The sequence below is a fragment of the Styela clava genome, chromosome 4 (assembly GCF_964204865.1).
Source record: "Styela clava chromosome 4, kaStyClav1.hap1.2, whole genome shotgun sequence".
NCBI classification, from domain to species: Eukaryota; Metazoa; Chordata; class Ascidiacea; order Stolidobranchia; family Styelidae; genus Styela; species Styela clava.
This window is the reverse complement of record NC_135253.1, coordinates 1,158,681-1,218,394: the sequence shown is the minus strand read 5'-3', so window position 1 is coordinate 1,218,394 and position 59,714 is coordinate 1,158,681. Positions and strand designations below refer to the sequence as shown.

The window sequence follows — 59,714 nt, the reverse complement described above, 5'->3', positions numbered from 1 at the left end:
TACCATTTTTTGGATCACTCGAATTTGTAACTTATGCCTATCAAATTGGCCGTCCCCATATGTTCTCCACTCAACGATCGTCGATGTGATTACATGTCCACCAATCTTCTCCCACATTGCGCGAAAATTAATGTTTAAATCAAGAATGCCAATATAAAATTACTAAATATCACGGTTTTTATATTCTGAACCGTATATTTATTAATATTTAGATTCCGACTGTCCAATTATAAAGTTAATCAAATAAAAATGACCTTCGATAAAATACAGTTTGACATAGCTGGGTACAGTGGCGTAACAAGACTCTCGTGGGCCGCCCCGCAAAACTATTTCGTGGAAATGACCCTAAAAACTCTTGGACATAAGCTAAAACAACGCTTTTTTTATTTCGTCAAAAATCATAACATGCCGCTATAAAAAGGCAATGGTAACCTAAAAATTTATTCGCGAACAAAATAAAAAATTTGGTAGCAAGGTGTTGTAAACTTTGATTGATCCTCTTGATGTTTGGCGGGTGGAAATCTGCCTTATGAACAGAGAGGTGTCCACATGATTTAAGTTCACTCTCCCAGAGATAAAAAATTTACTAGTCAATATAATATAACACTATTATGAGATGAATCGAGGGTTTAAGCCGACTTTGAAGCATTTTTCTTTATGAAGAAAACCTTTGGGCCTCGGTGGAGGTTTAATCAGTTTTGCTTGTGGATTTTGGATAATTGTAGATGGATTTATACCTAGTTCATACGCTACCGCAGCGTGTAGTTAAGCATCTGTTTAACTTGTGCCATTCCTTCCATCCGCAACTTTGAAAGAAACCAAGTGAGCAGAAGAAAATGTTGAACAATGTGGGACTGCGGATCCAGATTATCACCGCCAAATATCTAAAGCAGGGCAAAACATCTGTCTCGGTACAGAATCCATCAATTAAAATACTCCGGAGAATCATTACTCGACCACTTTTTTCGTTACAAATTGATATGGAGAGTTTATTCGACTAATACCAGTACGTGCAATATTTGTGAAGAAGGTATGTTGTGGCACTTTAGCTTTCTAATTATGTGACTGTATATATACCCGTCTCTTCCCGCATATATATATTTAAAAATTATGTTACGCCAATGTATTGTTAGTCGTTGGGTTTTTAAGCTATTCATATTTCGATTGTATCAGTTGTAAAAATAGTCACACAATATACTTTCAGGGGCACCTCGAAAACTACTTTTTGTTATTTAATTTAGAACATTTGATGGATGAAAGGCATATTTGCCCACACGGTGGTGGACTGAGGGAAGGAAGACTTTGGCGGATATGGTTTTACCCACTGTCATTTAATCTTTTCCTATTTCCAGTATTTTGAAGTGTAGTGTTCGATACTATGTATTTGATCTTTTATCCGTTGTGTTTCACACCAACTTTAATTGGAATCAGAGCAGTAAGACTAAAATTAAAATAGCCTAATATGTCATCAAAAAATGAAATACTTTACAAGAAGATGATCAAAACATACAGAGGGTCCATTGCCTTTTCGATTTCGTTTTGACAATAAGTAACGTCCGTTCAAATGTAAATATTATATTGTATTTAACTAGGTACCAGTATGACTCAATTTGGATTTTTCTACCTGAAAACGACCTCCAATAATATTAGGAAAGACAGTAAAACGTTGATTTAACATTTGACAATTATACAATTGACCACAGAATTAGAATAGAAAGCTTGCGCTTGGGATGTTATTTGAGAAAAACGATACCAGGAAGAAATGAAATTAGGAAACATCGGAGTTACCATCAACAGAACATTATTCAACTGTTGTTTTTTACTTAATTTAGAATAAACATCTATTTTTTTTAAGTATATATGGAAAATATGTTTACAGATTATGACGTTTGGATCAATTGCATTGGCACCAGGTGTTATGTTTTTGTACAAGCGAATATTAAAATTGAGAAATGGAACTATAATCCTACAGGGTTTCGTTGTTCTGATGGGAATTAATGTCCTGACATCATTTGCCAGGCAGCCATAGGATGTATTTATAGGTGGGATTTAATGAATTTTTGTTGAAGAAGTAGCATTTATTGAGTTTATCAACCTGATAAAATTTCAAACTGGATATCTTATATGGACACAATTTCTTATAATACTTATATAATTTACATTATTAATTTTTAAACTTCTTGTATTTCAGCCTCCAGTTTTTATGCATTTATGCAAGTTACTTCACCTGTCATACTTTCACAAATATCGTCTCTATCCTCTATATCTGAACAAGGTAGGACCCATTGTTTTTCTTTCCGCCTCGTACAAGTATTAGCTCATCAATGTTATGCTCCATCTAGGAAATTAGAACATTGAAAATTTGATTCTGGTAACAATAAATTACTCCCCGGATACAATTAGCAATTATTGCATATCTTTACCTTTCACAGTTTTAATAAGACATGGTCTGTCCAAACACACAGCTTGAGTGTTCATATGTTTTCAGATGTGTGGTTGAGGAACAAATGATAAACACATCACAGCCAATATGCAACTACTTCGGTTTCCAACCCACTAATAATAGAGGCACCCGTGAAAATTACGTGGGTGCAAATGTTCACGGATGCAAATGTAATATTTAGTACAACTTCTCAGATACTTTGTTGGGCTCAGGATTTTTTTTTTCCATTCAAGTTTTAACGATGGTCCAGAACCAGATTTCTGATTTTATTGGTTGGAATTGTTGTAAGTTGTGTAATGTAATTTTTGTCAGTAAAATGATGTCTCTATGTAACATATTTTTTTAAATTTCCAACTCCAAAATATGTCAAGCAAAAGTCAGATAATTGAAACCCCCACATTTCATAATTGGAATGCTGTCAAGACCTAGTGAGGATCGTGTCAATAACGTTATTGACCCTTTTTGCTATTATTTGGAACTTCATTTGAAATACATAGTTCTACCATCAAAGACATATGAACCTGTTCATATATATGTGTGTTTATATATTACTTTTTTAGGGTCTGCTTTAAGTCTACTTTCTGGGACAGAAAATTTTTCAAGTATGTTCGCGAACCTGTGTTATCCGCTACTTTATCCTGCTACTACCAATATACCATAGCTTCATCTGGTGCTTTCCTGTTGGCCTGCTACTTGTGCCACTTGTACTGATGAGGTTAGTTTGTTAAATCGGTTTGTTTACTCAGATTTACAGTATTCAGGATCTATCACACACATTCTATCACAGGTGGTCAAATACTTTTAATTTTGCCAAACATTTTCGTTAAATTTCTCCCTTTGTCTATCTTGGAACTCTTTATTTCTTCCTCCCTATGCATAAAACTAATTTATTTGTTCAATTTTCAATAGAATCTTTGCTATTGTCATGCGTATGTCGCACTCCCATTTTTTTACAGTTTATGTAGTTAATTATGTGCTATTGAGAAAGTTATGCCAATAGAAAACTAAAGAATATTAGTGCTACTACAAAGCAAAATTCCTCCTCAAAAACGGCAAAATTCGGAGGAAATCCTCCCTTACTTAATCGGTAAAAATTTCCATCCGTGCAAATATACGACGATTCCTTTTTTTTACAGTATTGTATGGATAGCTGACAAGCGCAAAATTACGAAGTCTGCAATGTATGCTAGTACAGATTTTTGAAGATAAGCCTTATATTGGTAATCTTGCAATTATATGTCGATAATGCAAAGAAATATGGTGCAACTATGGTTAATATTTCCATATATCATTTGAAAACAAATTGTCGCCAAGTGGTTGAAGCCACAGTGCAACTATATCAAAATTTTATAAAGGCTGCATCGGCTAATATTGTTTGCAAGAAAGAGAAATATTACGTGGTTGTCTTTATTACGTCAATTGCATATTGATGAAAGTGTCGATTAATGATATCGCTTGCTGCGCCAAGTTTGTTCTGGGGTAAACTAACATTATTTCACGGCACAAGTTTGGTGGAATCAGCAAACATATTTGAATAATACATCAACAAAAATAACTGAGAGAAAATTAAATATGTTATTATCTATCTCGACCATACCATACCAATTAATCAAAAAATGTCGATATAAAACGGGTAAACACAAAGTGTTGCTGTCGTCATAAATATTAATTGGTCCAAAATTTCATCGCATAAATGGATACTTTAAAACAAAATTGGGTATTCATTATATTTCACCATTCTCTGCCTTGTAGCTTATTCTTGAATTCAGTTCTCCGCTTCTTCTTTCTCACTTTAACTTCACTTCCCATTCTGAATACAGTAGTTTCATTCGACGAACTACTTTCTTCTATCAGAGGCTTGCTTTCCTCTTCTCTTGTGCGGGTCGACAGTTTTTTATGAGCCTGATTTACCTTCATAGCGGTGCCGACGAGTTTTGTAAAGGAAGGGCGAGGCGAGTAGCTCTCGTCGGAAGAAACGTCGCTTAAGTACTTATCTTCTCTGCGAGACAATATCTTCTTTTTCAGTTTGTTAGCTTGCATTGCTGCTGTAGTAATTTTGCCAAAGGTCGATTTCTGTTTTGTTACTTGAAGATGATTAGAGGAATCGTCTTCACTAGAATAATCGCTATAGGATTGTGTTTTTGTTCGTGGTATCTGTGTTACATTCGTTTCCATCAGAGGAATACTTTCCTGAGTGCTATTGGTTTTTCTCCATTTAGAAAGTTTACCGAAAATAGTTCTAAAACAAGATAACAAAATCAAGAGAACTATTATGGTACCTATTCCAATACCAGCCAGGATCAGAATTGAAGTTTCTAAAGAATATCCACGCAAAATTGACCCCAAGCCTCCCGCGCCATAATGAGAAACGTCCTCGGGTATCACAGCTATGACATAAGACATAATTAAATAACTTTTTCCAAAGTATGACATGACGCATTGGTAGAATCCCGACTGATCATGGCTACTGTCAAGAGATTTTCCAAAATACACGTAAGAATCCTGCGACCGTTCGCCCACGTAAGTGCGCGTCAAATAAAAAGGGGAATCTTTTATGTGCTGGCCATTCCTGTACCAAGTTATGTTTCCTCTTTGCCTCACGTTATCAGGAACTGGTGCTTTGCACGTTATGGATCGTTTTTCAGAATGTTCTTCCCAAGATAAAAGATCGTCTTGTGCATTTTTTTCACCAGTACTTTTTTCAGAGCTGGACGGAAGGAAAAACACCGTGCCAATGCCTGCAGGATTTGACATAAAAAATGATGAGAGCATGTTAAAGGTGTTTAGGTTCGGAATATCTTCAATTAAATGAATAAAGTCATTTTGCCTGACGCTATAGATGTAACCAACAAACGATTTAAATTCTCTCAAAAAATCGGGGCTTGGGCTTTCTCCAAGTAATTCATGCGAATGCTCAATAGGTTTTCCATATCCTCCAATATGTAAAGTCGGAATAGGATCATGTTCACTGGTAGCCGTAGGTACATTTGCATAGTATAACTTTTTATTTACCTCAAGATGCGCAAAGCCAGAATACACCAGCTGCAACGTAACCTTGTTCCAACTGTTTGTCAGGAGGTCTCGTCCACTTTTTAGTAGTGTAATCTCGCCTCCATATGACATGGTGAGACGAACGCTCCTGCCCTCTACTACTGACAATTTCCAATGCGTCAATCGATTATTGGAACCTTGGATAAAAAGAAACAGTCCGTCTTCGCATTCTGGCTTTAGAACAATTTCAAAGGTTGCGACTTCTCCTGATTGCCTTCCCAGGATCCGAGACGACTTTGTTCCCATCCATGAAACCAAAAGAGGAAGTTCCACGGATTGCTTACCGTTGAAATGCGTTAAAAGTGATAGATGACTGTGTACTCCAAATCCGTAAGACATTCGATTATCTCTAAAAGGATCCCAGACTTGACTGATTTCTGACTCTGGACGTATCTTTAGGTTGTAAGAACGATAATTCACTACAAAGTGAGATATATATCCACGAAACCCTTGGTAGCCCTTTCGGACAGCGCCAAGCCCAACTTCTCCATCAAATGAAGCAAATATTTGTCTACGATCAGGAGTAAAAAATTCCATAAGCTGACTTTTAACTTTGTATGCCATGCGCGACACAAACCCCGAGATAGGATGAGTTGTGTTTGAAATCTCTGGAGCCTTGGAAAAATATTCTTCCAATCTACTTTGTATATTTTCACCGTCATTCAATCGTATCCAAACCATATCACTTATGATTGATATTCGAAGATCATTCCATTGTGAGTTTTTAACACCATGCGTGCGTATAACAATTTTTTCAGATCCATTGATTACTACGTGCACTTCCAATTTCTCGGCAGCAATAATATTTGCATAAACATAATCTTCGTTTTCGACGGGTTGGTATACCTGTTCAACTTTTGCTTCAATGTTTTGATCTTCCTTTTCTTGAAAATTCACAAAACTATGAATTTTTTTCTTTTTGATCTTAACATTACCACTTTTCGTTGCCTGCTGAAGGGAACTTTCAGTCGAGTACTGAAAGAGTAAACCGTTGTCAGAATTTGGAATAAACCTTAGAAAGACATTGAGGTAATAAGAATGAGGTATCGCTTTGTAACGAACATAACTGTCCGGCAGGAAATGAGCGAGTTCTGGATTATCCTGAGAGCAAGGTATACCAGAACACGTTTTTGTTTGTACCGAGGTTCCAACACAATCCACGCCCTCTCCCGATACATGAGGATTTGAACAAGATCGTTGTCGTATTTGAACACCGTCACCGCACATGAATTGTGTTGTACATGTCGACCAGTTTTCCCACAGTGACCATTGGCCATCCACATCCAATATCGGTCTTCTACACGTCACCTGTTGTTTCGAGTAAGCCTCGCATGCAGTTGTTACCAGGTTTGGCAAGCAGTGCCTGGTACGTTTCTTGATGCCACGCTGTTTTTTACTGCCTAGGCAATGCGACCAAGCGCTCCACAAACTCCAGACACCAGGTAAAGAGGGGTTGAAAGCACAATTCCACCCTTCAATATGCTCACACGGAGCCAATTCGTGGTCGACACCCGAACATGTTGAACCTCCATACATCGGATAAGGAGTGTCGCAATTTCGCCAACGAACTTTTACGCCTTCTCCACATCGTGCCGAGCAAGGCTCGAACTTTCCCCACTTACCCCAATGGCCGTTTATGGGACAAGCGTAGCCATATTTTACACAGTTCAAATAGTTCCAATATTTCGTAAATTTGATCGGATCGCGAATTATTTGCTTAGCTCTTCTGAAATTACAATTTCCCACAAAGCAATCCTTTTCTAGCGTCAAAATATTGTTTCGATGAAAGCGGCTGAGTTCGTAATGTACAAATTTCATAACATTCCTTTCTTCTGTCACATTGGACTTCCAGTTACCATTCTTATCCAGGATACTCGAAATTTCCCATATATGCAAACAAAGAATGGTATATGAAAACGATATCAAATGACATGGAAGAACTATTTTCATAATTTATTTACTTTAAGAGCTATCCAGATTTATTTATACAACGACTAAGTTAGAATTGCAATTGTAGGATATTGATTCTAAGATGAAGCATTTTGGTTTAAATCATAAATCATACAGTCGATCTCAATGGAATAAGTTGGGGCCCCATGTTGCCATAAGAAAATAGCATTAATTACTGATAGCATTATACAAGGTTTACATGAACCGTAAAGCTAAAGCTGTTCCTCGAACGCATTAATCCGAGTTGCTAAAAAAGTCGAAGTCATTTGGTGAGATATGTTTAGCATGCTTATGCAATAAATGGAAGAGAGGCAATTGACAGCAAAGCAAGGCAGTTAAAATTTGAACAAGCTATTATTGATAAGTTCATGTGTTGACTACACATTATCATGATGAAGAAAATATACTTTATGTCAACGGCATCTGAACTTCAAACCAATGTTTCTTAACGTTTGCTAACCCGCCATCGTGCAAGATTTGAACGATAAATGATAATATCAACTTGGCTTTGTCATAAGAAAATGCTCAAACTCACCGAGAGTAGAGGTATGCGTCAGATCAGTCGCAATCCCATCTTTTTGTTAAGTATCCCAAATTTTAAAAAAAATAAATTTTGTGAAATTTCGCGACTCAAGAACATGATACAATACTAAACGGCAAGTACAGCTTTTGTAGCCGAAAAATTCGATTACTATTACATAACAATATTTTTTACAAAACATTTATTTCAACAGAATCTCTTTATATTGAAATCGTGGCGTGTGTTCACCTTTGCATAGTATAAGTTAAAATCGTAGAAAAGTCAATAGCACAAATCGTGCACCCGATTTGAAATTGAACCCGTTTGCGAATAATTTCCACCAACCCGGCTAATATGACATAACTGTCCCTTTGCAAACTTCAACTAGATCGCTAAATCAGAAGAAAATCAATTAAACAGGACTGGAAACGAATTCGCACATCTCGAGAAACATTTCATAGGCTTAATCTCAATTATAAGAGGTTGATTATCTCCCACATAATTACATTCTAGAGAGATACCGGTACTTGCGAACCCACGCACGGCAAAAAGCGTATATCTGACACTCGGCACAATTCGCTAACCACCGAGTTCTGTCCCAATTGTATTCAAGAACTACTGAGGCAACTTTGTCCAACCGTGGTAAGAATTACTGCTCTAAACTGGATACAGAAATGGAATTCAAATCGTGAGTATTGTAATACATTATGAGACACATATTCGCTCATACCAAACATTTACTGAACCTGAGATATTAGTCCACTCGTACACACCATAAACGGGTTAAAACCGGTGGCGCAATAGTTTTGCACATAACTGCCTACCATAAACTTTTCAGGAAAATTAATGCCACAACCTGTCTGCGTCAGGGCTGAGCGACCATTATATTCACTTCACATCGGGATTAGCATGTAGGGAATTGTTATATAAACATTATGACATAACACTGAAAATTTTTCAATGCCTCAAACCGTAAATAAATACTAATACGATCAAACCAGAGACAATGCATAACATGCATAGTATCGAAACCACTAAGTTGAGCTCACGAGTTGCCGAAGCTTTCTTAACTTCAACGTCTGATCTGTGCGAAAAAATTGTGATTCATTGGCCATCTGTTCGGTTTTCAACTTTCCAAAAAGATGTGCGGCCCGCCAAGACTCGCAACCCTTAATTTTGGCCCGCGAGCAACAAAAGGTTGTCAACCCCTGCTCAGGTTTAGAATAGTGGTTCACTAACCACTGGTCGGTTATGGCTTCCTCTACCATTGATTAAAGCCCTGCATCTGAACCAAACAGCGAGCTAACTAATCCCATACCCAACATGGACTGGTAACCGCACGAGAGGCCGTGGTTCTTCATGCGATTAAGCAGTCTTATTGGCTTTCTTCTACCCTGGGATAAATCCCATCCTATAGATTATAGAATAAAACCAGTAGCATGAACTCCCATGTAAAATGCACGTTAAACAAAGTCAAATCCGTCTAGCGGACATTTTTGTAGAAATGCTGTCAACTTGTCCTAATTTTATATAGATCTAAAACAAAATAGACTCTTTAAACCAAACAACACAATAGGCTTTTTATTCAGCGACTCAAAGTTTAAAGTATAAAAAGCGAGTTTGTCACTCAGCGTGAACAACGCTATGTAGCAATAAATGAAAGCATCTGTATCAGTGGCACTATACTTACCATAAATGTAATTTTGAAAATCCGGAATTTGAGTTCAACTTGAACATATTTGAACATTTTTAATTGAGTTAATTCGAGACAGAATTTGAACAAAAACTTATGAACATCATAGTCGAACTTGGCAAAGATATTGTTAGCATACCTTCATGTACAAAAAGCTTTACAACAAGGATTACCACAAGTAACCAGTATTTTATGGTATCATAAACGCAATAACTTCCTAACCAAACAATGAAAAATGAGGATGGGTGGGTGATAAAGGATGAACCAAATTCAAAACAAATAATAGCGTAAAAGGTACAAAAATGTCTTTTCAATCATTTAAAAATACAAGACAAAATAAATACATGGTTGGCAGATGAGTAGAACTCTTTAAAAGTATTTGTAAACATGAGAGGTCTGAAAGCTGACAATGAATAGAATTTTTATATCATGTGACAAGGTATAACTACTTTCCTAGTAATCATTCAATGAATGATTCCAATACAGCTTTCTTTGGGATTGACTACAGCAAGGCTACTGAAATACCAAAGGCACATTTGCATGTTTGGCTTTTAAAACAGTTTAAAATCTCGGTTGGGAATTTAAAAGCACAAGCACAATAAGTTTGAATTTTGAAGTAATCTTTATTAAAAGCAGGAATCAACATTGCAGAAAACAATAAATTTTCCTCCACAAATTTGAAATGTCACTTCGGATTATTAAACAGACTATCTCCATAGCTTATGTGTCATCTAATTGTACAGTAAAGAAAGGTAATATAATATAATGTTTAGACGCTCTGACAAAACAGTTCAGACAGTTTAAAATACAAATCACTATAACTCTGAAATCTCTTGATGCGCAGGCTAACGCAATCTGAGTTTTTTTGATTAAGCGCATGCTGGCATTAAGAAGTCAGATCTGAGATTTCACCTTTTCATAAGTCATTCCACAATAAGACCTTGCCACCACTTGAAAATCACAAGACAACACTGCAATAACGTACCAATATGACTATTGCTATCGAACTGATAATCAGGTCCTCATATACTACATCCTTAAACAGATGTCTCACTTTGTAGGCGCAACACAAACCGATGTGAACTAGGTTCAACATAATCTTCTTGGAGACGAATTCTTGGTGATTTACGAACAGTCATTATAAGAGAATACTCTGGTTGACTTAAGCGAATCACTGTGTTATCCTGTGAATGAGGTTTTTTATAGAATATAAGTTTAATTAAAAAAAAAGTAGATATAGTTGATGCTGAGAGATATATAATATAAACAGTATATTTTTATGATTTTCAATTTAATAGGGTCGATATATATATATAAATATAAAGCTATGTGGCATATACGTAGGCTTACCGTACGTCCCGGTTTAGCGGGGACAGTCCCGGATTTTGACAAGCTGTCCCGGTGTCCTACCCCTTAAATAGCCCGGTCATGCAGTATGGCAGTTATTAATATATATTTTTTTATTCAATATCAATACAATATCTTTTTGTTAATAGAGGCAGTCCATTTATAACTGATTTCCGACTTCACTAGTTCGTTAAGAGCAATGAGACTTATTGTTGAGAGAGAGAGAGAGACTACTATATTGTTATGTCATAATTACTATATGTTATTATGTCAATTTGACATTGAAAATTAGCTGTACTACACTTGAATTATTCAAAATACGTTTTCCAATGATTTGAATGTTACTAATATTAATATAAGTTGAATATTACCAAGTCTTAAAATCAAACCAGGATTTGTCCAATTCGCACTGTCCCAAAAATATTTTAAACAAACGTACCTTGATAGAATTAACAAGAGGTTCATCACTGACTAATTGCCAAGATGTTGATTCTCTCTGCTGTTGATCATACGTCATGAGGGAACCAGGATGAATATATCTGAATAGTGAATAGATTTAAAATGTTATACATATAACCATACATATAACCAGTGTTCCCTCTAAGGTGTGCGCGTGTGCGCGCGCACACAACTTTCAGGGGCTGCGCACACGCATAGATTTACTGCGCACAGACGTATTTCGATGTAATGTAACAATGTTCTCGGTTGGCAGGTTGAGAAAGTTTGTTGTTGGCCCACCCATTACCCGGTTAGAACGCCAAAATTTCTTCATTGGTTTTTGCACAAATATTATTCATTTCCAAAAAAGTGCGCACACACCAAAATTTCTGCGCACACACCAAAATTTCTGCGCACACATACTACAAAAAATTAGAGGGAACATTGCATATAACTATATATAATGCTTATATATAGTTACGACCCCTTAGCTGTGATTTTATAACTTCACATTTTCCGATTTTACTACATAGCCCTACATTCCTACATTTAAAGCTGTCTCGGCTGTCTTTATTGACCATATTGTTATCGAAATTTCATGCGTATATTCTCTGTCCAAATATCGGGTTCAGTTCGAAAAATAGGAAGGAATTGACGTTAACGATACTGGTACAAATAATTTGAAATTAGACTAATTAGTATTGGTTTTACATGCGATACGCGTGCCATCAATGGGAATCAGCGGAAACAATTTCACCTTCAGTAAGTAGACTAGCGCTGCGCTCCACAGAAACAACAGTAACGAGAACATATTTGTGTATTATGCTGAAAAAGCGGGACTTTCGGCTGACTTATCGGGACAAAACGCTGAAAAGCGGGACTGTCCCGCCTAAAGCGGGACGTATGGTAAGCCTACTTATATAGCATCTCATCCAACATCATGCTTGGGGTAAAGGATTAGTACTGACTGCTCACAAGTAGATAATTATAAATAGATCAATTGTAGATAGATATGATGACCAAGTGGAATAGACGAGAAACAGTGGGATGAATTATTCAAAATGATAAACTAAATTATGTTAAATTTAATTGAAAATAATTAAAAAAATACACATTTTCCATATGATTATACAGTTATTCCAATGCTCATAAATATTGAATTCTGATTACAAATATGTAATCGTTTTAACCGTTTTCTCTTAAAGTTAGAATTGAGGATGTGCTTATTTATATTCTAGCCCCTAGCTCTCTAAACATTCAGTTGAACAAAACAAGATATGTTATATGAGCTGCCCCAATATGTTTCCGATTTTCAAACTGGCAACAGCTTAAATGAAAAAACACTATGTTATCAATCTTCACCTTTCAAGAAATGCCTTTGGCGTCATATCATTTTTAATACAAAAACCGAGATGTTTCAAGATATCTTCGATCTGATAATGCTGATGCTGTCTTGTAGTTCTCAGATATTTCTGGAGCGCTCTTGCTAATGCAGGAAATATAGCCTAAAAAGGTATAAACATGAAGAATAATAGGTAAAGCATACACCTGAGGCATATGTGTAGTGAAGAAAACATTACAGAAATATTCAGTCTTTAAGTTGATAACAGGACTGTTAAATTAATATGACGACGACGACGACGACGTCAAACATAAAACCAAACTCGACCATATTAAAAAACATTTTTCATGAAATGGTAAATATTCTAATAATGCTGCACTTATTGATCCAAATTGCTGTAATTATTTTGTAATGCTTCGTAAAAGTGTTCTAGAATGTATGGAATATTTAATTTGATAGAACACACATCCATTTATCAGGTTCTAACACAGGCCGATCTGGATTTTAATAAAATAAAACATTTTTACCAGATGATTTACCAGATTTCAATTTCTCAATTTTATTCAATCTTTTTCTGAGCTGATATTGTCACTGTCAGTGCTTGGCAACATAGAAGCTGAATTTTCAATTGAAGTACATGTACTCTGCATATACATGAGCATGAAATTACCTGGGAAGCTTCATCAGGATTCATAACTTCGTTTGATGATTTTGCTCCACTAGCCGCATCTTGCTCATTTGCCCTTCTTATGTGTGTAAATGCATCTTCTGTTGCAGCGATTAACCTAAAAACAAGAGAAACATAATGTTAACACGAATGTCATAACCGTCATCAGGTCCACAAACTTTTATACTCAAAATGTTTCAGCCTTGATCTACTACTTCGTGAAGTAAATTAATTGTCACTCCTCTGAATATGACAAGAATTTCACACTGATTCTCGAAAAGGGAAAAACTGACAAAATATTGTGAATCAGTGTTCTGCACGCACCATAAGTAATTGGCTTCATATGCATAAAACACAAATTTATCCGCTCAAAAATATCGCTTTCGTCAGTTTCATCATGCTTTCATTTTCACAAGAAATTTCAAATGTAAAGGCACGTATATCACCATCTTGTTCATCATATATTAGTTGATAAATCCTGTTTAATGAACTGATGTCTTCCCTAACAATAAAAATTAATGTTTTCCAAAACATTCTATATGCCTACATGACAAACAAAATCCTTGGGATGCACAATTAATTCCATATGGAAAATTAGATTTCAAATTTTAAAATAGTAGAATTAATCATAAAGAATATCTTAAAATGCCAATTAATTTTCAAGATTATATTGTATATTTTCAAGTCTTGTGCAGCAGTACAAAATGAGGCTTTTGAGAGTGGGTATAAGTACAATTTACAATATTGCCCCGGAAAATCATTAATAGTTGGAGTAAAATGACCCCACACAACATTTTTGAAGACTAAAATAGGATTTTTATACTGTTGTACCTGTATGTCTATATTAGTACAAGAACACAACAGCGAATAATCACTCAAAATTCATGGTTTGGTCAATTTTGTGAATAATTTCCCAACAATTTATAAGAAAGACAGATTTGCAAATACCTTGCTCTTCGTTTTCTAATTCTTCTTTCATATTCAGCTTCTTCATAATATCGTTCATTATGTCCAGCATCTCTTCGTCTTGCAACTGCTGCCATCATTGCCCTCGTCTTAGCTTGTGTGTCATTGGAGGGACCTGTTTTATGTAAATCAAAATAATAGCATGTTATTTAGGGGAAAAATATTGTTAGAGTTATAGTGGAAATCTCCTACAGACATGTGATTGAACTTAAAGTCTTACCTCATTAACTTGTAAATCATAGTGTTGGTAATTAATCGGAGTAACATGTTTTAAAATATGAAAGATATGTCATAACATTAACCGATTATTTGAGTCAAGGGAGCAAATACAGTTGAACGAGGTGGTTTCTTCTACAGTGATATCTCAGTAATTGAACATATTTCCCTAAGGACTGGTGTTCGATTAACTATTTGTTTGAGTACTGTTCAAGTTCGATATTAACAAAACGTGTACCTTAACAGCAATAACTATTCAAATGTGTAGATGAAAAATATTAAACATAATTAAAATATAAAATATTTTGTATCATTTACTGCACGTTTAAGCACATTTCTGTCGGCTCCATGGGATTCATTTTTTTGAGTGCAATGACGAATAGGCGTAGCCAGAGAGGGCCATGGCACCCCTAAAAATGTTCCAGAATTCCATTCTTAATCCACCAGTTTTGTGGCAATCCTGATTGTCATTGTTACGTCACAAAGACTTGGCCGTTCGCTGTTATGAGCAGTTTGGGAAAGACTGTTTCGTTAGCTTTCGGTCAGTTACTCGGTCCTGATTTGTTCTCGCCGGTTTTATATTCGAAACGCTTGGATTTTGATGACCAAATTACTTTGATGGCTAAATTTAAACAGGCGACATGCGATAGTTTTTTTCAGCGAAATAAAGAGTCGCTTTCCTCAAAAACATCAATAAGCGCTACTCAGGCTGTGGATGCACCGGTTACGTCAGTTATGTCTATCACTTCTATTCCCGAAGATAAACTAATATTCAAAGAAGGGAAAACAAATGATCTTGGATTTATTCTTTAGAAACATATCGATGTGGAGAGATACAGGCTTCTAACTTCGAATGGTCCGAAAAACGTGACGATTCTGGATACCGTTAGACACAGTCGTCGTAAATTTTTCAAAAAATGGCTTGACGATGACAGATAATGCAGTTGGTTAGTTTGCACCCAACTCTCTGATGGGGCTGGATTTTGTATTCACAAAAAGGATTGTTGATTCAGTTTGCTTATTGATAAACTTATCGAGAAGTTGTTGTTTCGCGCTTGGAGAAGGGGTGTCTTAAACCAATATAATTTCTAAAATTTTCAAATTTGCCCCCCCCCCCCAAAATTTTGGGCTGGCTACGCCACTGCAATGACGTCATCAAAAATTGTGCATCTCGTGGTAGATTCGCATCCGCGCTAATCATGAAGATTGTTGCACCGGTGGCCTACTGTGACAGCTTGCATACCTATACTACTACGTTTTGGCTTTTGTGGCTATATATTTTAGCATCGCTCTCTTGTTGAATGGTCAAGACAAGAGGCAGTCAAGAAGCGCCGTTTGGGTAACATCACCTCACTCGATGGCGTACTCGGGTGTTCGAGCACCGAATTTCTGTTAGAGTACTGAATCATTTCTGACTAGATGTTTTTGGTCAACTACCGAAATTGTTTGGTTCGACTACTGATGTATTGTATTACTGTATTTATTCTTATTGAGTGACACAAACATTTTAATGGAGTATCGAATAATGACAGGTTTGTTGCTAATATCATCCTCATTTTAGTAGATTAGGGGGCTCAATAAATATCTACCCACATTATCATTTATATTTACACCAAACATAGTTGAACTCTATATGCTCAGGCTCAGCAAGTATTCATTAAAGAATGTGAGCAATTTTGACCGCATAGAAAATAAAAACATTTTGATATTTAAAAGACAAAGAAGATTAAAATTTAAAAAGATCTTCATCAAAAAGAATACTTCCTAGTCACACAATACATTACAGTGAATACATGCCAACTACTACCTGTACTATTTGAATAGTTTCCGACCTGGCACCAATCCCTTAAATGTCTCATGAAGCCTTTCTCTGCACGATATCCAATTTCAAATTGGTTGTTATTTATAATTAATGCATCACTGACTTCAACAGTTCAATAGAAAAATGCATCAGGCAATAGATCAAATAAACAATTCTTAATACAATCAGGTTAATTTTTATTATTTTTAGATAATGTGATGCCTTGCTCAGCTATACCATCATTTTTGTCAACTTAGAATTGCGAAATTTATTATGATGTTCATGACTGTGACACTTATGACACCAAACATTGATTGGCAATACTTAATTACAGCTTCATTAAAATATGGGTAATTGTTTCAACTAGTTTGAATACCTCATTGCTTCACTTCAAACAATTTCCTATATTGTCAATGAAATAGAAAATTGCCAGTTGCCTCATCATTCTGTGTCAAGATCAGCTTCGGATAACAAAGCTTATAAATATTTTATTTGGAAATTAGACAACAATTTTATTGCAGGAAAAGTCGGCAGTTGACAGGATAGTAATCAATTATCTCGACTACTGATGGAGCGCACCACAAATATGTCTCCAATATTCAACACAGTACATGGCGGGATGGCACAGTATTCTCATTGTAAAATGAATGATTTCATATATTTATGTGCAGTGCTCCTTAGATTTATAGTTTATTCGATATGCACGTAAACTAAATTTGACATTAAAACTTGCTCGAACAAAAAAGTTTAAAAGTTGAGAGATCAAAGCAAATTTTAGAATCTTTGTCTTTCATTTGAGATCTTATCGCACATAAACACAAAACAAACAATTTCACAGTTCAACAATACCAAATCGTTATCCACCTTAATGTGGTGCAGATGGATAACAGTGTTCATTTTGCTTCATAAAGGTCACTCAGACTAAAGATTGAAGCAAAAAGTAATTCTTCCTAGCAGTGGGATATCATTCCATTCTATTCAATTGGATTAATAATATTCAAAATTGATGAACACTATTGAAGGTTGCAATGTCACAAGTAATGTATTGAATAATGATTTCACTAATTCATTTTGCCTGATGGAAGGCTCAATATTTTCAACACCATCATCGCAAAATAACTTTAACATAACGTATACAGGCATAATAAGTTCAGTTTTGGATCTATCATCAATGTCATTTGAAATGTTTTGAATAGCACTCAATTTTGGTCTCTCTTGAAAAAAGCCAGCAATAGCAAATCCAATGTTTAACGAAATTGATATCTTGATGTGCTAAGACTTATTTTGCATTGAATTCTAATAAATGTATCTAACTGTATATAGTCTGATGAGGTATTGTAGACATAACAAGCTTGTGACCTCATATTCTTTGCTGAAAAAAAAGAGGATAAAACCGAAGGTTACCAAAAAAAAAATACTCCCTTACCATCAACATCATAAACTTTAAAATTCTGAGCAGTGAGTTGTTTCATGCGAGCAGATCGAGATGGAATGTGAAGTAAAGCAGGGTTGTAAACTGGAAAGTCTCTATAATATTGTTCCAAGACCCACACTGCAGTCCTCTGAATGCTGCAAGACAAAACAAGTTGCAAATATTATGAGATAGTGAATAATTTAAATGCAAACAAACTCTATCAACTCTAAACTACTTTTAAAACGGGCACAAACAATGTTCCACATAGTTGAAGATCTTTATCTCTCAAAGCGAGTTGTCAGTGAACACAAGAGTTGATTTTTACTTTGAAGCAAAATTTTCAAACCTTGATTTATTTGTCTGTATCGGCAGTTTGTAAAATCATAACTTTTATAATGCTAAATCGATAAACTGTATGTAATATATTTAGTAGTAGGTTACCCATACTACAATATGCTTAAATTTATATAAGTTCATGAACGAAGCTTATAAAGTAAATAGCACATTGAAGAGTTGAATACCAAGTATTCATTATCTCAAATTCGGCCCAAGTTGATTACTATTTGAAATGTCCTGACATTGGAAAACACTTTCAACTTTTACTGCTACTGCCTAATTGGAATGTACTTGCTAAACTTAGTTCACTCCCATTTTTAAGACATCAATTGAATCTTACTGTTAGTGAAAAACTACATATTTCACACAATGTACGCAAAAGCCCAATGAACAGTCTGTCTGTGGGGATCTGAATTCATCGATTCAGAATTAAAAATAATAAAATTCATTAATTATTCTAGAATTACATGAATAAGAGAGATTACTCAGATGAAGAACCATGCTATATTGTCTAGAGCCACAACAGGTGGTATAATTCGATTGGCTCATTAACGATCCACCATCACATTTGTTTGACTTAAAACAGATCATTGAGATCAAGATATATCTTTTTTATCAATCTGAAAAAAGGTACAGCACTTGATAATGCTCATATCAGAATAGATCATGGATTGGATTGTATATAAAAACCGAATTTTGCCATTTGCATTTAAAATAAAGCACTCTTACAAAAATGTGATATAATATTCAAATTTATAAAATAATACTGATAGAAATAAACGTTTGTAAACCTTAACTCTCCGATGTTGTAAAACCTTCTTTCACCATCTGTTGATCTTATAACTTCAATAATATAACTTGTCTGGAGTTGACGTACTTCAAGAAGAACAACAGCGAGGTAGTGAATAAAAAGCAGACAGTTTGTGAGGGTTTCTGCATACTCAACAATGTCCTGCAAAAAATAACTCAATATAGAAATGCAGCTTCAACAATTTTACTACACATAAACGCTAGCATAGTTAATTTCAGCACCTATGTCAATATGAAAGGCTGTAAAGAAAGAATAAAAAGTGTGCATAGAGATGAAATCAGCCTATATTCTTTACGGTTTCATTGTAATATTTTCTAATATGTGAAAGTTGAACTTCAGTGAGCATACAATTTAGGTGCTGATAAAAAATAGAGCCGGCATACAGTAGGCTATTTAACTAAAAAATATAATTTGCTTGTTGTGGATACATTTGTGAAAGTAATTGAACAGGATTTATTATTGAAAGGCAAGGTTGAATGAATTTTCTTTGATTTTTTTGCCTTATGCTTCAAAAAATGAAATCCTCTACTTTGGAATACTTGAAAATAAGACATAAATGCACAATCCACAAAGTTTACTTGGCTGGTATCAAACTCTCAGGTAATATTTTTAAATGCGAAATAAACTCAGAATAACCAGAATCTCATCCTTTAAAGCAGATTATGTGATTTCGCAAAAAAAAATCGCTGTATAGTACAGTCTATTAAAAGGAAAATTAAAACACCTTGAGAACATTAGTTTACTTTTGAACCACCTGGAATAAATCACAAAGATAATAATTCAAGCAGTAAATAAATTATTTTAACAGCTATTCAAATCTTGATAGCTGTCTAACGGAACATTAATATTGATCACAGATTAATGATGATAAATTGCCTCAAGGCTTGTTAAGTCTTCTAAACAAGAGCTAAACTGAGTTTGTTTGGGAGGTAATGTTAAGTGTTACTCAACCAGAAACAAAATTCAATACACATGAGTTAATTTGATATAAGATCTATGCATTTAGCAGATGCCTTTGTTGAGTATGAACCATGTCAAATTATGTAGAACCATTATGCTGGATCAATTCCTTGTGCTCGGCTATATATAAAATTTAAAAACTTTCAATCGCATTACCCTATTTTCAGATTTTTTATATAATATTTCAGAGATAGTCATGGATATCATATTTCGACTGAATACTTGAATAACGACCCATATTTAACCAACATCAATTTACAAATGTTTACTATAGTTGATATTTAGCTTCAATGTTTATCCAACACTGTTTCAGAGTCCCTCTTTGCTTCGCCCTGCTTTGAGTCCAGGTACCATTTATGGATATGGAGCAATGACCGAACCAATTAGTTTTTTTTATTTGTGAAAATGCAGAGAGCCAATGATATTAAATCAATATAGGAAGATTTGAATAGGAAAAATAAGTTATTGAACCTTGAAGAATTACTTTTGGCGCACGATTGCATAAATCTTCATAGACTGGGATAAACATATATGCTGTACAATGTAAGGCCAATGATGTAAAATAAAAAGATTCACATCATATTTGAGTGGTAGCTAGTAAAGTTTACTCAACTGAATAGGTTAAATAAAAAACAACTAACTGACAACTAACCACATTGTTTACTTGAGTAAAATAAGAGAACAGACTGAAAATAATAACCTGAAGGTTAATGACTAACTACTTCAAATAATTAGGGAACAAATTTTTCCCATAAAGTATTCCCATTTTTTTTTAAATTAACCTAATAATGTTTCGAATGTGATTGAGTGTCAACCACCTTCCATCACCAAGGTAAATCTAATATTTAGCATACAGATTAATGTCAAATATTGCCTTGAGACAGTGTTGTAAGCAAAAAAGAATGATACTTAAGTGATCAATTTTACTTGTGTATTCGAGTTTTCATCGCCACTAGCAACCGTAACCAATTTTCCAATTAAGGTTTTCAATGGAGTAGATTTTGAAAAATTAATGAGCCATGAAAAGTTTGAAATTGGATGTAGCAATGAAGGGCTTTCGTAATAAACGTATACATTGTATTGTTGTCACTAATATGTTTTGGTTTTATAAAAATCTGCGAAAATGTTATGTTCATACAATGAGAATGGTGAAGTAGACGATAATCAAATATTACTAATATTAATTTTATATTTTATACCTCTTTATTATGGCACAGTGCAAATAAATACACAGATTTTAAATTTTGTAATAGAATTCGTACAGTTAAAATAACAAACACCTAAGCATTGAATTTTATTGACCAGAGAGAAGGTTTATTTCATTTACCAAACCATGAAACACACAATTTATGCATACATATAAAATTAGTGAATAAGCAGATGCTTTCGGTATATGACTGGGGGGCAATGATAGGACTTTTTAGGGTCATGACAGTCTGTTACCAAAAGACCATGAAATGCTGAATATAAATCACTGGAACATAGTTTATAAGGCTGAATCACTATTATCATATATTCAAGCATGAAACGTATGCAAGATGAAAATTTCTAGTTCACAAACAATGTGATAGAAAATCAAATACGACAAAATTGAACACATCTGGATCAAGTCTGCATAATTAAACTACGATGAATTGGCATACTGTAAGTTTCGAAAAGAAACACTCTAAACCTGAGTGGTGAGACGTGAGAAAGTTTATTACAAATATGGTATATTTACAAAATGAATGAAAAAACACAGATCGGAAACAACTCCATACAGCAGTATTTGAGAATATAGGATCAAAGTTTACACAACGTTAAGTGGATGTATGACAATACTCTTAATAAAAATGTTTATATGTTGTGCTCACCATGAAAAATTCAAAAATCAATTGTAATAATATTTAATGCCCGATGAAATTATCCATCCAAAATATTTGGAAAAATTATTCTTTTTGTTTACTATTTCTAAATTTAGGTAACTTACATCTTATGTTGGTACGGCTGATGATAGGGAACATTCGACTTTACCAAAAGTGCCATTACTTCAATAGACCTACTAGACATTGGTTCAGGAGTCTTCTCAAAGCACAATTTTATTTTTCAATTTCTGTTTTGTTAAGTGCCGAGTAACAAAGACTAATCATGATCAAATATTGACACAGAGTTTGGCTCATGTTTTATAGTCGACGACGTGAAAACAATAGAGGTTATGAGACTCCGATATGAAAGAAAAATTTTGATATAAATCGTTGTGTAAACAATAAGTGAATTGTTGTCAGTTCCAGAAATAACTAAGTTGTTAACAAGAACTTATGAATTGAATATTTTTATAATGATCTCTTAGCCAGAAGAGAGCGTGGCACAAATCTTTGACAGTATTAGGCCTTGAATATTTGAAAAAAATGTAAATTTACAAAAAGGTGAAACAATAAAGAGTTATAGAAATAATTGACCTACCATTTACTTGGTTTAGGGTAATACAACAACGGGAAATTGAACATACGAGAAGATGTTGAGCAGTCAGAGCCTTAAGCATTCACCCTACCCTACACTATACATGGAAGATATTGCATGTCCATAACATTTTAAACAAAATAATATTTGTTTGGCTTGATAAAATCTAGCATAATCATTTGCTTATAGTTTCTGAAATAATGATGCCCACCTTATATTGAACTTCATCATCTGAGACTGATTTGTCCAATATCCGTACTCCATAGAATAGCCAGTATGTTAATGTAATGATCAACACCAGTCCCATAACCATTGCTCTGAAATTAAATTGATGAGTGATTATATTCTGAGTTCTATCAATTTTTGTGTAAGTGTATTTTAACACAATCACATATATTAAAAACCCATTGGGAAAGTCGCACCGGCTCAAGAACAGCCTTTCCACACCTGTGTGTATCTGCCCTCAATATATAATTTTGAGTTACGAAAGTTTAATAGTTGGTTGGGAAGGATTTACAACATATTATTTCAGATGGAGAAAGTGAGTCAAATCAAGCATACCCATGGTATGTACAGAGTTATAGGTACAAGATATATGGGGCTTAAGCCCTAAGCTGAACCCAAAAATGTCTAAACGGTATTCTAAATAAACAATAAGCCTGAGGTATCGCTGTGTGACGGATCTTTGTCAGGCAATTTATTAGAGGTTTATATATGATCTGGCAAAGTCCAATATTGAACATTGTTGACTTGATAGAGTAACAGCACACGAATGTCCTCTAAGTACCATGAGCTAATATATGATGTAAAAAATGCAAAGGAATCTCTTAAAAAACCTTGTGGCAAAGGTATTCAAACACAAACCATTTGAACAATGATTCCATTTTATCAATTCCCAAATGATCTTTATAGCTTACAGTCACATGCTAATTGGCATTCAGGCCACACAATAAAAATTCATTTGGTTTGGTAATTAACACACAAACAAAAGTTGCAGTGGCAAAACGATACTTTCAGTTGAATAGCAAGTAAATATTTATCTTTCTGATTACTTCAATTTTCTTTTATATTAAACAAGGAAGGATTTAGTATGATGTTATTGAAGCATCTTAGAAATGGAAAGGACGAATATCTATCTTTGAAAAGCAGGAATTAGTAAGGCATTATCACACTCGTGAAATCTACCACTTGTAAGTAAATAAAGAAATATATTCATCATACTCTGACTGTATAGATTTTATCAAGTTTGAATGTCAACTTTGCTAATCCACTACACTGAACTCCAGACCACTAAATACAGACTACAAAACTAGAAGAGACATTCATTATTTGTTACTGATGTCAGTATTGTCCTTGTAGTAAATAATTGAATGTTTTCCAATTGAAGTTATTACTAAATATCATTCTAATGATATGTAAACGAGCAACCATTAGAAAATGTCCACTACATTAGTACATCATTACATCTTGGTCTTGGATTGTGAGTCACTCACTCAAATAATGACGTTGTACATCTGCTTAACCACACAGTCATGAAAAAGCATATTGATGATATATTTTGTGTGTAGCAAAGATTCAGTATCTCATATGTTGATTTTCACTATAGAATTTCCCACCAACACCTCCCCAAAATAATAAACACAAATATTTCATTTGTGTTCTTTTTTTGCAAAAAAACATAATCCCTAATAAACAATTGAAGGTTGTAAAATATTAAATATTTTTAAGGTTTTACCTGAATAAAAAGACACGCGGCATATTTGCTCTCGGCCTTCTGAAAAACAACGCCCATGATCCAATCAAAAGTATCAATAACTTGAATGACATACTGATTAAAAGTCCCTGTGAAAAAATAGAATAGTTTGGTAACATTGATTTATTTTCATAATTCCACACATACTATACTCAAGTTATATCGAATTGTATTCTGGACGGAGCATTGAGGCTAGAAATTATAATTTACAATTGAAAGAAATTATGCAAGAAACATACCTGACATGGTGTGGCACAAGATGTATCTCCCGGGCCAAAAAATAGTGGTAAGACAACAAATGCGATTGGGGTAACAAACGAGATGAACGCAAGTATGACAGTTGCAACAAAACCGAAATCTCGAAAACCTATTGATGCTTCAATGTCCTGTTAAAATAAAAGAATGTTAAGTGACATCTTCACGATAGGCAATATAGACAATGAGAAAATACATAGTAAATTCCTTCAGTTCTAAGTTCATGATTCCATTATTCTACAACACAGCCTCTTTATTTCAGTATTAGACAGTCACAGATGTATGAATCATTGAGAAATTACTGAGATAAAATTGATTCATCCCTTGCCAAGGTAATAAAAAATAATATTCATCCAATAAAAGATTGGATTTCCTGCAATTAAACATCACACAGTAGATATAGCCCGAATCCATTGTAATAATCTTCTTCCTTCTCCATGAAGTAAGAAATCAAATCTTTGGTGAGAAAATAGTTCAATTTAATTAAACAATGTTCTCGACCTTCCAAAAAATCTCGATAAAATTCTTGTGCACAATCCGGCAGGTGCAGGTGAGTAAGGTTTCAGAAGGTGTTAATTTCATTAGGGTTACCACAATAGAACATAGGAGAAACGAAGGAGCGTTAAATGTTATGCATCATTTAATTCTGATAAATAGGAGCATAAATTCACGCCGGTCTATATACATAGTTAAACGAGCCTAGAAACTCTATCATATGATATTTACACATTTATATGTTAACGCCATGGCATTCCTATTTGAACCATAACACCCATGTCTGATGATTTTCAACCCAATTTCAAGCATCAACAAGTTTGTACCACAGATAAAAATACTCAGACGCAGAATTCATCAGTTGATCATCTATAGATCACCAAAATTAAGCCTCAGAAGTCGTAATATGATATTAAATAAATGAGCAGAAAGAAACAGATGACAGATTCTTACTTTTTTCAAGCAAACCAAAAATACCAATAATTTTGAAATACAATTGACAGATCATGGAATTTTCTTTTCATGAGACTTCGTGCATGTCCATCAAGTAAAATATGATAAACCTTCTCTTATAAATACAAAATTTTGCTTCATACAATGGTATTTTACAAATGGCCGTTTTTCATAAATTCCATATTCACCCTTTACTTTGGATGCCATATCATGATTCAACAATAAATACAGGAAAAGCTATGACACAAGTTTTTATTTAAAGTTTTAATAAATTTTAATTGAAGACAAATAATGGTGATTCCACTCCATACCAACTATGTCATTACACCAATGCCAAAGAATATTCGTGTCAATTACTGACTTCCAAATTTCTGTGAAAGCTGGGTATTTCAATGTGACATCTCAATTACTGAAGTTATATGCCCCACAAATCAAGCCACAAAATCTTAAATAAATAAACAAGGTTATGAAAACCTACTTTTCGAAATTTTGCCAGCGATTCGTGACTCAAATTCGTGACGTCGGTTGTGCCAGAGATGAAAGTGTTCGTTTCTCCCCAGTTGTCGTCCTGAAAATAAAAATAATAAAAGGTCAGCTATAATTTGTTTAGCTGAAGCAGACAGTCTTAGTAAGGATTTAAATTTACAGTGAATGCACGCTATCCAACCACTCCAACATGATGGAAATAAAAAAAACAGATGTATATAGTATATGGGTAACACTTTTAACACAATTTTTATAAAAAATTATACTGACCATCTACGACACAAATCATATGCCGCATTGGGCCTCGTATTAATGGGGATATGTGTCCATGCGAAACAATAGGCCTTAATCATGGTCTATCGCTATAAGAAGATTTAGAAACAGCCTCGGATGGACAAATGCTGTGCGTAGTTACTAGTTATACTACTGGCGTTATCACGATTCTTCATGATATATAACGTTTAAAAAATATGACGTTGCTGTGCTCTTTTCCAATTTACTTTTTTGCTATCTGTTGACGCATCTCTTATCGGGGTTTTCGATATAATAAAAGTTCGAGGATAACGAATATAAATATTCACAAACAACTTCAAGATAAAAGCGGTACGCCTGCGGCGCATCACAGTCAACAATGTGCTGCGGATAGTTTATTATCGCGATCATATCATCCCTTTCAAATTGTCGTTACTTTTCGTTTCTTGCTTTCCTTTTAATATATTTTGAAATCAAAAGACTTCTTTTACGTATAAAAAGTGTGGCAACCAAGTTTTAACGCACCAAAAATTAGGTTGATTTGCGAACAAATGGACGGAATTGCAAAATTAAGTCATGCTTTTTTACAAAACGAACCTCGTTTCAATGGTACAAGATCGGCCACTGAAACTATTTAAAGAGTTAGAGTGGCGGATAGTATTTCATATCATATTTTACGTCACTGAATTTGATAGTTGAAATTAGAGATGACACTGATATTTTTCTGTCAACAAATTTCAACAAAATGAATAAGGGTACTATATGGCAGGTATGATAGTATGTGTGGAGTAATTGAAATTATCACACGAGTTAAAAGATCCGCCTGGCCACAAAAATGCGCTTCGCGTATACAACGTAAAGTTTTTCTTCCCGATCTATTAAAAGTACATTTACCGCCAAGATATATATTTTTACATAGTAAATGTTTTTTTTGTGCGAAAACCCGTTGTCAGTGCGATACATAATTGTTTTATAATACACATGCTAAATAATTTATGCATACCCTCCAAGAGAAAATTTCTTACAAATATTTTGCTGTGACGAGAAGACAATAAGGAGACAAAGCAAAAAAGAATAGTACAAATCTGCATCTTGGAACGCGTTTCTTTTGCAGCTCAGGTCACTTGGTGATTGACGTACAATTTTGCCACAAGTGTCAGGGAAAACAAACACCGTACTGTTGTCTAAATAGCCAAGTTGGAAAAGACCACAATACCAAATTCGTCTGAGACGTACATACAAGCGCGTTGGGGTCACGAACGAAGTGATTGATATTAAAAGCGCAATTTAGGCATGACTTATGGTCACCAGATTTCAGATATCAAGTTTCGGTTCAATGTTACACTACGAACGTCCATTATGTCCTCTTGCGTACTGGGCAAGAGCTCATAAATCATCTGTGAATATGTTACATTGATAATTTGCGCATTATATTTCCACGTCAACTGAAGCGGGACGGCGTTAAGGGGAAGACTTTGAAAGAAAACAATACCAAGTGAACAAAAACACTCGCGCTATCCAGGCGCCGTGAATGCGGAGGTGTGGACGTGATCTTTAGACGGGTATGCCTTTTCGCCTGACGTCTTTCGTCAAAACCCCCACGATCTGATGTGAGGTAAGTCGACCAGAGACAGTAAATCCCAAAATGACCACCAACTACCGTCATTTAGAATACTTTTAACAAAAATATGCAGATTAAACACACAAGCCGGCGACCACCGCAGAGGATAATAATATCATCAAGGGCATTGCTCGGTCCCTCTTTTGCCGGAACACATTTCAATACTACCAACAGTTACAAGGAACTGGCAACAGATATAAAAATCTAAAGTTAGAGGTAGATCCGGATACAAATACAAAGTCAAAATATGTCGCGAAATTCTTCATTTACGCGAGCTGTCGTCAACAACTCGAACACAATTTTAACGCGTCTTAGACAAACAATCTGGGCAAACATTTAAAAAACTGGGACGGAACATTCCCACAAAAAAACGAATGAGATATATGGTCGAGGATAAATACGATTACAAACACCACATCACGAATGGGACTAAATAATCATGAACTTGCTTTCATATGTTAATTCACATTTAATGTGAATTACTTTAAAATAGATGTCCCATTATTATATTATTGAAAGATTTCCGCACCGTTGGTTTTAAATATTTGCGATTTAGAATGGGTGATTCAATTATGTGGTTTTCTATAAAAATATTAAACCAAGGAATGGGAAAAAATAATAGTAGGGTAAAAACATGAATTTAGAGACTGATTCCTGATGTATACTGACAAATAACAAACTTTTATGTAATTTTGTTTTATCTCGTCTTCGAATTTTTTTTTTCCGATAAGGAATTTTACGATATGAAACATAACATAATGAAACTAAAATTTTCTGTCAAAATATGTGACAGAATTAGGATATTCACAGCCATATTTTTCTCAATCTATTGAACTTTTCCAAAAAAAAAATTTCAAATTTCAAATAGCATTCATAATTTTACAGTCTGTACAACGACGGCAATGAAAATTCAATGCAATTGATGCTTTATGTTCATGTTTAGGATTTTATTAAGCAATCGCTTGTCTGCTTATATTTGGATACGGAATGAAATCAGCAACTTCTGGATGAGTTGGTAGAGCAGCCATTGTAATTGCGTTCGAGAGTTGTTGAAGAGGGCTTATTTCACCATTCCTGTGAAGCATAATCCTGCTTCGCGCGGCGGTAGCTCGATCTGAATAAAGTCACATGCTGGGCTCACTAACCGCAATCGAAAGCACTCGAAAGAGAACTAAAGCCTGTAAACAAGCTGAAATCGTTTTACTACCAAAAAGATTATGGTGGTATCACTACGCAGCGTAGTCGTGAATAATACAGTAGCGGAATATTGCAGTTTATTCTTTGGGGACGGAAAACATAACCATATACAAATGAAGTTGAATACAGAGTGAATTTAACATTGACAACATATATATATATATGGATAAACAATCTAGTTATTCAGTAGTACAGTCCCGCTGTAATTTCACAAATGAATCATCACTCAAGTGTGTGTAAGTAAAGTTAGTTATCGGGACACCGATTCATTCTTACATTTGATACGGCTCAGTACAGATTGGTATATACACATTTATAAACCCGTAGTGAATTTGAAATCTAATTTTGATAGCACTTGCGGTTCTGGACAATAACGCTACGAAGAGAAGTCCATCACCAAAATAACAATAACAAAGCATCACTGCACATTACTATTTACAAAAGGACTTTTGCCGTAATTTGACTGAAGTTTGTGGTATAGGAGCAACGCATTAAAATGTTGCTACCAAAGCTCTTGAATTTGTTTCCCTGGTGACATACTAGAGTTGCCACATAAATACACATTGGTATAACGTATGAGTATTTATACACAAAACTATTCACAAGTTCATATTATATCACAAAACTCATATTTTCGGATTGTTTCAAACTTAACGCAACGCAACTCATGGTAAACACCAATCAGATTCAGCCACATATTTTCTGATGGAGAGTTGATACGCTTGTCCGTGTATAGTTCTTGAATTCACTTATCAAAATAATATAATTTGAATATGAACCAACAACTACTCATATTTCTTAAACCACCTGTGATCCTGAGCGAATGTAGTTTTATATGAATAGAGTATTAAAAATTCACATTTCCCCACAATCTTCGAAGTTGGAAACATGCCAGGTGTGTTATTATAAAGTAATTCGAAGTCCCCTATACAAAACTAACAAAGCACTGTTACATATGCTTATTAGTAGGCAAGCTATTTGACAGGAATTATGCCTCTAGGGCCGTTCGTGGGATCGAGCAGGTATCACAGATGGGGGCCAGTCAGAGTTCAATAGCTATGGGCGATGGTATCAGTTTAAAATCGGGACATTTTATGATCTTTGCCTTCATCGGATAACGCTGGCTGAGCTCGAATCTGTCGTCAGTGAAAAAAATACCAAATATTTTAGTTACTGGGAAAAATAAACTGATATTTTTTTGAGTAAAATTACTAAGTGCGGAATGGCCGTGAAATCTTAGTGTGATTTTCCGAATACAAATAATAATCACTTTTAACAAAAGAATGAACCATCCATAGTGACGTTTTTCTATTTTGGTCTAATTACGTTTCCGCCATTCCAACGTCATCTTCGAATCCTCCTACGATAAAACGAAACATTTGTGACCGGGAAAAGGAAGTCAATTGTCTATTCTATTTTAACTAAACAGCCCAACAGTAACAGCAACCGACACCATGGTGAAAAAAAATACACTTGAATTGGAATCGTTCCAGAACCCTAAACCAGTGCTTAAAATCGTTCGTCGTGCTTTGCCATGCGAAAACGAATTGCCTCGACGCAAGTATGCGTTTTCCGGTCTATCTATTATCCCAAATTGTTTACATTTTCACAGAGTATTTTACACTACTGTTCTAAAAGATTTAACTTATTTACAGAAATCACCTTGAAACTCATTCCATCTCTTGGTACATATTTTGATATTTCCTACAAATGACGTGAATAAATTGAGATTTGAAATCAATCACGGAGGTTAAGGGCCCACGACAGCGGGGACACGCTTTCTAATAGCGGAAGATTAAATCCCCCTCAACTCCCGTCAGCCGTGACAAACTTTTGCATAACGAGAACCTCATTTTGGCATATTTTACATAAATATGAGATAAACCAGACAAATGAGACGAAAAATGCGACTAATAATCAATATACCAATGCAGAGGCGTAGCCAGCGTATTTTGCGCCCGGGGCAAAATATAAAATTGGCGCCCCGACCCCCACGTTCAATCATGTTTTCTATTGCATTTAATTGTATATGTAAAAACAAATTATATATCGTCACGCTAATAACCGAATTGCGTAAGTCATTTTTAGCTGTTTTGAGAAAAACGTAAAAAAACTTCCTAATGATATTTCTATGCCATTGAGATTCATTAATTTGCCATAGTTAAACTTTTTGATCGTAGCCGGATTTAAGTTAATTTGTATGACGCAGTCATGTGACGTCATAATAGCGCACTGTGACTTAGGCAAAAATGTGTCTATTACTAGGGGACATACGCAATTTTGCAACTTGACTATATGTACCAGTCCTGAAAACCAAACAATCCCTAATCTGTTTCAACTACATTATTTTTTATGTTTAAAAATATGTATTTCATCAATATAACACGCTCTGCACACTCACCGAAATAAGACTAAAGTTAAATATAAAGAATAAAACATTAATGTACCCCTATATAAAAGTCAACCAAGGTGAATTGGACTCACAAGTGCACGCCTTCCTATACAGTAGTATAAATTGAAAATTATTAGCGCTAAGCTAGAATCTGAGATGCAAAAACTCGAAAATCCTTCGCCGAGGTTATTTTGCCTTTTGCAAAGCTATACAAAATAGAGCATATGTCCCACTCAGTTACTGTCAAAGATGATTTACATAGTCTACAATAAATTCATTTTTTCAATTTCACTTTCGTAAACTGGTTAACACGTCGTCAAAATCTGTTTTTTTCCAATGTTTCTCTTTCAACATTTAGAAGTGCAAAATCACTGAGACGATCCTGTCCCGTTGATGCACGCGAATACGACAAAATTAGTTTCAATTTGAAAGACCGTTCACAGCTTGCAATTGAAACTGGTATTGTTAACAAAATTTGTAGAGAAATTCGCAGATTGGGTAAAACGTTGTCTCCAAAAGACACAATAAAACCAAGAAGAGCCAAAGGAGTTTCTGGTTGACCTACAGTTCTGCTACTGAGCAGCATTCTGCAATCTTCAATTTCGGTGAAAAGTTCGTGGCCATTGATGTCCGTGTCGTAGAAATTTGCAAAATCTGTGCAATCTCGACGAATTGTCGAAAACGGCATTGGGGTCTTTTAGCACAGTATAATATATTTTATGTAACTCTGCCGCAAAGTACGGTACTTGGCAACAGCGAAATACAAAACCACGTATTACTCAAAACATGTTTCCGTTCGTCTCCAGCACAGAACTAATATCAACTTACATCGGAGTGCGCAGGCAAGAACTTAACGATACAGAACCACGTCATTAACCCGGTGCATTTTGTTACCTAACGTTACCAAATCAAATTTTGCTTTGTTTCCCAGCAAGATTTTTTGGCCATGTAATTACGATGGAAATCTGACCGTGCGCGAGCTATGTGCGTGATGATGTCGGCAGTCGTAAGTGGTCTGACCAAGTGTGCAGTTTGCCATGTACTAAGACTAGATGTCTGCCGCCGGTGCGATCTTGCATGTGACTGTATTTTACCCTTGTGAAATTTTTGCAAGCCCCATTTTGGCGCCCCTGTACCTTGGCGCCCGGGGGCATATGTACCCCACTGCCCCCCCTAAGCTACGCCTCTGTACCAATGACAGGCTAGACACACTTGGTGTAGCAATTTGTAACAGTCGGTGCTTGAACATTTCTTACTGCTAAAAGTGTCGTAAGCAGGCTAAGCCGTCAGTTCTCTTAATTAAGAACCAAAACTCTGATATTTAAAAAAAAACGTCAGGAAGTTACGGTATGCGGTGGATACTACTGGCATATGTAAATATTTGCACATGGACTTGAGTTGTCAAGTGGCGCGCTCGTGTCCACGGGGAGGAGGTGAATATGAAAGTAATCTGCAATCATACAATCAAAATAATAAATTATGGAGTAAAATAATATTGAGGCCAAATTTTCGGGCAATACTCAATGGAAAACGCAAATGCACATCACACGTCTTACGTCTGGATATAGTAGATATCTAGTTTGTTTTCGTATCCATATGATCCCGCAGTACCAAGAAATGATGACTTGCGTGGTAGGCATATGAATGGCATGTCTACTGCAATTCTCAAGACTTATGTATATATACTGCTCGAAACAAATTTACAGGGTGAACCGAATCAACTATATTTTTGATTGAACGAAAATTACTTTATTGTAGTGGCGTATAATGGAAGAGGCGATGTATTGAGCAAATTGCTGGTAGCATGTTTCACCTCGTCGTTATCATCGTTTGTTTGTGAACACATCGTAATGTAGAGTGTAAATATCTGTGTGATAATTTATAGCGAAAGTGGCAATTAGAAGTCGAAGATTTGTCATCCACGCCCATGAAAAACGAGCAATTAACAGTTAAAAACCAACGGACTGGCAAGCACTAAAATAGAATGCGCCAGATCGATTTAACGTTAATGGTATAGCGTGGATGAAATCATCTTAATATCTTCGAATCAGGTTTGGAAGTAGAATATTTGAACGAAAATATCATGACTATTATAAATGGAGAAACGTGAAATACATCCAAACTCCACAAAATGAAAAATTAACGCCAAACAAAACACATATCACGTGGTACTAATTAGCGTTGACAAAACACAATCAAACCAAGCCGATCCGTAACGTCCAGGTGGAAGAGATAAAGAGATCAATGAATGAGAAAAAGATTCTGACCGCTTTTTCGTTGAAAAATAAACTAAATAATTCCATGCAAAGCGATTAGGGTGCACAAAAATATAAACAACTCGACCCTCGTCTATGTAAATAGTTTAGTAATTCTATCTCGCGTTCAAGATGGACATGGAACGATTGATGAATTTTCTATTTAGCCCCCTTTTCTGTAATTTGATTGAGTATTTTAATGGGGTGTTTAGTAATTTATGAATTACCATGGAACACGCACACTGAATATAATGACATTCACATTTGATTAATAACATCAATCGTACGAGGTGTTTCATTCAAAATAACAAGCGAGTTATATCTCGTAACTTAATGAGTTGCCTGCTACAAGAAAGTTGAAAACACTCCGTAATTAGAACTATGGTATTTACATGTCGTTATGTTTTAATACGATAATGGATGTGTTCTGTTGTTTGGATTATATAATTCCGAACGACGCAAAGGATTGGCACACGCCTCTTGCGTCATTAAACTAATGGAATATTTGTTTATATATGTTAAAAAACTTGGTAAAATAAGCTTGTTAATGTCCATTTTAAAAATAAAACGATTGGGTCGCATCACAATTAACTTTCCCCGCGAAGAAGAAAATGCGGTAATTTCTCTCCTGTAGATGGTGCAGGAGACTTTTCAAGTAGATTAATTAACCAAGCTTAGTTATGTAAATTCTTATTAGATCACTGTGAGTATTAAAACCTCCTTCAACAATACATGTTGCAAATCAACAATTTGCCTGTCATTTCTAAATACTGTGTAACGAAGATAACGAAGTAATAAAAATGTTCTATAATATTGTTAATAATACCTCACAGTCGTCAGGATTGCTACTACTTTGATAACAGAACGCCCCACAATTAACAGAAGATGAATATAGGTGGAAATATTATGTTTGCATAGTCGATATGAATACTGTAAACGAACACTGTAATTATGAATGCTTAAATCAAATTTAATACAACGCGCTAATGGCTAACAAACGCTATTAATCACATTGCGAATGGAACTCATAATGACTAACATTCTTTGTCACTTCAAAGAAAATGCAATCGCTGCACTATGTCAAATCAGTAATGATTACACGGCTTTCATATGAGATTTGATGGTACTTTTCAATATTCGAGAATATCTACATTTTAAAACTTTTTTTGCTAATTCAATTTGGCCCAACATATTTTCAAATAAAGCGATAAACAACATGGAAAGCGACATTGTTAAATATGCCTGATATCACGTATCAGAAGTAAACTATGCTCTAAAATAGCATTAAATCACAGCGACCCATGGTGAACAAAATTGAGATTCAGTCACGGTTGTAAACTAAATCCGTAAAGATGAAAGAGGTTAACAACTTTATAACTGTTGGCAGATATACGAGATTTGTGATCGATTGATGGAACAGCGCGAACAGGTAAATATTAGAAATGTTTTTTTTACCAGAGATGGATTAATAATGAATGATTCCAAATAAATTCGGAAAACTACAATGTGACCAGATTTGTCAGTGGCCTAATAACAGTCATTTTATGGACTAAAGGTTAATGGTAATAAATTAAAAGCACGAACACGCAAACACACGCAGATTATTTACCGTTATAAAAAATTTCCGATAACTTTCAGCTACTGACCAACAGGAAGACTCAACGACTGCAACATGATTTACTTCTATTTATTTTGTTTTGAATAGACGCTAACTAAGCCAAATAATCCATTTAACACTGTTTATTGGTGGCCTGGATAGTAGATCGCTGGGACTATTGCACATTGCAAACACACAACACGAACAATAAAATTCAGGTTTGGTAAAATGAAATGAAAACGTCAAACGTCATTAATTTTGTGCCCCACTTAGAAAATCATTCACTGAATGAATCATGAATCAAGGAGAAGTAAATTCGAAACCACGCAACTTGAAGAAATAAATACTCAGAACTTAAATAGTACACTCGTTGCTGGATTGCTAAAACATTTAATCTAAACTAAATGTTGTGAAACAGTGAAATGGTGAATATAGAACGTGAATCTGGTATAAGATTGTTATAGATAAGACGTTACTCGCAAATTTTCTGATTAAAACTAGATATTTAGAAACCAAAGAAAATAGCAGACGAATTACAAACCTCAAGTTCAAGGATAAAAATCTATATCAAATCATCTCAAGTTCAGTCATTTGAAGGCTTGAAATAAGTTGATGCTATTAAAATGCTACTTTGAATTATTTTTTAATATTTCGTTTCAAGTGCAAGAGAAATAAAAGAAGTCAGTAGCTTGGCACTGTGGCGAGTAAAACGTTCACATCGCACGTATGTAAGCACCGAACACTTTCCATTTTCGGGAGCAAATATTGCGATATAGGGTTTGAACCTTTTGTTTACTCTCTGCAGTTAAGTAAATGGTGTTCTCTTAGTCTACTGGCGCCACACACGCCTTTATGTTGGATACGATTTTATCGTAGACATGCAACTTATGGTTGGCCAGTCTCGATAGAGTCAACGTGTAAGTGACAGACATTCACAACTCGCCATGGCCGTTATTACTTCATTACGGTCCAAGATTTCAATGGTGTTCATTATATAGGTTATTCGTATTCGTCAGCAACGGCCGCACAGCGTACGCACCATTCATCATGTCACTGAGTGATCCCTATCTATATTTTGTTCGAATTATTAAATTTGGCAGATGGTTTATTATGCGTCCACTTACTTTTTTGCCGAAGAAGCGATTGTTTCGGTTATAAGGAACATGTTTGGCAAAGTGGTATAAGTTTATTTATTCATACTGATACCGGTATGTCTGGCTACTGAATATCGCGATCTGTGGTCTTTCAATCGTAACAAAAGTTGGTATGAATAAAAAAAAACAGCGAGGATATCTATTCTCTTAGTCATTGACGTCGAAGAAGTAAAACTGAAGCTATGGGTAAGTTAAGTGATGATGATTTCTCGAGACAGAAATGCTTTTGCCTTGGGTTATCAAAAATGTCGCACAACCATGTTGTCAAGCTGGATATATGGAGTTACAAAACAAATACAATATCCATCTTTTATATACTTAAACGACCTTATTGGGTTAATTAATGTCTAAAGAACTATAAAAGTCGATTTATCGGGAATAGAAACTGTAGCATAATCTTAAAAAGACCAATTGAAAACATCAGGTTGAACACATATAACGAGCAAATATAAGAAATCTACCAAGTTGTTAATAATAAAGTTTTGTATCCGCGATGAAGGCGAAATTCAATCAAGCATTCATGTGATGGTTCAATTCATGAAAGTAGCTATATAATATATACCTATCCAATTAAAGTTACCAATAGAGCTTCTAAAACAACAAATATTGTACTCAGTCATAACTTGTGTAACTGGTATAATCACACACGTGCAATAGTTTAGAACAGAATCTAAATGATATTTTAGATTTAGCTTATAAAGCGCTATTCACCACACGCAATGAAATGATTGAAATTAAAAAATGGAAAACAATGGTTATGATGCCCAATTGTACCACGCTATCTAAAAAAAAATATAGTAAGTGACACAAAACCTGCAAATTTGTTTCAAAACAAAGAACATTATGTATCAGTGAAATGTAGAGTTTCATTCATGCTATCAAAATCCCTCAGTTTACTAAATACGCTGGCAAGCTAGAACCGCATTTTGTGGTTGGAATGCTGGGAACTGAGTAAGTACTTTTGATACAAATACACCCAAAAAAGAATGTAGGTAAATATGCTCGTTCTCAATTCAAAGAGCCACGAACCTCGGTGGCATTTGTCACAGGCGACTGGATAAAAGACGCCACGCTTACTGAGCGTTGGGACTTCAAACGATCTTCGAGAATATCTATAAGCGTGGGAGGCAATGCAGGCAAGCTTTTGCTTCTATCGCATCAATGTATTTACTAAACATATACCGCATTTTCAGAGTACCCCAAGTAGGTAATATTGTCGGGTCCGTCAACTTATCATGCTTGACTTTACTCGTGCATATCTTACAAAGTGATTTCAGGACATTATAATAATGCATAGCGTACTGGTGTCAAGAGAGTCAATGCAGACAAACCACCCATGTGGTAAGTAGCAAGTTTTCCATAATCTGGATACTTACGTCAAAGCTTTTCAGTACTGATGAATATAAAACCAATATTGATTTGACAGGGGCCCTAAAAGAACGTCATCGTACCAGTGTCGCCCCTTCTACAAATAAGGCGATACACTGAAATATTAAAAAGTACCAGCTGACAACAATAATTAGTGTAATCATTATAGAAAACGAGCGGGGTCGTATCGTAATGGAAGTATAGCAAAACGAGCAACATACGATACAAACCAAACGCATAAGGGATTTTTCAATGCAGACGTGCTATAGGTCGGATACTTTTGTTTTCTACTAAAAAGTCCTTGGAACCAAAATATACAGAAACAAACAGATTTTTCAATGCAGACGTGCTATAGGTCGGATACTTTTGTTTTCTACTAAAAAGTTCTTGGAACCAAAATATACAGAAACAAACACGATTACTACAGAGAATGTAAGATCTTTAATTATAACGGCGCTTTAATCAGAAATTAAGCTTGAAATAGAATTCCAATCAGAGACACGGAAGACACAGTGCGATCTGCGCACCTGGCAGTCGAGGTTAAATTCAATTCATTATTGTCCTACGACCATAAAATTGGTAATCCCTAGCTATCGAATGGAGCGCCGAACAAAGACGCCTCCACGTAGGACGTGTGAACGGCTGCTATGTAAAAAAAAGACTTAAAAATCAAATATTATGCTTGTATAATTTAATAACTGGTTTGTGGTAAAATATATTATCTGCGAGAATAATTAGTATGGAAAAGCAGCATCGCTTGAGATGCTCATTATTAAGAAATGGGTTTAATATTTGAATGATGAATGGATTGGAATTTGGAAACATTCCCAGCGTACCAGGCAAGCTTGAGTGGAAATCCTTTTTGTCGTTAGATAGTTTTGAAACGCACAGTTATAGTAATCAATCACTCTTTACAATGATCAAAATATTCTAAAGGTTCCATTATGAGAACCACTTCTAAATTTATGTTTATACAGTTTTGTTGTGAACGAGACACTTTTAAATTGTTATGGACTGGAATTAGAAAATCGCATTTTTAATTGTGGTGATTTAGATTTTAGAGTTACTAAGAAGTAGGCGTCTCTCTTTTGTAAAGGCAAGATAATAAAATATAGTCACTGATAAAATCTGTGACTGAGTTTGCACATCGCAAGGTTATCGATGCGGCAATAAAATCGGGTCAATCTTTTGCGTTAACCAAATTTACCTTTCTATTATTGGTTTGATCTTCAAACAGAACACCGCGGAAAAACTTAGAAAAAATCATATATGTAGGGGTGACCAAGACTATGCTAGCTTGGGTACATAATAGATAATACCCCGAATTTCTTGTATCAATTGCTATACTAAGTTGCGATGGTAATTAATACCGCTTCTTACACGCGAAAACCAGGTTTAACACATGTTTTATGTCGCTGAGTTGTATGACTAACATTTTGTATAAACACATTCTTGTTAAGTATCATCTGACAAGTTCCAGGACGTTTCGTTTACCTGTGCCGTGTATAACGTCAACACAGTGATGGGAGTTATCGGGTTCTGACAAGCTTGTGTTTATTTAACAAAATTCTTAGTTAAACCGGGCTTCGTTATAAAATCGCAAAATCGCATGTTTTGTGCAACTTTATCGTCAGATAGTTGATTTGTCTTTAACCAACTAATAAATATTCCTTTAACGCTTTTCTTGAAAGTTGATACTTCTCCACTCAAAACCGGGTGGTGAAACCCAAAAGTTTAACTTTATATTTACAACCACAAACAGGAGTTTACGCATCGCAGCCGACGCTCCAATGACAAAATAGTTTACGATCGAAGGAATGTAACATATTTAGCGTGCTAACTTTTCTTCAGCATCACAGGATACAGCTAGGGTTTTTACTTCAGGTCCCAACTTCTAAAGCGCACAGTGCACATTATGGGGGTAATTAGAAATGATTACATTGCGAGAATTGAAAAACTGTAGAATCACTTGTAGATGACATTTACCTATATGGTTAAACGGAAAAAGGAAGGATACGATCCACTGTACAAACTGAAATATTACAACGGATTCGAACAATAGATAATCCACCAAGGGAAAAATAAATATCCTCACCTCAGGGGACGAGAAATATTGTTGGTGACAAAGAAACAGAAAGAAAGTTTACATTATATGTTGCTCTAATCCTGTCTTTGTTAGCAATCTATACTCTATGAAAACATTGTCCAACACCCACTTCAGATGTATCAATAACTATTGGGAAAAGAACGGTTCATATGCTAGACATGAATTTTCCCAGACTTTGTTTCATATCCAAATACCAAAATTTAACCCTACTGAAAACATTCAAAACCCCATCCGCAATAAACACTGCAGAAAATTTTATACTAATCTGTCCAAACCACAGAAAACAACTAGGTAGATGTCTTATGCCAGTATTGAATTTTGCAGCAATCAGAATTAAAGATAATAATAATTGGTGACTATACAAAGGTGAAGTGTAGCAAACTTGTTTTCATCCCATATTTCATAATTACAAGTAAGACTCACTTGTATATTTGATTGGGGTATTTCTAGTTGAATGGAAACAAACACAAATTTAGGGTCTAAGTTTGTATCATATCTAATAAAAAGCCTTCCGACATCAGTTGGAGAATCTATGTTATCCATTCATTCATGTTGTTTGAGTGATAATTAATAAACATGCGTCTTCAGATTAAAATATACTATACCTGAGGCATGTCAACATGAACATCTTCTGATCTGTTGTTTTCATTGCGACTAGTGTCTAGCGGTGGTGTTCGAATTGTGACTATCTTTTCTCCTGTTTGAGTAAAATTGTTGTAAATTAAGTGCCAATTTCCTTAAGCCGCACCATAATTAAACCGATTTGTGGCTCTTAATAGCATTAGAAAACAGCCAAGAGCAAATTCCATTAGTGATAGTTTTCTATAATATAACTTTGTTGTATCGAGATTTTGATGACTAAAACAGTAATATTCAGATTGGCACAACCAAGCATAACAAAAATAAGATTTTTAGTTTATGTTATTCATTACATACCTCATATTATAATGAAACATATTAAAAGGTCCAAATTGTCCAATTATACAGGTTGAGATTCAAGATTTCTTGATAAAGATCACCAATTGATCATAATACATAGCATGAGATCAAATGAAAGTGAATTTATATAATAACATGCAATGTTCAATAAATTCTGTATGCATAATGCAGTGGAAGATTTTACCTTAATTATGACTAAATAAAATTGGAAAACATGTGCACATTGTAAAAAATCAAATCAAATAAACAAACCATGACATTGTGAGATTGGTGTGTGGCACAAATGCAAACTGACAATGGGTTCTTTGTATTTGATACCTCAATATCATAATACAATTCAATAAGCTTCATAATATAGTGGGAAAATAGTTCATATATTTTTCACCCAAAGCATATTTTATTTGAGATTTGAAAAAAAATTTAAATCGTGAATTTACGAATCAATGACATGCCATTGTCAAATTCCTGACAAACAATCAAATAATGCATATTGATGGGTTTCAACTTATGAGACATTCAAAGCTTTTGAAACTTATTCCATTTTGAATGGAAATTGACATACATGCCACTATTGTAACGCGTTGAGGTAATATTTGAGTGATACAATATTTTGTGAGTCTGATTATTCAAGTTTGTGCAAAATATTATAAGAATTACGATTGAGTTATTGAAAATATGATGTTATATTTGTGCAATAACCTAATTTTAAGTTGCATTGGATAAACAGACAGCTTAAAAGTCACTCGACATCTAACAGTAAATCACTATAAAGTAATTTCGGAAAATAAAATATCAGTTTTATTCTTAACTCTAGCATTCTTTCAAAATTATATGTCAGTATTACTTTTCTCAAGTCAAGACATAACATGGGTTAATAAAGCTTTATTATATTATTTTATAATAATATAGGTACATGCAAGTTTCCTAGAATTTATACTATTTATTTTGCTCAAAAATTCTACTAGTCAATCATCTATGCAAAAGGTGTGTGTCTTGTGAAAACTATGCAACCATCCAATTTAACTACTGTATATATGAGTTCCAAGCATGGAAAAACTAAACTTTGGCTCTTGGGTATGTCACTGAATGGTGTAACTGAAGTGAACAATTCAGATAACTAACTATTAATAGATAGTTTCTAGTTGAAAAGATCTTAAATGAGAACCTCATTTTTATGGATTATAGTCAACAAAAACAAAATTGACTGTATTACCATGAGAAGCATTGACGTGCAGAATTATTCAGGTTATTAAATATTTTTATTGATATTGGGAAATTATTCAAATTAAAATAACAAAACGACATCATGCTCGCATGTTATTTGCCATGTCAGTTGCCACCTGTGTCATCACACAAACCTCCACTGTCATCAAGCTCGTGGTTGCTACCTCGACTCCTGTGTCTTTTGTTAGAACGATCATGAGGAGAACGATGTCTTCGATGTTTTGATCTTTCAGATCTAAAATTTAGATGTATAAAACTATAAATGTCTGCTACAAATTGAGCCCCACAAACTAGGCCACAAATTAACCTTAGAAACCTTGACAAGGATTTTTTATGGCGCTCCAGAAGTGTGTGTACCAATATGGAGATAACTAATTTTGTTCACCTATTTTACATTGAATTGTATAAAGGGACTGAAACCTATGGGCAGGGGGATATTCACTTGGCTAATACAGATAGTCCACGAACTCGTAATATAACTAAAATAGGGAAAATCAGAATGAAATTATGGCCTAACCCTAACCTGGTACACATACTACGGGAGTACCTTATTCATTACAATAATATGTGGACTAAATCCCCAAATCACATTTTTATTTTAAATTCTCCACAAAACACACTTATGCCTATGCATATGACTTTCGCTATAGTACATAAAAAAATACTGAATTTGTTTAAATATCAAGATAATTCCGACAGTTACAAATTACAATAAACTATTACCTGTTTGTCAGCTCTGAGTAATTTGATTCATTATCAGTAGGATCCATTTTTCTTATGTTTGGATAAATCCTTCAAATACACAGCTGCTTGAATATATAATCCACAATAAATCTCAGAATAAAAATATCAGACACATCGGCAGCAAGTCGTAGTGATATCTACCAGATCCACATGTGAAACTTACAGTAGACCTGTTGTGACACCACTGCAATATTTTGCCCAGAAGATATGGATTTTCGAGTTTTCAACAGGCACCTCACCTGGAATAATTGTAATATTGGGAAACTATGTACTAAACTGAAAAACTATGCTTTTGGGTAGAAATGTAAAAACGGGATGAAATTTCATTTATGATGTGAGTATCTACTACAACCTCCAGTTAAAAGTGGATATATAATATAATACTATATTAACCTGATGATTCATATTATTACATTTACACTTTTTTGACACGGCCAAAGACAATGCTTAAAAAGTATCAGAAACCTTGCAGGTCCAACAGTAACACACATCCATTGTAAACAACTGATTACAAAATCACACTGATTATAAATGACCCATCCAGGTGGGAACTCCGCCGACAAAAGACTTGATATGGCTGGCTACTGTGACTCATCTTTTATCAATAAACGACCATGCGTAAACACGCCACATTAAAAACGATGTCCAAACTGATAGATAACGCCTGACGCAAAATAACACAAGCGTGCGACTTTTTCTTGGATGGTTAAATATTAACAACGTATGAATGGCACTCTCGAGAAGGGATAAGAAATAAGTACCCTAACGTTTACAATGAATTATAAATCGAGCATTGATAAATACGCTAGTAAACCTGTTCAAATTTGCGACCAAAAACGAACAATACCATCAGAAGATTTGAAAATCCCGGGCCATGCGGTTTTAAATAAAGCTCGTTAAATGCCAAGATTTTCACATATAAACAGGCTAATTAACCCCATCCCCGAAAAAATGTTGGAAATTTACAAGGTAGAGGAATGAATTTATCACGTTGCGTTGTTAGTGTTTTATATTCTTTTCTATTCTTATCGCAAAGTGGCAAATTGAGCAGGAGAAGCTTCTCATATTGGTAGGGTGCTTACGGGATTGAAATAACGAGCTAAAATGAGCATCCATTGGCGGCATCGTCTGAAAATCATTAAAAGTTTTGATCGCTTTTCAAAAACAATGCAATGGTTCGGCAAATAAAGTAATCTTCTAAAACGATGCGCTTGATCATCTTCGAATTAATCCGCTCGTTTCCTTCTTATACGAAATTAGGCCATCTATCGCCGACTAACAAAACACAAACAAAAGCCGCTGGGGAGTGCGAACACTGAACAATAGAATATAACTACCTTATTATTTTTATGATGCCATTCCCCGATGACACAGACAATAGACTCGCGTTACAAAATACGATTCAAATAATCCCATGGGCATTCGCTAAATCTGCGTGAAATCAATATACGGTAATTTTAATACTAACTAAAATGTGATGCGACAATGCCTCTTTCTAACAAATCATTCTAACAATCAATCACGCATTCGCTTGGTCATCTATATATGATATTCCGAAATCTCGGCTGATAATTCAGCGGTAACTTTAACTAAATGATCCATAACTTCGAAGGCAAAGAAGCATCAATTGTGCATCTAAATTAGAGTATAAAACCCAATCATTGTGCTTTAACATAAGAAATACCGGCGCCAGAATCAAATCTATCAAATATTTAGGAGTCGGCGTTATAATTTCCAATAACTGATAAAGACATAGGCAACTGGAAAAACAAATTTCAAATCCGGCTCGCTTGGACTGAATAAAGATTATGAAGCATATATTCTGATGTTATCCGAAGTGGCGTCCGTCAAAAATCATACGATCAAGAATATAAAAATGAAGTATTTTGTAAAATTTCCGCAAAATGTCATTTAATAATTGTTTTATATAAGGATGGGCAAATTTAACTTCGCAAGCAACTTTGCATACCAGAGGCCTTGACCACTTCAAAACCAATTTTCCCATATCGGCTCAAAATAAACTGATGCTGTAATACAGTAATAATATCCGCTCAACGACAATTTTACGAGATGTGACTAAAAATAAAAACACGTTTCAAAAACGCATGCTGTTACGAAAGTGAGGTCCATAGGCTGTCAGTATATAGAACGAACGACCTCAATCACTAATTGCTGCACAACGCCAAATTCGCATTCCGATTCAATGACGATATAGTTAACAGCTTTAAGAAATACCAACGGAAGTAACCTTTCGTGGTTACGCCGTTAACTGAATGTCGCTTACTATAATCCAACCGTGCTTAACTAATCATAAACTAACTATACGTTCTAAACTTGTAAAATTGCTTCACGAAAAGAAAAGTTGGCCGACGTTAACCAATTATAGTCACAATCTTTCCTGCGAGAAGTGATTTCCCAAACAGACTAATTAACACCTTTCTTCAAACCTTATTATCGCTAAATTAAATAATTTCGATTAAGCTACATTTAATTTAGTAAATTTTATATGTAGCCTCTTATCGGTGAATCCTTTTAACATGCAAGGCGACGAACGCGTACTTTTTAAACTGGGTGTTGGCTTTTATCAAATAACCAATTTACTCGAGACTTACATCCGATAACCGCGCGCAGACGCTTTCGACGACTTTCCCAGCATGAAAGCGATTACCATCTGCTGCGGCACTCGAAAAAATGATCTTTGTCCGGCACTGTTCGTTAGCGCACCTGGTGAGTATAAACAAACGGAACTATAACCATGAAATATATACAGTGATGTAAAGTGAAAAATAGCCGGACCTGTTGCCCCATCCAGCTATCAAAATTTTACACATTTTTACATATATCGAAGAATGCAGTGTCTCACAGAAAAAGAAAATTGCGTCGCAAAGAGCAGTTCCTAGTGAAAAATTATGTAATGAAATGTTTTTTTTCTTGTTGATTTCATATATATATATATATATACGTGTGTACCAGGGATTTCTCTACACATTCTTCCATCTTCTCATTATTCATTCCTTCACTGAGCCCTCAAATAAAAGTGATAGCATTGGCATTTCCAGAGACTGGCTCACACGCCAGTGTACGATTATATGTGCGTAAAAATTGTGATTTGTCCAAGTGGTATTTCCACATCTAGGTCAAAAATACAACTACTATATCACAGAACGCCGTCTGTTTATGGTCCCATACAAAGCGTTCTTAGGTTCTCGCTTTCTTAATTTTGGATAGGTTGAGCTCAATTCGTTTCACTAAACTTTGGGTCATACATGATTTTAACAATAATTCAACTATCGCCCTCAAAGTTTGGCGAAATTCCAATTTATCTCCGTCTTCAGCTCATAACCATAAAAAATATTGAAATGTATTGTTGTTCAAATACTTTTGTCGTCCGTTTAAAAACTGACTTAATACTGTTTATTCAACTTTCCGGTGGGAACAAATACCACATGTGAATACCAATTTGAATTTGAAGCCCAGCGTTATTCAATTTCAAGACCAATAGGTTTCTGCGACTGGGCAAATCCAAAGCTCTCAAAGTTGCAAGATTTCACATCATGTTCTAAATTTGTAAACACCCCCACCCCAGCCTGACAATAAAGTAGCGTAAGCAATAATATCATAAAACACCAAGCGAGTCAAAATATCCTAAAATGCCCAGATACAAATCGAATTCATTGTGCCATTAATCTTTGTATATATATATAAACCTCAAAGCGGCCGGCAGATCATCTAGTCCAGATCCGATTTCACTATAAAATTAATATATTTTCGTCAATATGACTTTTTAAATTTTTTTTCATTAGCGATGAAAAAGGTCTAGGCTACTCCAATAATTCTTAGGACAAAGTTTATGAACAACACTTTACTTCTAGCTACGTCTTCAAACTTTTGGTCGTTCGTGCGCGCCAAAATATCAGGGAAAAAAGTTACGACGCAAAAAATAACAGTAAAACTGAATTTTGTGATCGTTAACGCGTACTTTTTGCCTTTTAAAGTTTGAAAACATGTAGGTCTGAAAAACAAAGGCAACGTCAACTCTGCCTGATTTTCCCTTGAAATACCAAAAAAAAAATCACTCATGTTCGCTAAACTCGGTTTGGCAGATAATTTAACTGCAGCTTGCAAAATTGCAACAAGTAGTGTCTACCTCTATTGTCACGTAACAACGGAGGCAGACACTACGTAGCAGATAGTAAACGACATAGAAAGGTAAGATAAATTTATTGATTCATACATACAGCATTTAAAATAATAAACAATAACACATTTATATATAATAAATACAATATTATGTAAAATATTCAATCCTATATCAGTCAACAACCCCGTCTGTATACTATTTCTATGATAGCTGTATACCAGGGGTCGGCAACTCCTGGAACGCGTGCCAAAATGGCACGCGAGAGGGTTTTCCTTGGCACGCCAAGTGATTTGGAGCGCACGCACACGTATTTATCCAATTTTTGTTAACTCATCCAAAGTGTAAGAGAAAGCGAAAAAATGTCTGCACTTAACCGGGGCAAATTAGCATTACATAATGAAAAATGGAATAACATGTCATTGTACTTTTTAATAAATAGTTTGCCTGTTCACTTATTTGTATGAACAAATATTTTTGCACATGAAGTTCATTCTCTATCCCCATCGCAGCCGACATACGGAAGATCATTCGGAAACTTGTGCTCGTCTGAAAGTGTTCAAATATAGTCCCGATATTACATAGTTGAGCAAGAAAAAGCAGAAACAAGGATCTCATTAAAAGCGAGTCTTTTTTGACTGTAATAGACGTTGTCCAATAAAATTAATAAAATAAAGTTGTCTTTCATCCACTTACTATTCAAACCATGTAGCTTATAGGGAAAGAGTAGCCATATCTGCAGGTTCGACTCCCGTATTATTGGATTGACACACGTTATGAAGCGTAACCCCGATCTGGACTCCTTCAGGAGTCAAAAAGCACACAATGTATGGAATGCCAAATGTTCGTATATTGCAAAGATTCACAAAAAAATCCAAATACAGATATATATTGGAATTAGAGGTAAGAACGGGCCCAAAAATTCCAGCCCGACCCAGGCCCGTGAGTACTAAACCAGACCCGACCCCGGCCAATTAACTGGATTTGCAGGCCCGAGCCCGATATTTCATATTTTATTCACGAGTTCTTTGAATTGTCATTACAAGAGTTTAGTATAGTATGTGTCGTGCCGACCAGACCCGAACGTAATGATTGACATTTCAGGCCCGAATTTCTGGTCGGGTCGGGCTTCAGATCTTAGCTTTAATTGGAATACACCTAACCCGTTAATGCAGTTATACGTGGAATCCAAGGCAAAATCATAAGAACATAAAAAACACGGTATTCCAACACTCGGCAAAACCGGAAACACACGTCATCCAAATTAGTCGCTACAAAAGAAGGCTATACCGCTGGCGCGATAATGAAGTGACCTATTTCGTAGAATTCAGCATACTATTAAATAATATAAAGGGGTTAAATAACATTATAGTCTATAGTTACAATTCACATTTGCTACAAGCTGACTATACAAACCAGATAGAGATACATAAAAATGTTTGGCGCGTGAAGTTGCTTAATATTCGTAAACTGGCACGCTGCGTTCGAAAGGTTGCCGACCCCGCTGTATAGCCTACTATTTCAGCATGTTATAGAATAACCTTGCGATTTCCTTCAATGAAATTGGCATTGAATGCCCTCAATTTGCCAACAACTCATTTATATAAGGTGGCCCTCTACTACAATATTGTGCCGATTAATGGGCATTGTGTCAATGAAATTCATTGGATTCAGATCAACTGGGCGAAACGATATCAGAAGTAGAAGACTGAATTTGGGTAGCAGCTGCTTGATTTTGTACAAATAGAAACTCCAAAAGCTATGTGAGCCCTTTTCGTGAGTTCCGCTGAACCACATTAACATGACATAAATCTATGATCTATCTATATATATTCAAACTATACTGTTATGATGTTGCGGGTTCCATCAGATATACCATTGTTGAACGAAATAAAAATTAGCAAGATAACAAGGTCACTTTCGCTTTATTTTGCTATTGCATCAAAAAGCTTCAATTGAAATTTAACTCTTGCGATTTATTTTGTTATTTTAATAATGTTGTGCTCCGTATGTATATTTTTCCGCCTAAAGAATACCGCGGCAATAACGCAGTACAAATTGATGAGATCCCGGCAATTTTCTTTTTAGATATAATATGAGTATTGTCTGTTATAGTTGAATACTTGTATCACAACACATGAAAATATGCGCCAAACCGTTATTTAATGACCTTCTCCGTAGATAGACTGTCATTGACAGGGATCATGCTTCAAAAAACATGATATTCAACCCCATGCCATTCAAAGTAACAATACCGTATAGGTCTACCTGATTTTAGTCAAGTCCATCGCAGATTTCTAGGGTAAAATTATTTAATAATGCAACTAAACTAAAACTGTGCAGAAGACAAATTTGAGTTATTTGATTCATATATATACCTACCGAAACTTTGGAAACAATTGAAAATTGGCAAGTAGTACGCAAATCCACGAAAACGAACCAATGGTTGCCAAAGTTTTTGAGAGACCGCACAATTATTTAATTCGTCACGTATAATGTTGCCACTTCCGGATTCCCTTTTTTCGTATTAATTCTACTACCATAAAATTTTAAAGAGAATATTTCGGACCTAATTCCGTTAAGATTTTTTAATTAGCAGGATTTCTCCAGGGTCACAGCATAGCAAGTCTATCTTTAGGGGAGAAAAACTCGAAAAAGAATAAGAACACAAAAATATGCTATACAGTAAGGATGGCAAACATTTTTTTACTAAATGGGGGAAAAATAATATTTTTTTTATGATAAATAAAGAATGTGATGCGGCTCATAGCTTTAATTAATGTTTATAGTCATGAAAAACTGGCTCGTGCGTTATTTTTACAAGTCTTATTTTCTATAGGTTGTTATTGAGTATTTTTCAACTTCAAACATGGACAGACCAATCGCAGTCCTGGAACAAGTGCCTGATGTTTGAAGTTGAAAAAGTTTCAATAACAATCTATAAAATATAGACTTGTAAAAATAGTGCACGAGCCAGTTTTTCATGACTATAAACATTAATTAAAGCTATTTTTCATGACTATAAACATTAATTAAAGCTATGACCATGGTACTGTATTTTGGACAAGAGAGCTATGCTCAAATATACGGACACGTAACGCCACCCAGTGGGAATAATTTTGATGATGTCATAGCGAGAAAAAAAAGTAATAGCCTTCTGGAGAAAAATTTCATCTTCAACCACTGAAAATTTCAAAGCAATTGGTCCAGTATTCGAAAAGAAAAGCGATTTCTTCAAAACGTGTCAAAGAACAAGGACACTAAGAACAACAACAACATAATATTGAAACGATCGCTATGTCCACTACGTGTCCAAAAATAATGCGTGAAAACAAGTTCGGGGAACAGCTCAATTGTATTGACTTGAAGCAGCATTGCTACCATATATATATATATATATATATATATATATATATATATATATATATATATATATATATATATATATATATATGGGCTTTGGTGACCAGTTGTCGTACGGCAGTAATATGTATAGTATTTATGTGAAGCGGACCGTGAGTCCTTAGATCACATCTTGTATTGTCGCAGAGGTGTGTTGGCGAACCACTCACCCGCGTATTACAAAGTTGACCAAAACGCATTCCGGTGATTCAGCAAGTCACGAATTAATGCAAGAAACATACTAGCATTTCACTAATAACAATTGATATTAAAACCAGCTTTACTTTAAATCAACAACTATTTTATATGTATATATATATATATAAAACAAAATGCCATAAATTGGTTTAGTTCAAAACGTGGCTCCAATTCGTTACATTGTATTCCAAATAACGCATTCAAGTCAGGGGCGGATTAAGCCTCTTTGGTGCCCTAAGCACTGAAGACTTTGGCGCCCCCTCATGTGTAATTTAATTATAAAAACAATAAACCACATAAGTGTATTATCCATTAAAAATAAACAAAACCAACAGTAAATAAAACAACCTTTACGAACCTTTTCAGGTTTTTTAACTGTTATATATAGCCGATATATATATTGGCCGTTTACTGCCGATATTATATATATGCAAACACGCAATATCGGTTGAGCTCTAATCCTGAGGGAGTGTGACAATAAAGATTCGTGCTTCCAGTCTCAACGTGAATCGGAATGCCAAAGGATACAAGTCACAACTGTAGTTTGAAATTTTACCGGTACCTAGTAGTCTACCTCAGAGTGGTTCAAGGTTGCTAGGTTGAAGGACCGCAAAAACTTTTGACGAGGTCTCGCGGGCCGCAAGTCGGAGAAAACCCAAAAGTGATCAAAATATCGCGAGTTTACTTACTTTAAATTTATTAAACAACGAGATCTTCTAATCAGACTATTATTAGGTTGCATGGTTGGCGTTCGTTTAAAGAAGATATATAAAGCCTTCAGATATTTTAAAGTTAATTTCCGAGAATTACCGTTGTATTTTGCGCATCTCGCGTTTAATGTCGCTTCAAATTATATTCTTTCGTGACAGATATTACTTGAAATCAAACCAGACACTGCGTGATGGGCAAGGAAGTACATTTCCGCCGTGTTCTCTCATGTCACCTTTCTTGCGACACTCATTTTATTACGAATTGTTATATTGAGTAATTAAGAAACTTGCAGCGTGAGCAAGCTCAGTGACATCGTCAAATACCAACCAAGTCAGTCTAAGTTTGTTTTCTGGACCTAGCTAAAAAAACTGGATTACGCGGTGTTAAGTCGGCTCTGCGTTTCGTCACTACTGTCACATGGCCGATGCTTGTAAACAGAGGAGTGTTTTGGCACAAAGGGTTAGAAAAAGGGTTTGAATTTCGGGATCCCAACCCCAGTTGGAATATCTAAAAAAAAACGTTACTTCATTACATACAAATATACGCTAAAATTGTTTTGTGAGCCGCACGGAATGTATCAGCATGACAGAGTTTGGACCACCCTGGTCTACCTTATCAAAAAACTCCCGACTTTGTTGACCAATATATCGTTGAAATGTTTGCGGAATCGCCACATGGTGGGAAATTCTGATGACGTCATAGCTCAAAATAAAAACGAATCTCATAAAGCTAACAGAAATATTTGAAACTAATAAAAGTAATAGCCTTCTAGAAAAAAATTCCATCTTTAACTACTGAAAATTTCAAAGCATTTGGTCCAGTAATCAAAGAGAAACGCAACTTTTTAAAAACGTGTCAAAGAACAAGAACAGGAACAATAAGAACAACGACTATATTGCGGAAACTGGCTGTAATCCAATCACAATGTTTGGTTGCATTAAAAATTACTCCTATTATAGCGTTACAATCCCAGTGTAACGAAATGCCTTTACATATTATACATTATAGAAAATGTCTACATTACAAATGCAGAATGATTCCTCGTGACAGCGAAATTACAGCACAATTATTCAAACAGTCGTGGGAAGAATATTTTCCTTACAAACCGTCATTTGCAACGTTTATTATGAAAACAACCACCAGCTTTTTTACCAACTTCCTCGTTGCAAAAGATGTCAATTTCAAGATTCCTCCCTGGGTAATAAAGCCACCGCAAATTGATACAACGTTAACGATTTATGGTACAACATGTTCACCAACAATACTTCAAACGTCATTTCTTGACCATATACACGAAAAACTATCGAGACTATGTACAAGTATTTACTGACGGTTCGAAAAATCCATTTGGCGTAGGTGCTGCATATTATGTGCCTCAAGCGAAAGTAGAGCAAAAACTGAAATTACATCATAAAAACTATTAATATTCCGGGGCGAAAAAAGTTTGGGAAGCGCTAGCTTAGGGTAGGGATGGTGGGAGTAAGCCGCCAGCAATCCTCTGGTACTAAATTATCCCCTACTGCAGGGGTTCTCAAACTTTTGGTGTTGCGGAGCCCTTGAAAAGTTGACTATCATTCACGGAGCTCCAAAATAAATGTTAAAATTGTTACTTTCCGATTAATATTCCTGAGTAAGTTAAAAGTACTTTACCTAACTTAAATGCTAAAACTTTTTAATAGGGTTAATACAAGTCATATATAAATGTCAATTTCAAAAATAAATTAAATATACTAAAGCTGTAAATTTGACACTTGACAAACATATTAATAAATTGGGGGGTCGAATCTTTTCCTTTTTGACATTTTCGGAAGACTTGAAAGGCCACTAATAATGTGCGCGATTGCATTTTGTCACAATCGCCGATTGTTTTCGTCAGCATGGCGTGTTTTTAAACATCTTTACGTCGGTGTTTATTCTCCCTAAATCAAAAATTTCCTTCGGCATATATATACATGTATTGTTCTACAATGACGACGATAATTGCTTATTTGTTCTCGTGGGGAATTATGAGTTCAATGTGAAAAACATGTTACCGTATTATAGTCATCTGCGACGAAATGCTAAAAATAATAATTATTAAAGAAGTAAATCCGCAGCTCAGATTTCTTGATTGAAAAACGGCATTCTAAAATATTAAAACTTGAAATGGAAAATCACACTATAAGTTTGGTTTCAGCAGACTCACGTCAGATTAAAAACGCTTTCATAGGCATTGTAAATCACAAAATTTGATGTTTTGTTAGTTTTTTTTGGTTATTTATCGTAGTAACTGCGAAATTGAAACACAGTCAATTGTACGCATGGTGTACCTTTTTTCATTCTGAAACTACCAACGGAGCCGCATGCAATAAAATAAATTTCAATCATTCGTATTTTGCCCAGATCTTGTGATTTTTCAAACGGCGATCTTATCTTGCCTAAAAATAATCTCGAGTGCGAAAGAACACATCAAGTTTGACAAATCGCAAAAATACGACTCCAATTTATTCATAGTTGGCAGTTTATCACGTATTTTATGTTATTTTAGAATAGTATTCTTTCCTTTTAGGAATCCTAATAGTAATTTCGAATGAAACGTGAGTAAAGAAGCAGAATTAAATTATTACGACAAGACACTTTAAATACTCGCATCGGTCATGCAATGAATATTTTACGCAACAGAAATCTCGTTATCCGTTTTTTTTCAATTGCTAAATGATGTTGCGCGGAAATTTCGGATTTCAATTTTGAACCCTTTCAAGAAACCTGACTGCGCTCCAGCTCATAAATAACGTCATTTTTAATTCCGCATCTTTACCATATTTCAAGGCTAGATTATTGTCAAATTTTATAAAAGCTGTTCTTGCTTCTTTGAACAGTTACAAAATTAGCCAGTATTTTGAAAAGTAATCGAATAGCCGGCGGAGCCCTTGGGTTCCTCTCGCGGAGCCCTGGGGCTCCGTACGGAGCACTTTGAGAACCTATGTCCTACTGGATTTGAACCTGCAAATCTAAGCGGGGTAATCTTAGGTTAGAAATCAAGCGTAGTCCTAAGGCTTAGCACGATGCGCCACTCAACGCGAACGTAGTCAACTGCAGTGCACTGGCTGACATAGATACTAAACACATTAAATACGTCTATACCCTTACGCTGGATGACGAAATCTCAGGATTGTTCTTTATGGCGTACATACCTGTATCATGATCGCTTTTTACCAAGAGGTCTACTGTAGAGACAGACTCAAATTGCTTCATACAGAACTATAGAGTCTCCGCGAACTATTCGTTTACTCAAAATGACATTAATAAAATTTAAGAAGAAGCAAATACATCCGAGTTATTGAATAGCGTATTTTCAAATCACTCATTAATATTAATCTGCAAGTAACAATTTGTTTTTGTTACGTTCTTATTGTGGGGCTCCGTAAATAGCAGTCTACCTCTTCACGAGCTTCATAACACCAAATATGTGAATCAGTCGTTGTCGTCGGTATGCACTTGTCTTGAGCAGTCAATTATCGTATTTACTTTACATAGAACCGTGATTAATGCTGTTGCTGATGTTATGTCTCTGCCGTTTGGTTTGGGCGGAGAAATTACCTTTACTGTAGGCTAGGACCGCACCTAATTATTTATTTTGGATCATTAGCCCCAGTTTTTGAATTCCTATTATACAATGACTTTCATAGTTTTGAATATATACGAAAAGAACTATAACACCATAATAAACAATTTCAATTTGCTACTAACCATTAGTCGGTCGAGGAATTGCCCGTTTACGGAGGCCAAAATATCATTTCTGGAAAGACCGGACCCAAATAATTTTGAAGTTTTGTTTGCGGACCTTCGATAAAAATAGTTGAGTAGCCCTGCAGTAGGCATCGAAACAACGACCCATTGTGACTCCATTTTTAAGGACATCGCCGTCACGTTATTGTATGAAAACATTCTTGACTGCGAAAGTCAATGAGCTAAGATTTGTACGTCAATTTAGAGAATGCATTGATATAACGCTAAACACGCCGTTATTCTTTCATGGAGTGGAGGGAAGGTTACATTTTTGATGACATCCACGTGCGCGTTTACTCGAAAAACAAAACAGACAAATATATATAATGGAAATGCTGGATTCTTTGTACTAAGCTCCCGTCACTGATGTAAAAATGTGAGATCTGATATAAACGGTTCCATTACATTCAAACCCGTGTACATTTGAACCCACGTACATTTGAACCACGTACGTCTGAACCCACGACAATTGCACCTGCGTACTATTGCACTTATGGAAATTTATTTGCTTTACGGATATTTGTACATGGTTCAAATGTACGTGGGTTCAAATGTACGGTCACCGAGATAAACACCCCCGAAAATACTATGAACTAGGTATTATGCGATTAGAAAATGTATGAAGCAAATCCCAACCGTCATCTTCATTCTGCAACTTTGAGATCACGCGTTAGAAGCGTGATCGGATTGTAACGGCAACCTGGAGTAATTAAAGTAATCAGTTGAAAATATTTGATTACAACAATCAGTTAGCTTTTTTCGTCAAAAATTTGTGCGCGGGAAGCCACAAGCGACATCGCAGTCACAAATGTTCGTCGTAGGATAAGGTTTGATTTTGTGTAGAATGTATGGACAAGTTGACTGTTGGGTTATGACAGCGAGTTTGAAACAATATTCAGGTGAGCTAAATGTTCTTTAAACGTATTGTTTTCTTTGCTATTCCATTGCTTTCATTTTTCTATTGTATAAGTGGTAAATTAGAGGTTTTCGGGCCTATACGAATTGGAATTATTAACTAAATACAGAAGTCTAGATTGGTGGGTGATTCTCTTTTGTATCGAACGGGTTCCATCGTTTCCTCAAAACTGGTTGAACTTAAAAGCTATATGACAATACATAGACTTATCATATTAAGAAATTTAAACGTAATATACTGATCTACGTCACTACGTAAGCTGCATTCAACAGGACAAGATTTTCATGAATGTAATGCATAACTTTCAAAACTTTCGCAAATGTAGCGCAAAATCAATGGTTTATTAGAGATTCGCCGTAGCCTTTTCCTTTTCATATTTTATTGTGTATAGGGTGCTCCCAAAGTATTTGTACCAAGATGGCGCACAACCTGAACACAGTATGTGTACCTAGTTAGGGTTCAGGTTGTGCACCATCTTGGTACGAATACTACCGGATCGCCTTGTATAGATTGGATCTTTGTACAAAGACCCTATCAACGTTCAAAATAAGAGAATTAATAATTATCCAGTTTAAGTTAGCAATGCAGATTGCGCTGGGAATTCAATTTTTAAATCATTCCTAACCCCAAATGGATAATTAATAATATGTCATTTTAAAACGTGGCGGGAGCGTTGGCAGAAGATCCGATAGATTCAGTCCCGCTGTTCATTGAATATGCTAGCTACAGTTCTGCGACAATTTATTTATCAATATTTTAACTTTTTTTCAGATGCAAAACTATTAAAGGTTATAGATTCAAAGACACAAACCAACGAACGAGGAATTTTACAAGTAAATATCTTTTGAACATTTTATTTGACTTTGACCTATTTTATTCCTGTACACCACTGTTTTCGTTTAGAATGCTAAACAATTAGATGCAAGCGCACCGCGTCTCGGGTCTTGCGATCAAAGTCGGCATTGCCACTTATTTGATCGTGTGTTTTCCCTCGAAATTGTAAGATTTATATTTTCACAAGTTTTAATAATTGTCTTTCGAATCAAAATTCCAAAAAAGTACAACCCACGTTCACGTTTAAAAGGCTAAATAGTTCAATGCAAGCCAACATTGTTACGCTGTATATTTGATCCTGTGCATTCTATCGAAATTTAAGATTTAGATTCCGTCCATGTTTTAATAATTGTGTTTTAAAGCAGAAGTCCGAAATAGTACTATCAATATAGTACCTTGTATCAAACTGGTGTACCCTTTGCGCCCCCAAAAATTCGTTGCTCGCTTCTCTGCTGAATAGCGATCCCCAGTTTGCGATCCCCACCGTGAACAATGTGATAATTTTACAAGTTACTGATCAGAGGTAATTAGTCATATACTCCATGAAACAGTTATAAAAGTTCATTGGGTGTTTTACTTTTATTGTAATATTTGCAACTCGTGCAGTTTGAAAACTACACCTGGTATGTTATAAAATATGGAGCTGTATTTATGAAACTGAATGATTACATATACCTGTAACTGTAAGGTCGATGAAAAGCAATTTCTATGGTAATCTATAATATTTGAAATTTAATGGCAATCGCTGAATAAATTTTATTCGTCTAAATTTTCTTAGTTTTGTGTATTTAACAAAAAATCGGAGAAAAGTTTGGCTTTTATGAAATCTAATGTCGAAATTTACCCGTTACGTATTTTATTGAAACTAACGTCTATTTTTTGCTTTGCAGTGTCTCTGTCAAATAACATTAGTCTGAATTAACTACCTAATGACATAGTTGGCTCAACGAAATTTAGTTTAACTCAAATTTAGAATTGGCTTGCACAAAATCATGACATATATATTGATTTTCAGCTTTTGAAAATCAAAAACACTGCTTGAAAGTTGACAGAAGAATTTATCATTGTAGCAAAAGAAATTCGTCTTGCCAGCTTTTCATCACTGAGTGAGATGGAGGCCTATCAAGTCTGAAGAGCAAGTATGTAACCAAATCATTTGAAAGCTTTTCAATTTAGATGTCTATAGTATAGATAAATGATATATTGTATTTTTTTCGGAAAATCTACATACAAATATTACTTTCAATATATTGAGTATAAGTTTTGGTTTGTGTGTCAAATGAAATTTTCTAAAAATTACAATCTCAAAATTTCATCATAACATGATTCGCACAACTACCGTTTTATTCTGGCTGCTGAGTCGATCCAGTGAATAAGGCTAGGGCCATGTTTTAGAAATAAAAATTAAGCTTTTTTTCGTTCCCGCCCAATAGTCGAGGTACAAGAAAGCATTAAATTGATCTTATTTTTGTCAGTTTGGGCACCAATGCGCGCTCATAATTGTTTATGACAAAATCTGTTAAACCAAACCATGCTCATTTCGTAGAATCGCGGAATTAAATATTCTGTCCTACGAATTAACTGTAGCAATATCCGGTGAATAATGGCATAGTCAGTACAGCGTAGGGGCTAACTGCTGTGTTGTCCCATCTGCTGTCGTTTCGTTTAATCGTCCAAACCGAAAGGCCAATTACTATCTTGTAATGTCAGTCTATTTAAAGGTTATTAGGCCAGCATAAATAAGAGGCGTTTTACCGCAATAGGGTGTCACGTTGTGATTACGACAAACAGTGAAATTTTTTCATATTGATACTTTTAGTTCAGCACGTGTATATCTGCAGAGATACTGTAAGAATTTGAACTATGCCTCGTTAAGTGTAATTCGGTCAAAACACAACCCCAACAAAAACCATGCAAATATTAAAACTTATTGTTTAACTTGTTGTTTATCATAGGGTGCCTATATATACTAATATGTCTGACATGTCTGGAAACGTAGTCCTGGCCTTTTTCATTAATCTGATGAGCGTTTTTGCCACAAATGGTAGTTGACACTAACTACCATACTATATAAAGTAATCAGGCTAATTTTTTAAATGTAACTGTAGCTCATTGTGACCTGTACGCTCTGGTAGTTCACAGTTGATATTCATGCCAATGATGTTCCCAACTATTTCAAACTGGAATCGCCGTTAATCTTACACCTTAAAGCAACTAAAATTTCCAAAAACGATACTGTATGAATTATATTCAACCAAGTGTAAACTCCTTGATTCTTATCCCCTCGCTAAAAGTCCTAAGTTATCATTCCATCCATGTTCATAACTATTTAAAAATAGAGACATAGAAATATGTGTCATATTTTCCCTGTTGTTAGTGCGGGTCACGTCATGTTATGCCTAATCATGTGCATTAAGAATAGCTTAATTAATGTAAACTCTTCTATATAATTTCTACTAAATGGTCTCTTTCATATACGGTACTCACCTTCAATATAAGATATAGTGGTTTCAAAACTATAGAATTCTTACTTTTTAAATTAGATATTAGGAACTTGGGTGTCGCTGCTCGATAGCCAGTTTGGTTCCCCGCGACGTCCCTTCCCCAGTAAAACGGTGTAAATTTTCTTTGTGTCGTATTTTATGGTTGTGATACTTTTTGCTGGTTGGAAAAAATAAACCTGACTTAATTAATCGTGTACCCCCTTTGGTACCAGTTAACCATGATATTCGTGTTCACATGTGTTTCGAACTAAAATCGCATTAAGATTCCAATAACGAGTATATTATTATATGAGTGAGTAGAATCAAGTGCATCAATATGCATCAATATAACCGGGAATCCTTTAGTATTGGTTAACAATGGGATTTGTGTCCCAAACTAAAATTTCGAAGGTTACTATATATATACATGAGATCCCACCAATTGTAAATCTACTATAGTCAGCCTATATCCTATTGCTAGTAGCCTTATGTTCATAAGTGTTTGAATCTGGGAATATAGTCCTTATTTCTCTGTCGTTTATTCCCTAGTTATGATCTGTCATGTTCTTATATTTATA

At 35.0% G+C, this 59,714-nt stretch overlaps 2 protein-coding genes and 1 long non-coding RNA gene across 6 annotated transcripts; 1 reads left to right on the top strand and 2 right to left on the bottom strand.

The window, feature by feature from the left end:
• Window positions 1–3,834: 3,834 nt before the first annotated feature.
• On the bottom strand, window positions 3,835–7,517 carry LOC120327276 (uncharacterized). Its single transcript, XM_039393731.2, has one exon. The coding sequence runs from the start codon at window positions 7,442–7,444 to the stop codon at window positions 4,175–4,177; it is 3,270 nt and encodes a 1,089-aa protein (XP_039249665.2). The 5' UTR covers window positions 7,445–7,517; the 3' UTR covers window positions 3,835–4,174.
• A 2,001-nt stretch (window positions 7,518–9,518) lies between these two features.
• LOC120325616 (vang-like protein 2) lies at window positions 9,519–42,990 on the bottom strand. 4 transcript variants are annotated; one of them, XM_039391673.2, is made up of 14 exons: window positions 42,666–42,990; window positions 42,077–42,177; window positions 40,385–40,476; window positions 25,829–25,918; window positions 24,387–24,533; window positions 24,130–24,236; window positions 22,606–22,711; window positions 18,976–19,136; window positions 17,861–18,003; window positions 14,400–14,532; window positions 13,455–13,569; window positions 12,805–12,947; window positions 11,444–11,543; window positions 9,519–10,841 (listed from the first exon to the last, which is right to left on the bottom strand). In XM_039391673.2, exons 1-14 carry the CDS (start codon window positions 42,710–42,712, stop codon window positions 10,695–10,697), a joined length of 1,632 nt encoding a protein of 543 aa, XP_039247607.1. In that variant the 5' UTR covers window positions 42,713–42,990; the 3' UTR covers window positions 9,519–10,694. The 4 variants fall into 4 exon arrangements, with proteins under 4 accessions (XP_039247607.1, XP_039247608.1, XP_039247609.1 ...); XM_039391674.2 differs by having other exon boundaries at window positions 42,107–42,177; XM_039391675.2 differs by lacking the exons at window positions 40,385–40,476; window positions 42,077–42,177; window positions 42,666–42,990 and adding an exon at window positions 27,581–27,769.
• A 12,711-nt stretch (window positions 42,991–55,701) lies between these two features.
• LOC144422004 (uncharacterized) lies at window positions 55,702–57,793 on the top strand. The gene is made up of 3 exons (XR_013475089.1): window positions 55,702–55,802; window positions 56,591–56,652; window positions 57,669–57,793. It is a non-coding gene; the product is annotated as an uncharacterized LOC144422004 (long non-coding RNA).
• The last annotated feature ends 1,921 nt before the right edge of the window (window positions 57,794–59,714 follow it).

What these genes read in the sequence shown, in the direction of transcription:
- LOC120325616 (XM_039391673.2), bottom strand. Translation starts at nt 42,712, where the DNA reads ATGGATCCTACTGATAATGAATCAAATTACTCAGAGCTGACAAACAG. An exon ending in TACTCAGAGCTGACAAACAG is followed by an intron (nt 42,178 to 42,665) that starts GTAATAGTTTAT and finishes TCTAAATTTTAG; the next exon opens with ATCTGAAAGATCAAAACATC. An exon ending in CCGCGTGTCTTTTTATTCAG is followed by an intron (nt 22,712 to 24,129) that starts GTAAAACCTTAA and finishes ATTTAATTTCAG; the next exon opens with AGCAATGGTTATGGGACTGG.
- LOC120327276 (XM_039393731.2), bottom strand. Translation starts at nt 7,444, where the DNA reads ATGAAAATAGTTCTTCCATGTCATTTGATATCGTTTTCATATACCATT.